Below are 71,676 nucleotides of genomic sequence, written 5' to 3'. Positions count from 1 at the left end.
GGGTCGTTTGGGGACACTAGAGAACTACATGGCTAGGTCGTTTGGACCCTCTATGAAACTACATGGCTGGGTCGTTTGGACTAAATTTAGTTAAAAGTTCATTTTTTTTTTGTGACTTTGAAACTAAATGCAAATTGTTTGAGACTCTTATTTTATTCTTCTATATGTAGAATTCTTTGCCACTATCTGGGAACCGATCTTCTGCAAACTCGAATGATGTGGATTGTCAACCGATTTTAAGTGACACAACAGAAATTTTTACTATGGAAGAGGTATGATTGAGTAGGCATTTATTTCATTTTTTTTAAATTTTTTTCTAAATGTAATTTTATTAGTGTATTAATAATAATAGTTGTTTTTTATGTGTTTAGGTCTTTCATACACGTAGCGAGGCAATCGGTTGGGCAACCGCTAGAGGAAGACAAGTTAATGTTGTTGTGGTCATTGAAAAGTTGGAGTGTGCCAAGGGAAACCGAGTAGCAAGATTGAATTTGGCTTGCGAGTGCTCGAGTGTGTATCGGTCACACAAGAAGGAAGGCGAAAGGAGGGCTAATAAGAGAAGGTCGGGAACCAAGAAATCAGGATGTCCATTTAAGTTAAAAGGTGTTTTCCAACGCGGCACTGTCGAAAGTTGGAAAATAGAAGTTAGAAATGGTATTCACAACCATGTATTGGCGAAGACCCTTGAAGGACATGCTTGCTACTTTCGTCGACCGTTCGAGTTCGAAAGTACTTGTCAGAGATGAGTAAGTGTGGAATAAAGCCTAAACAAATTTTGGATTCCATCAAGAATAGGTATCATGATAACATATCTAGTATATCCCAAGTCTACACTGCAACGCAGAAGGTGAGGAAATTGGATATGAACGGTCTCACACAATTGCAGAGATTGCATGAGTTGTTAGCAAAAGAACATTATTTTGAAGAGTTGAGACAGGATGAGAATACCGAGGAGATAACGGGGTTGTCATGGGCCCATCCAGAAGGTGTTAAGTTGGCTCAGACTTTTCCAATAGTTTTCATGTTAGATGCTACCTACAAAACTAATAGGTATCGGTGGCCTTCCGTACAGTTTGTTAGGGTGAGTTCAATGTGGAAGTCTTTCACCGTGTGTCAGGTGCTGCTTTAGTCTAAAACAACAGTCGACTATGAGTGGGCCCTGCATCATTTTAGTGGCTTGCTTGGTGACATAAGCCCATCCGTGATTGTGTCTGACATGGAATTGGCCCTGATGAGTGTCGTTGACAAAGTTTTCCCTAACGCACACAACAAGTATCTATGTAGATGGCATATCACTACGTGCGTCCTTTCAAAATGTTACGATATTTTTCCAACTACAGAACTTGTAGAGAAGGCCCAGTTCTCGTGGAACACTGTAGTCAAATTGAAGACAAAGGTTATTTTCCAGCGTAGATGGGATGCTTTGGAAAAATATTACAGGGTTGAGTACTCTAATTTTGTTAGTTATTTGTGAGAGACTTGATTTCCTCACAAGTATCGATTCATATGTTGTTGGACTGACCAACACATTCACTTTGGGAGTACAACGACCAATAAAGTTGAAGGGTCTTATGCTCAGGTGAAGGGTGTACTAGGAAATGCAAACTGTCAAGATTTTTTGAGTATGTTTAGCTTAATCCACCCGATTCTAGAGATCCAGATGTCCGAGATTAGAGCTACTTTTGAGAGAAGTATGATTGTAACTTAGCACCACCACCGGATTCCTTTGTTTCGTGAACTCAGAGGCCTTGTCTCACGCAAGTGTTTGGACTTGCTATTTGAAGAAATAGATACCCGCATAAAGCGTGTTAAAGATGGATAGATCAGGTGTTGGTGTTATTTGCGCATGAGCCATGGACTGCCATGTGCTCATGAATTAATTGAGTTTGAAGAGCAAGAGCGGTCCATCCCTTTGACTGCTATCGACCCCTTTTGGAAAACATTATCTGCTTCTCCTAATGTGTCAGTGGGTGTTGGTCCCGATGTTACACCTTCAATGGACTTGTTCATGAATAGGTTTGCAATGGTTTCTGAAGAAGAGCAAAGGGTTATGATTAGGAAGTTTATGGAGATTGCTGTACCAGAAAGTACATGGCTAGTACCGCCTCGTGAGGAAGCAAAAATCAAAGGTCGGCCGAAAGGTAGCTGCAATAGAAAGCTTCCAACTAAAGATGAGAACTCTTCAAAGCGAGATCCATCTCATTTTGAACATTTTCAACGTGATCATGAGGAGTGGGTCTCGTCACAACCAAATACTATGCCCACCCAAAACACCCACACTACACCAAGAAAGAAGCATTCTCCAAAAATACCAACCCAAAACACCCACACCACACCAACAAATAAGTTTTTTTCAAAAACACCAAAAATGACCACACCAAGAAATAAGCCTTCTCCAAAAATACCAAAAACAACCACACCACGAAATAAGCCTTCTCCAAAAACAGCCACACCACGAAATGTGAGAGATGGGTTAGACTTTGGAAAGACGAGGGGTCCTAAGGATTACGGGTTGGATATTCCTGAAGAAATGCATAAATATATTGTTAGAGTCCATGACCCTGTTGGCGATGACAACTGCAGTTATAGAGCTTTCTGCATTGCATTAGGAAGAAGTCAAGAAGATTGACCGCAGATGAGAAAGGACTTGTACCAAGAGCTTATTGACAACCTCCCCCTTTATTGTACTTTGTACAGTCAAAGTGAGGTTGTTTATGAATGAAGGAAATCCTACATGAAGAAGGTTACGCACCCTTAAATTAGTGGATGAGCATGCCCTTTGCTGGATACCTATTTGCTTCAAGATTTAATGTTGTCCTCCTGCATTTAGGAGCTCGTCAGTGCTTCCTTATCATGCTGCTAAGAACCCAAGCAAATCCTGAAAGAGTGACCCAAGTGTTGGGTAGCGCACATGTTGGTGGAAATTATTTTGTCAATGTTGAACTTGTTGAAGATTGTCCGGTTCCTCTAGTAATGCGCCAATGGCTTAGAGCTCGATATGATATTATTGAAAGTTGGAATTTGGCCTTGATAGGAAGGCAATTGCAATTTATGGTATTGAATATTCCTAATTTAATATGGGAAAACGAGCCCGTTGAAGACCCAACAATACATGTTATCGACTAAGTTGTTTGTATGTTGTCGATATGATATTTTGATGTAATTTGGAACAAGTGTAATTTGATTTGATTTTTATGTTATTTGATATGTTAGGGCTTTTATTTGATTTGATTTGGAAATCGAGTAATCGACTAAGTTGATTCGGACGACAATCGAGTGGTTTGGAAAGCGAGCGATCGACTAAGCGATATTTTGATGTAGTTTGATATTTTGATGTAATTTGGAACAAGTGTAATTTGATTTGATTTTTATGTTATTTGTTATGTTAGGGCTTTTATTTGATTTGATTTTGAAATCGAGTGATCGACTAAGTTGATTCGGTCGACAATCGAGTGATTTGGAAATCGCTCAATTAACTAAGTTGATTCGGACGACAATTGAGTGATTTGGAAATTGAGTGATGGACTAAGTTGATTCGGATGGCAATCGAGTGATCGACTAGTTGATTTGGACGGCAATTGAGTGATTTGAAATAATGTTCGTATGTTGTCAATAATGACCAAAACTACATGGTCAAGTCGTTTGGCTTTTATACCAAACGACCCAGCCACATCGTTTGGGCTTAAAGGCAAATGACATGGTCAAGTCGTTTGGCCTTTATACCAAACGATGTGGCTGGGTCGTTTGGGCTTAAAGGCAAATGATCTGTCGAAGTCGTTTGGCCTTTATACCAAACGACATGGCTGGGTCGTTTGGGCTTAAAGGAAAACGATCTGTCGAAGTCGTTTGGTATAAAGGGAAAACGATCTGACGAGGTCGTTTGGCCTTTATACCAAACGATGCGGCTGGGTCGTTTGGACAAAAAAAATTTCTCATCAAATTCCACTTAATTCCATTCAAACATCAAACATGTATTCATCAAATTCGTCCATTCATATTCATCAAATACCATTCAAACATCAAACATCCATTCAAACATCATTCATCCATTCAAACATCCATTCAAACATCAAACATTCATTCAAACATCATATCTATCCATTCGAAGTTAACAAAGTTACAAACCCTAAACTGAAACAAATTACATCCATCAAACTAAAACTGAAACAAAGTTAACAAAGTTTCAAATAATCCATCCATCAAACAAATTACAAAGTTACAAACCCTAAACTGAAACAAATCATGAACTATAACGCCCACCAATGAACTTGCACCTAGTCAAGTTGTATGCCCGTTCGAAGGAGGACCTTGCTTCCTCTGGCATATCATTCCCAGCCAATTGCAGACCTCTCTCTAGCAAACGGCTGGTTTCATCGATGACGTCGTTCTGTCGAAAAAATGAAAATCAAGATAAGTTACCAATCGAATGCAAAAAATCACAGTTATAGAAACTCAATTAAAAATCACAGTACTTACAATCGGTGAACAGTTAGGCAGTGTCTCCAGAGAGGGATAAATAGGAAGACGATCAGGGTTCACCAAAACTACATGAGAATTCCTTGCATACTAAGTCATGTAGTTTTGATGACACTCCCATGGATAGGACGAGATAGGTCCTCGATTGCAGGGTTGGATCACGTGATTCTGCCATGAATCCTAGTAAAGTGGCCTAATATTGGTCCAGTTCACCTCATACCCGCGTCCTGCCATAGTTCTTGTTCTCCAATTTGGTATTGGAGGATCTACAGGTACATGCTGCATGTGACCCAACTGACGCAGCACCTTTGCGACAGTGTAGAGTTCGACAATGTTGAAAAAACATAGCAATCTCTCAAAAAATGCAATGTCATCGATCGGGTTTGTATCTCTGACATTTTTGTAGGGATGCCAATCAACCTGAAACAAAATCAAATGTGTCATTAGCAACTCCAATGATCAATTACTAAAAAAAATAATATAAACAAACTTAAATACTTAAACTTAAATACTTACATTGAAATAATTCAAATTATCAATTATCGCTCGATAAAAAATAATATAAACAAACTTAAATACTTAAACTTAAATACTTACATTGAAATAATTCAAATTATCAATTATCGCTCGATAATACTGCAATGCATGCGTTGTATCGTAATAGTGTGGAGCGACTGGGGTGTGTCTATGAGCATGCGGCTGAGACGAGGTATAGTTGAAGTTTGGGACTGCTCTGAGTAATGGAAAATACTCATAGATCCACGCCTAGATATACACAAATAGTTAACATATTATTGATAGAGTAATAAAATTAACATTAAAAAAAATAAACTCTAAAATACTCAAGTTTTACCTGTAGAAGAGTCATATAGCCTGTAATCCCTTTCACCTTCGCACATGTGGCAGCCCCAAGACCTATATACAAAAACGCCAAAATTGCTGCACCCCATGCATACTCTTCTATCTCACTGAATTTCAACAACGGCTTTAGATAACATATAGGCACTCCAGTCCCAGACTTGTCAGTAAAAATGGCACATCCAAAGAAAAATAGGATAAAAGCTCTGACAGCCCATTGGACTTCCTGGAAACTCGAGGCCTTCTCCACCACCTTCCCAGCAGCGTCACATATGGGGCTATCATGAACCCTGTTCGCAAAATGGTTCCGGATGAATTCGATCTAGCCTTACTTTTGAAGTGAACCTGCTAGATTCCATCTCTGCCCTAATCAAATCAATAGGGAGCCCCAGAGCAATATGTAGGAGATTTACCGATTGTTGTAAGTTCACTCATCTTTGTCCCCAGACGGCTCTTCCTCTAACTGTGACTCCACAGATTTGGACAACATCGTCCAAAGTCACAGTCATCTCCCCAACTGGCATATGGAAGGTGTTGGTCTCCGGATGCCATCTCTCTACAAACGCAGAGATCAATGGTGGATCCATATGCTCGTGATAACCTTCCACGAGATCAAACAACCCAGTCTTTCTCAACTGTTGGGCAAATCTCGGAGACCTTTCACATTCATTCTTGAAATCCCATTGGGATAACTTTGCTAAGTGCGAAACACACTTCAACGCTCCGTGATCCTCCTAAAACAACTGAGCACGCATTAGATATATATGAATAGAAACAAAAGATTTTGTAAAAGAAAATCAAAGTACCCAAGAAAAACAAAATATTACCCTTTTCTCCCAAACATCGCGAGTGACATGCACCACATAGTCATATAACAACTCTGACTCATACGAGCCTCCCCCATACACACCTCTTTGAAACTCCAAATTATCATTGGATTTTCTTAGGAAATCCAATACCGGAGGTGCTTCTTCCACTGGTGGTACGCTTTCTATCACATATTCTTCCACATCATCATCCTGCTCATCCTCCTCCTCATCCCCCTCCTCACCCTCCTCATCACCCTCCTCATCATCCTCCTCACTTTCCTCACTCTCCTCTTCTACTATACTCTTCCCTTTGTCCATATTTACATCTAAACCTACATTGTTATCACTATCTATACTATCTTCACTTGATGAATCAACCTCAAGAACCTCAGGGACCTCTTTTTCCAAATGGTCCCCTCTAGGCGCTGATGCCGTTAAGCCCTCTGCCCTTTGTCTCTTTCTTCCAACTGCGTCACCACTAGAGGAACCGCCACCAAACAATTTCTTCACACCCTTGAATGTAGTTTTCGCTACATTCTTCACATTCTTTGATTGAGGACCCATCGCTACAAAGAAAAATAAAACAAGTATTAATTAACCATATTTAAATAAACCATATTTAAAGAAACAATGTACAAAGAAAAACACTAGAAAAGGGAGATCATCCCAGTCGTAAAACTAATATACTTATAAGCTTGCTATGATAACTCCAAGTATATATGAAGAAATAGAATGAGGCGTTACGCTATCCAAATTCTATCGAATTTTAGGCGGAGTTTTCTTTGTTTGGTCAACGTTTCATATACTTAAACCTGTCGTAACCTGGAAATCAATAATGACATCCTTCCAACAACCATATGTACATATAACCTTTTAAACTAACAATGTTGAAAATGCGAGGGAGACACTCAAACCAATTGATAAACAAGTTGATATACCTCCTAATCCTTATTTACTCTACAAACATCCTTATCATAATCGCCTCATACATTATACCAAATCCCAAATACACGAAATTCTTTAAATTGGTAAAACAAATGATTTTCGATTAAATGCAACTAAAGGAAAATTAATGATACCATTTATCATCATAACAGTGAATGGTGCTAAACTAAACAAAAACTCTACCATACCATATCAACGTAGAATCTGAAAATTAATTAATTACGTACAAGTGGTAGAATTCATCCCGAGTTAAACAATAAATATACATCTACTATTATAATCAAAATTTGTTGCCGAAGTTGGCCTTTGAAGTCTCAATTTGAAAGAAAACATGGAGCATGTAGAGGCTAAAAAACTGTAAGTTGAGAACCCTTGAATGCTCACCAAGTACAAAGACAACTTTGACCTTTTTCTCAGTTGGCAAGCTTCGATTCACCTCCTGCATCAAATGCTATGGTCATTTACAAGGAAAAAGGAAGATGCAGACCTCCACCATTTTGTGTAATAAACTAATACAAACATCTTCTGACAAATCAATACAGATACATAATATAAAGTATGTCATAACTAGAGAGTCTGGTGAGGGTGATCTCCCACCACATAACACCTTATAAAATATTCAACCCACAATACAATTTCTAGCCGCATAATAGGTGGACGCAAGTAGAAGGAAAAGATAGACTTCCAAAGTGAAATGGTTTTTTACTTGTTTGGCCTAACTAACTACATATATTTCCAAAGTGAAATTGTTGTTTCATATACAAATTCAATCTTGTAGATAAATTACAAGTGTCGAAGTACAGAGTCCATTATTCGCCTATAAGATTATACTAAGATCTATGCATAAAAATACCAAGAAACACAAGAAGCTAAACAACAGCACTAAGAACCTAAAATATTCCAAGGCCACATCATCATAGATAGCTTACTTATGCAAAATTCAAAGCAAGGATGAGAAATGTCAAGGAATAGTAGTCGGTGAAAATTTTAAAATAAGACCATACCTAGTCACCTAGGCTTACTTATGCAGCTTGGCTTTCAAATGGATTTGCACCGCTACATAGTTGCACAAGCAGAGTTCATTTCTAACTGATTTTTTCCCTTTTTATTTGTTTGTCAGCATCACAAGCTAATGTTGCTCTTGAGTGAGGAATCATCCACAAGATATATTTATGAGGCCTTAGGGGATAATAGAAATAAACATAACAGATTGGCAATATTGATATGTCATTTGGCATTGTTGTGCATACCTTTACGCGTGTTTTTTCCTTTGATTGGTAGCTCACTCTTTGACCATTGTGTTGTTTAAACTAAACTCAGTGTTATGGTGCTAAAAAAAAGTTTAGGAATCAAGTTTTCGCATTTTTGGATTGCAATTTATATGTTTGTAATACTGCAAGTTATGGAGATCGAACAACTAGAGTAAAGCTATCATAATTCCTCACTCAAGTAACCAATCAAAACTAAATGGAGATCGAACAACATCAGTGGATTCGTTTCTTTCAAACTATGTCTATCATGTTAATTTTTCCCGATTGTCATTTTAAAGGACAGAAGTGTTCGAATTGTTTACGTTCTATTTCCTAACAAGCTTTTTTCCTAAAAATCAGTTCTAGGCAGAGCGCAACCTTCAATGGAAATGACATATTAATCACATTTCATGACCATACAATAATGAGGGCCAAAGCTCAGAAATAGCAAATAAAACAATAAACTCAGCAGTAAGCAAAGCACAAGCCCCTGATCTAGGTAATTAACTCAAAAGTAAAAACAATATCCAGACCAAGAGGTATAGAATTTAATTCTTAGGGTTAGTCTATGGCTTCCTTTCTTTACTGTTCTTTGAGTGTAATAAGGCCTCCTAGCTTCTTGAAGGTTCTAAGAGAGAAGCAAATATTTGAATATATAGTAGTAGTGTGTGTTCCTTCGAAATTGCCTAAGGTCAGTACGATTAAATGCTTAATCCTCGTACCACTAGTTCATAATAGGAACTCAAAGATCGATCAATCAACTCCAAACCTTCTAGCATATGGTCCGTAGACCATGGAGAGAAGTGAGAACTCACCCCTTCTTATAGTAAGATATTCACTATAAACTAAAAGGAACATTGCATATTTTTCTCCAGAGACTAAGTATAGATAGTAGTCGTGGTATCGAAAAGCACATAATCTAATATCTAAAGTACCTTTGTGAAAGTCTTTGAGAAAGTCCAACACACTCAATTGAGCTGGTGTGTGCCAGCAGAGAATTTACAACCTGCAAAGGGTAATAATCATAAAACAATAGTTTCAATAACAATATCGAATAAAAGTTAGAGTGCAGGACAACAGAAAGTATCAGTAGCAAAAGACTAACAACTCAAGTTAATCAAGATTTTTCTACTCTAAATGCGAGATCCAAGTACAAAGGGAAGTTTAAAGAATTCATGTTATGATATTTTTCATCATGAAACATGAACAAGAATTAGATCACTGCCTGTCCGAAAACTAGACGTGCGACCTTCTAAACACTCCACATTATTCAAAAAAGTACATGGGCTTTTTGTTGGGCTTTGCGATTTGGGCTTAGGCTGGAGGCTGCCCAATCCAATTCTGGTGGCGCCCAATATAGGACCCTAACTACATATATCAGGTTCAATAAGGATAGCTAGAGATCAAACCTAGCAACTTAACTAATTAAACTTCTCTAATTCAGGCGAGTTTGATATAAAGTAGAAAATTATAGCTACAAAGAATATAAGTCTTTCTGTACCTATTACTGAATGTTCTTCTTCTTTTCTAAGACTAACTCCAATGGTGGTACAAATTCTCAAATTGTCCAAACCCAAGCTCCAATTACACCATTCCTATTAATTGTCAATGTTATGTTGCTCTAATCACTATAGTTGATGCTATATACAATGCCCAAGTGGGTGTTTGGGGGGAATAGTTGAATATAGTACACCAACACAATGACGTTTGAATTCATGCACCACCCAATCAGACGTATGAATTGAATCATACACTACTTCAACTGGCTTACAGACATAAACTTCAAACCCCGTTCCAACAGGATTATGCGTGGCAGAGTATATGAGAAGCTTATGGTCATACGCCACTCAATTTAACGTGACAAAAAACTATTACAATCAATATGCAGCTCGATCATTTGGAACCAACAGTAAAGACTTGTGCGCCTCAAATCGAACCAATCAAATTCCAAAACCATAACCCAATTTGATATAAGATCAAACACTAATAACTTAATTTGGATACCGATACCAACCTCACAACCACAGAACATTCAGAGATACCAAACCAAATCAAATTCGATACCGATACACCAACCATCAAAATAACAAACTAGCAAATCAAATTCGATACCGATACACCAACCATCAAAATAACAAACTAGCAACCCAGTAGATTAATCTAAAAATAACAACACGAGTTTAACACTCACTTCAAACACAAGTAAATCAAAATGATAACTGACCTGATCTAATATTAAGAAGAACTAAATCAAATTTCGCGAAGAACTAACCTGTTGCTGGGCCTGTTGGTTCTCAAGTTCTTCAATCCATCAAATTTCGAGAGATTGTTGTTGTGAGAAGAACTAAATCAGTTCAAACCAATAAACAATAGATTGTTTATGTTGTGAGGTTGTAATTAAATCAAAATAACAACACTAGTTCAATTTTGCGATTGTTTATGGATTGGATTGCTTCAATTCGCGAAATTGATTTTGGGTTTTTTTGGTTAGGGTTTCGCGATAATGTCGAAGGGTTTTGTGCGAGAGAGATGACCGGTTAGAATAGGTTTCCTGGTTTTGCGATTTGGTGGGGTGTACTGGGCTTTGTTGTTTGGGTTTGGGCTGGAGGTTGCCCAATCTAATTGTAGTGGCGTCCAATACAGGACCCTTTGTGAATAAGACATATCTTGTGGAATCATCCGGGGACTTGTTGCTAATCAGAAGGATATTAGATGACGATTCAGAACCTATTTACATCACCACTGGGTTTATTTGAAATCTTTAAACTAGATCTGGTTGCATCTCAATGGGTTGAAGTGAAGAGTGTAGTGGCATAATGTTTGAAGATTGGATTAAGTCAGCGGTATAGGGGATATGGTGCAATATAACGAAGAAAAGGGAGGAGTAGGGAATCATGACTGCGGAACTATAACACCCCGTGTTTTTATTTAATATTTTCCTAGTACAATAAATAATAATAATAATAATAAAAATAATAATAAGAGATAAAATAAAATAAAAGGATAAATATTATAAAGAGATAAAGTAAAGAGGATAAACCTCATTCCCTATTTTTAAGGGGTTTTTGAAAAAAAAAAAGGTGTTTACACAGGAGTTTACACGGAGAGTTTTAAGCAGTAGAGAGGGAGAGTGTTTTTACACAGAGAAGAAAAAATAGAGTTTTACACATAAAGGAGAAGGGAGGGTTCTTGCTGGAAATCTACTGATAGATAGTTGATAGCAGGAGCGTATCACGGGTGAGTGAATTTTTCTTTTTATTTCTCTTTGATATATATTCACTTCTACGATCTATTATTGTAATTATTAATGTCTTGTGGTTTGACAAAAGATCGGTTAGAACGGATGGTGCAAGTGTTGTTTGATATGGTGTCAAGGTTAACAATTAAAATATAATGGGTAATTTCCACGTTAGTTTCCTGTTGGATAATTTCGTATGTATTAATACACTTATCCTGTGCGTGTTGGATTTCTCCTCTTAAATTTTGTTAAGGTTTGGTTACTTATATTAACTAGGAATATTTGAGAAGAAAATGAATTGAAAAAGGGTGACCTGAAAAACTACACTGCGCAGTCAGAAGTTTCTTACTAGATGGAGGTCAAATTATTGTTGGATTGACTTCATATTTAATCTGTAGTTTTATAAGACATTGTTGTCTAACATATTAAAACTTTAGACAGATCCAACAGTTGTATTTCTGTCGAGGCACGCATAAGCGTGACAGGTCGTAGTATTTCTACACCAGAAAAACTGCAGTGCGCAGTCTTTTGTTTCTGCTTAGATGGTGATCTTTCCGTACTCGGATTTGTATGAATTTTAATCCATGCTTTTCTGACACATTGTAGTCTTCCATATTAGAGTTTTAGATTTATCCAACGGTTTGATATCTGTCGAGGCTTCCATTAGTGGGACTGGTCGTAGTAGAAACTACACTAGAAAACTGATGGGCGCAGTCCTTTGTTTCTGCTTAGATGGAGGTCAACCTATTATCGGATTGACCTCAAATTTAAATCTGTAGATTCTTGATATCCAGTTAAATGACATATACAAATTTTGGGCAGATCCAATGGTGGGTTGTCTGTCAAGGCACGGATTAACAAGGTTGTTAGAATTAGCTAAAGTTTAAAATGGATATAGTTGGGTGGTTACATGATGGCATTAGATGGTCAGTGGTTATTATACTTTCGATATATTCTTACTATTGTGGAAATATTGGTGTGGAATGAAAAGATATCTATATGTTTTCTTTTATCGTGATTATTAAAATATTTGGAGAATTGGTTAAGAACTACGAAGGCTTGATTCAATCTCGAAGATTTGGATCGTGAAGTGACTTTGAACAAAAGTGCAGCCACTATATCTATAATATATATATTAGTTTGTGTGATAACTATGTGATTGTGTTAGAAATTACTTGTTGTTTTGAGACTACATAAATATATATGTGTGAGATAGAAGTTGTATATGAATATAGACTTTAGTATATGTGAATTTGTTTTGGACATTAGTGTGTGTGGACTTGAATTTGGGCTAATGAACTATTTGTTTACGATATTGTGTATATGAGTGTGGTTATGTAAATTGTATTTGTTTGATTATAAGTCCTGTTTACATTCAATGATACTTAAGTGCTTGATTTGCCTTGTGGCGAAAATGACTCTCTGCATGTGTGGTCCGTTTTTAACATGAGTAATGCTAGTATAATTATAAGTGATAATAATGTTTTAATGTGTAAGCCCACATCTTTAGAACTCTCCCCCTCGGGGATTTGGTAATGAGATATTATGACTTGTGATGTCATAGATAGATTGGAATATTCATTGAATGTGCCATTCATGAATGTGCCATGAAGTTTGGATTGGCCCTAGAGAGGAACTAAGGTATTCGCCTTGGGTTGGTCGTATTCCTTGAATATGCGGGAATGTAGGTTTGGGTATTCCTTGAATGTGGCGGGAATGACTCGGGGCATTCATTGAATGTGCCATGAATGGCCCGTTAGTGTTATGATGGGTATTCCTTGAATGTGGCGGGAATGACCTAAGGTATTCATTGAATGTGTCATGAATGACCTGAGATTTTATGGCCAAAGAGGCTACGATTATGTGTATGGAAAGCTCAGAGATGGCTGTGATATAGCGATACTCGGTGGGAGAGAGGCACACGTGTATGTGTGATTTGGCAAATGTGTGGAGTGCAAATCGTGGAGTAAGAACTAAAGGTTGGGTTGAGTCTGTTTATAAATGAGTCAACAAGATAATTAATAAACAAAGTGAAATATTGATTTTACGTATGCGTGAGTTATTGCCTATGAATATTTATGTATTATGATGTATATGCTTTCTTACAAAGAAATATAGAGGTGGTTTGTGTGAGGTTATGATGTGAAGTGTGACTAGGAATAATATTATTGAATGCTTGTGATCTTTTCTGTGATTGTGGAATGACTCTAAAATTTATGAAAGTATTAATGACTTGTAATAGTCTGAGATATATAGTTATGCACTTGGAAACTTTATGACGTAATGATATCATGTGAATGACTACCTTTGATATATGTGGTATGATAAGTAGTATTCCCCGAATATGCGGAACGAACTATGTTGTATTAATTAAACTTCAATGTCTTAAAAAAGATTTGATTATGAATAAAAATTTGACTGGCTGAGATAAATCCTTTTATAGTGTTGTCTAACTCTGTTTTTGCAAGAGGGTAGGATCTGTTAATCTTTTATGCAGGGACGTAAATATCCTATCTTGAGACGACATGCGGGCTTAAAGTTAATGTGTATCAAACTAATATTTAATTAAGTTATCATATGTGTATGTAATAAATGGTATTTCTGTTGTGAGTTATCTTGGAAATGTATATTGGGATTGAAATCTTACTTGGGAAGAAACTACACGCCGTTTTGGAAAACGAAACTATATTGTCTTCAAGTTGAAATGGTTGGTAATGTTATATTTATTAATTTGAAAGATTATTATATATATTTTGTTGTTAGTCTACTCATACCAGCAAATTCAATTTGCTGTGGGTGTGTTCTTGGGAACATAGATGGTGGAATGCAGCGGATGAAGACGCTTGATTGGGATTCGTTTTTGGAGTCATACTGGTATAAGTTTTATGAAGTATAAAGTCTTGATTTGAAACAGATGTAATAGAGTGGTTTAGTAAATTCTTGAATTTGTACATTAAGAGTTGTTCGTTTGGTTTTAATTTGATCTCATATTTTAATATCGTAGTTGATAATAGGTTATTTTTCATCCTGGATTTTCAGAAGATGGATTAGGGTGTGGATAATTCCCTATTTTTAATTTTTTTGAAATTTGGGGCGTGACAGGAACCTAGACCACGGACGTGGGATGCGTACAGTAAGAAGGAGAGCCATGGGATAACAAGACAAATGGACAGTCCAGATAGGAGGGGAGAGGTATAAAAAGAAGAGGATGAGGAGAGAAGAAGTGGCCGCTAGAGTGAAAGAAAAAGGGGAATAGTGAGAGAGAAAAAGAAAAAGAGGGATTGTTTAGCTGAGATATTTAGGGTTCATACAAAGAGCCTTCGCGGGAAATCGTTGTTTTGCGTGAAAACTCTCCAATATGTCTATCCTCGACAGAGTTCCCTGGATGCAAGCCGAACTCCATATACTTCACAGACGATAATGATGAAGGATATGCTTTTGAAGAACGTGAACTCCAACTAGATGGTAGAGTGGAAAGACACTTGGAATCTTCACCTTGGAAGATGGTAGAGTGGAGGGACACTTCGCAATGGAATACAAGTTGAAGTCTGCACCACCACCCCACATTTGGATCGAGCCAACACTTCAGTGTCCCCTTCATTGAGCTTGTCTTTGTATCCATTGGTGCTGATGACAGTATTTATCTCTCTCTTACTCTCATATAGAACCATTTGAAAGCTTTTTGAATTTCTCACATCTTTAGCGTAAAACTGTTTTTTTTGGGCATGGTCTTCGTTTCGTACAATTACGGCTTTGTGATTTCAAAGTTTGGCTTGAGAGTTGAGATGGTGAACATTCTTCCTTTGAATGATATGGTAACTAATATTCTAAGACGTACGACAGCATGTGATATCCATCCAAAACTATGATAAGCTTCGCATGTACTTATATCGTAGAATATCTCATCTTACTGAAGTTAGGAACTGATTACGTTTTATCCTATGTACATCTACTTTTGCCGAAATTGAAACAGACAGAAAAGAAAAGAAACTTTAGAACTCACTTGGTAGTTGGTACTGAAGTTATTCTATTGAGGGGCTATAAGCCTCAAACTCGGAAGAACTTTTATACTTTCTCTGTCCCTCGTACATGCCAAAGTAAGTACACACTCTGATGATACTTTTATGGGAGAAGGGAAAATTTAACCGTTCGATGTTGTCTTGTCTTATCGACAATGTGGTATATTGTTTGCATTACCTTCTTAGTTTGAGCAAGATTAATTGCTACAACTCTTCATTGTTTCGTCCACGTACAGAGAGTATTCGGTATTCCTTTAATTCAGTTGATTGGTTAGATATCATTATGAAATATCACATTAAACACATTAACTTTCCGAGAGTAAAAGTTTTATCAGAAAAAACCTCTTCATCCATGGACGATATCTCAATGTATTATATCGTTGGACTAAAATTTGAATTTTATGAAATAGTTCAAGCACAGTTGCACACTTGCACAGGCACCAAGGGTTGAGTTTGTTTATGATGAACTTGCATCCCTTTATGCCAATTGACGAACTAAACAGCAAAACTAATCAAATGTAAATTTTCTTGGAATGACATGCGCCCACTACTAACCAATGGAGGCAACCGGGGGCTAAAACACATGGTCTTCATGATCCCCGCAGGAATGCAGGATGTAGATCACATGTCCAAATGCTACCTTTCCCTCGCAAACCAAAGTAGTCAAGTGCCAAGTATTACTTTCGGTAAACTAAACCTTCATTTCAGACTACTTGCTCAAACTAAGAAGATAAAATCTGCAAGGCCATCTCAATTTTTCTTAAAATATATTAACATGTAGCTGAAGAGAAAGCAAATTACTCAAAGGAAAAGAAAGGTGAAACCGTTGTAACCAGAGTGTTTGTATACCTCAACAAAACTTTATCTCAAACAGCGTGTTAAATAAGGATTTCGAACAACTGTTTCTAGCATTTTCTATTGGGGGAACACCGAGGAGGTGTAGTGGAGGGCTGTCTTTTTCCCACTCAGATATCAAAATTGTTCGGTCTGCGGTCAAATTTTTTAAAGCAATTAACTTGCCAAGCCATCAACAAGGTCTGAAGGGAACCTCAACACTAAAACCCAGCTACCCTCAATGAGACCATCAGAGGACCTCATGGGCATTCCCATAATACCTACTAATGAAACGAGACTGCAAAACAACCAACAAAAAAGAGGCAGCATATGATTAGTCTAATGAATACTATCAACCGATTTAACATAAAATAAATATTAAGAAACTACATATGCATCCTTTCAGGTAATTCAATGTTCCTAGTCACTACACCAGCATACTTTTCTCGTTTTCTACCTTTGTTTCCCTTTGCCCCCAAAAAATACAAGTGGCGGCGGTATTCACACCCCAACTAATGGGATTGGCACCCCTTTGACCAATCCCAAGATAGTGGCACCTCTCCATTAATCATATAAATTGTTGTATGCCCCACCTTTTTTTTTATCAAACAAGCACCTCCCTTTTCTAATTCTTATTAAATCTAGTTCTTTACCCATAAAAATAATCAAACATAAAAAAATACAAAAGAAGAAAACTCTGGCGCTCAACTCGTGGCCATCTAGAACCTCGTTCATCACTCAATCTTGAAAATTTTGACAACAACACATAACAATTCAAATTTGAAAAAAAAATTAAAAAAATCACCCACGACAAGTTGACGCGAAAAGGTAATGCCCACAACAAAGAGTTGCCGCGAGATGACAAATCCATGAAAGGTTGTTGCTGTGGGTCCATTTTTGTTTAAATTTTTTTTTGATAGCCACCATAAAAGAAAATCAGTTGCCGCGAGATGGTTGTGTTCACCAAAATAGAGTATTTGTTTGTGTTAATTATCAAAACTTTTTTTCATTAATTTGATCACAAGTTTTTTTTATAGCGTATGAAAAAATCCCGCGAGATAGCAAAACTATATCTCAATTGTACATTTTTTTTCATGGTTTTGGTGTTGTTCTTGGAGTATATAACGAAGCTCTAAAGAATAAAATGAGATATCTGTATGCCGTGTTCAAAATTTGAAATGAAAAAAAAAAAAAAAAAAAAAAAAAAATCCTCCGCGGCAACTCCCTGCCGTAGGATATGGGATCTCACGGCAACCCGATGCTATAGATTCTGCGATCTTGCGGCAACTCGATGCCGTGGAATGTGCGATCTTGCGGCAACGTGATGCCGTGGAACTATCGGGCATGTGGGTGTAAAATGACAAATACGGAATAACCATTATTATTCTACCAAAAGAGTGTCAATCCCATAAAGTGGGGTGTCAATACCACGCTCCAAAAAAAATCTTATTATTGAGAGACCCCAAATTGTGTTGGGCAGACCCCCAACAAATACGGGGTCTCCAATTGTTTTGGGCACAACACACAGTTTAATACACTCCCCGACAATAGCAATGATGCTTCCTTCTTGGATCTAATTATTATCCAGTATTTTATTCTTCATTTTCATTCATGAATCAAGATTCATGTTTTACAATTATTTCAACCTAACCTTGTGAACTAGAACCTAGCTATCCTACCAAAGCAAATAGGGAATGCAAAGTTTTGTCATTCAAATTATTCCAGAAGTTTTTAATAGAGAATCATTACAACCTTCACAGGGTATTCTACTATTATTCAACCAACAAAAAATAGGACTACTGAGTAATATATTTCAAAAAAAGGCATTCCAATTACGTTACTGATCAGCTTTTAACCTCTTCTATGGAAAGCAAGAGAGAGAAATATACCTTTACACTGGATACATCAGGAGTATCTGGTGACTGCACTGGGTAGAACTTATAGAACCATATGTTATTATAAGTTGTCCTGGTATCCTCACTCATTTCCTCTACCGCCTTTTTGCGGACTTCCTTTTCCTACAAGGAAGGAAACATAAATGGTTTGCACATGAGAACATGCCACTAGTCTTTGAGGCACAAACTACCTATTAGGCTATTATCCACTGATGAAGGACTGTTGCTTTTCTGACAGAGATAAAAATCGGTTCAATATTTCAGGTGAAGGCAATACTGGAAAACGGGTAAAAAAATTGTGTATAATTATCAGAAATATCAATATCTCCAGTATCACCAACATTTTTAGAATTATAAGGATATTTTGTGTCTATGCTAGTCTATACTTTAATTAAATATAAGTGCTAAGATTTTTTTAGTGATAATACCTCTCTATTAGCCTTCTTTGCTTCCATGACCTTCTCTCTGACAAAATTCTGCGGGAAATATGGCATGCTCATGAGTCGGCTTAAAAACCTAAACGACTGATTAAATGCCCAAATGATAAAGGAGTACCTTAAAATCGTCTTTCTGATCTTCTAATATGTTTTCGTTTGTTAGGTTCTCATCAGTGAACTCCTAGAGATCATATAAACAATATTTTGAACAGGAAATAAGGAGTATATAAGACTTCTACTGCAGACATGAAATGTTTGAATTTAGATGAAAAATCCTATTGCTCATCATTTGCAACCCATTTATTGTTGCAATGGTCGACGAAAGCTACTTGGCTTGTGGCAATTATGTACACAAGGTATAGATTATACATACGCGAGTCCAAACCACAATCAAATAGGTTTAGTCCAAGGCTTTACTACCAATGAAATTTTAATGGCTATAGGCACTCGTAACCATTTTATCTATGCAATGCATCCATTTCAGATGAATATAACCAATCGATAATCATAACCTCTGGTATATGCAGTGGACAGATATAAGATAAGGATCACATCAGAACTCATGACAACTACTTTATCTATGCAATCAAATAGGTTTAATCTAGGGCCTCTCTGCCAACGAAACTTAATGGGTATACTCATCTCCCTTTTATGCATACCATGCTTCCATTTCAGACAAGATGAATATGACCAATGGATAATCATAACCTCTGGTATATGCGATGGACAGATATAATATGAAGATAAATCAAAACTCAGTGAAAACATAGACATAATTCCTCACCTGAAGTTTATCAAATTCCCAATCAAACTCGCAAACAACCTGCAGGTACAACGAGATAAACCAATAATTTTATCAAAGCACAACAATAGCATATACTCAATACACAAAATTTCAAGACAAAGAATCTGGAAGAAAAACTTGTGTACTTGTTTCAGGTTGTTTAAACTTACGGGCGGTTCTGCAGGAAAAATGATGTCAACACCAGTACTCTGCTCAAACTCATCGTCTTTGAATGGCTGGTAGAAATCTACACAAAGAACAATGCGATATATCAAAGAGAAGCAGTATCTAAAACATGATGTCAAACAGTAGTACTATCTAACGCATGAATGACATGATGTTACACAAACACCTGATAATGCTACTAAGCAATAACCACCCCCCCCCACAAACAAAAAAAACACACAAAAGAAATCAACACACAGACTGCCAGCCAGACAACATCACTACCTCCCAGAGAAAAGTATCAAATAATACATAACAGACAGCTACAGACTGTCAGAGGTACCGAAGCTATTACAAACATCTAATTAACGTTCCACATGTGTAACTGACAAGAGCCAAAACAGTGCTCCTGTGGAAATTCCTTTGAAAATGGATTGTCCATTTAAAATATTTAAACCAAAACACGAGCCACAATCTGGATTTGTGGTATAAATCACTTGGATAACCGCACTGTTCAAAACATGACTTGGAAGGGGACTTATAGCTTGAGATTTCAATGTGCTTCTTCATTTAAGTTCCTACTAATCCATCGCATACAACCGAAGAAAAAGGGTTTAAAGTGCTGAAGATATAGGACACCTAAGTGTCTAAAGACACCATTTGAAAGAGAAGTTTAGGTCCTCATGATTTTGGTCCTGCTATGTGTAGCCTAGTAGATAAGGTCAAAAGAACTGATGTTAAAGAAAATAAGATTTAAATGGCAAATATCATTAGACATTGATAACTCACAAGGAAGACTATATTCATATTTCTTGATGCGCTCTATATCCAGATGCTTCAGAGCAGCCCTGCATCAAACAGGTACAAGAATAATCAGATTTTGATTAGACGAGTGTACAAGCAAATGTTAAAAAAAAAATGATTTTGGTGGTTATGGTGATAACTGATAAGTAACAACAGAAATCATGTAATTCTGATCAGACGACTGCACTAGCAAATTTTGAAATAATTATTTCATATAGATTGAAAACCATCCTGAAGGTGTTATAGGATAGAAGTATAGAACACTGTTCCAAGACTAAAAGAGCTGGATCATTAAATAATTAAGTTCAAGACAAAATTGGCAGGTCCAGGAATAGCAAATTACATTGCTTTTAAGCAAATCCAAGTCCATACTGATTAAAAAAAATAATAAAATAAAATGAGCAGTCGTACTGATTCAAAATTAGTGACCGAATGTGATGTAGAACATTAGTCGAGTCTGTCAGTGTCATAGGTGTGCACCTATGTTCCCTCTACATGTTATGGGCGTGAGCCCCTTAGTTTTGAGTCAAAGCCCATGGTTCGAGTCCATTAGATAGTTGGACACATGTCGTGTTCCTATTGGTTTATACTTTCTAGGTTTACTTTAAATAATGGGCTTGTAGTTAGGGTTTTAGTAGTTGTGTTTATGTGTGTGATTTGTGATTGAGAGATTCAATAAAAGAGTGATTTTTAGGTCGCCTTTTAATTGTGTTTCAATTAAAGTGTAAATTCGATTAAACTGAAGCTTCCGCCAGTAAAATCTACATTATTTGGTATCGGAGCAGATTAATTCCAGGGGTTACTATTCACGAAATTGTTCACCGAAAACACTGTTCATCAGGTACTATTCACCACATCACTGTTCACTCAGGTTACTGTTCACAGCAATTTTTTTTTTGAAAAGTCAAATTTTTTTTGTGTTATTATGGTGAATAACAAACTCGAGGTCGTCCTCCATCCATGGATACTCGCATGTCTCGTTTAGAAAAAAGCATGAAGAACATGACACAGATGTTCCAGAACCTGATGGAAGCAAAGTTTCCAGTCCAAACAGAGGTGCAACAACCGCCTCCACCACCATAGAATAATGGTTCAGTGGCTAGTACTGATGATGCATCTCAGGTTGATGGTTCAATCCCTCTTCTGAACCCTTTTGCGCCTACAGATCCGGAAAACAACGAAGAGAACAGTGTTGGCATGAAAGATAACACCAACAGGGAACCTCTTTTCAATGAGGAACGTGAGGGTGTACCCCTCAATGACGGCGCCGCTCAGCTGTCAACAGGTGTTGAAGCCCCCTTATTGGGTGCTCCACCAATCTTTGATAAGTACGAAGATCCGATTTGGGAAAATTTGGTGACTCACTTTGACAAACGAAGTGATTTGTTTTTCAAAAAAACACGATTGCAGATTTGGATTTCCTTAAAGAAAGTCACATATGTTGGTGAAGTTACAAGCTTTCAAGACGAGCCATTAGTACCGAAATTTTTTTGTGCATCTTCTGGTTATTGTTTTCATAATCTGTGTGCAAGAGCATGTTGTGGGTTACTGATTTTAAGCCAGGAAAGCTGTTGCAAAAGAAAAATTCATGGTCGGATTCCTTACAGCTAGAGTATTGGCCGATTTCCTAAAACTTGTGGACATGGTTCTCTTTACCTGAAGTTTTTGTTGATTAGAAATTTGATGACGAATTTTTTTTGGTTGGGGAGAGTGATGTAGAACATTAATTGAGTTTGTCAGTGTCATAGGTGTGCACCTATGTTCCCTCTACATGTTATGGGTGTGAGCCCCTTAGTTGAGTCCAAACCCATGGTTCGAGTCCATTAGTTAGTTGGACACATGCCGTGTTCCTATTGGTTTATGCTTTCTAGGTTTACTTTAAATAACGGGCTTGTAGTTAGGGTTTTAGTAGTTGTGTTTATGTGTGTGATTTGTGATTGAGAGATTCAATAAATTAGTGATTTTTAGGTCATCTTTTAATTGTGTTTCAATTAAAGTGTAGATTCAATTAAACTGAAGCTTCCGCCAGTAAGATTTATATTAGAATGTTCACAAGGCAGGGATCCAGCAACATAGAGGACGAAAATTATTGAAAGAAGATAGCATCTTGCTTTGATAGCTCATAGCTCAGTATAACTCCCAGACATGGTCAAACACGTGCGTAAGTAATAGATATTAATGGATTTTCTCTCAATAGTAGCACAAGGACACCCCAAGCTGCAAACACGCGACTTCCTTAATTCACATCCATGTAATTTGACAATAGAAAACAATTCATTCAGTGCGTTTACCAGCTTGTGTTAGCCATCCTTGTCTCAGCCGGAAAAAAAGATGTAAAATAGAGAGAAACACACATCCAATGGTGTGCATTAGGTGGAATAAGCACTACTAATATAAAAAGTGTCATATATTGAAGAGAAAAGCATGTAGGGCCTTTACTTGGAATCCTTTTTTAAGCTAAAATACTATAGCTTTAGCAAAATAAACAGTAAAATGGATTCAGAACCGTTTCTCACGTTTTATTTGGCTTGAAATCCAGCATTATAAATCAATATTCTAGTGCAATTTGCATTTAGTATTCAGCCTTGCGAATCTGCATTCTCCTTCACCAGATTATGGACTTAAAACACAAATAATTAACTTTGGGAAGTATGAACCATATGAGTGTCAACAATTCACAGGAAATAGTCAACTTACTTGATCTTAATCATATGTACAATACTAAATTGATAACTGATAGCACGGGATCACAAAATCGATGGCTGGCAAAAATGAAGACAGTGGTACCTTCTTTGAGTGCAGCTTAAGATAAAAATCTGAGACTTCAGTCTATCCACTTGGCTATCCCTGTACGAAAAGTCAATTGAAACAACAAATGAATATATGTACTGGAAGGATAATCTATAGAGTATTGTAAACCTGTATCAAATTCAGAAACAGCTATGAGATAGAATGGTAATTTCAAGAAATAATAATTAAGGTCTAAGAACACAACAGAAAGTAAGGAGAGAATACCTATATGCTAGTGGGATGTATGGAACCCAGTCCATTTTCATTTGATTCATGGGAACTATTTCCTCAGCCTCCTTTTGAACCGCAGCAATACCGATCTTATCAGAAGGTGGGCAAGGAGACACAACCTGCCAAATAGAGGTAATTGAAGCATTGCATGAGATACAAAACGTATATTAGCTGGAAGACTTTTTTATGTGGTACTACTTATTCATTGAATGAGTGGAACATGTAAAACCAGTCTATCTTAATAAATAACAATTATCAGCTAGGGCAACAAATATGTCACCAGAGAATCAAGTCCATATACAGAAGAAACCCAACATAGAACTGTAGCCTAAACTTCATCTGGCGTTGTATGTAATAATTGAACCAACAGTAGTAACAGCATTAAGAATGCATTCAACAATTTCAATTAACAGGGTAATTTTGTTGATCAGACCGTTTTAACAAGTATCCAGGCATGAAAATAATAAAAACATAAGAATTCAACCAGACCGAATAGCCATGGGTAATGCCAATTCGAGATTTTGAGCATGGATTTGGGTAATGTCGTGGTATTTCTCTCTCTCTTTCTAAGGTTATCAATATACATAAATAATATCAGGAAAGATTCTGTTCAATTTCAAGGGAAATTTTGAAAAAGAGACGTGTTAATTAGACATTATCAAATGGATGTGAATATGTGATACTACGAAATATATCTATTATTCTATTTTTTATTGGCACATTCACAGACTAAACCTGGTGTATTGGAAAAGAAAAGAAAAGAATAAATCTATTGTTGTTAAAAGTAGGGTTAGAAACTAAAAACATAAATTCCCGTCGCCCAGAAATCACACACAAACAGATGAAAGTGTTTTCCTACAGGTATCATTTTCGAAGATTCATATAATTTCAGATAAATGGTAAAAATAATTATTAGCCGAGCATATATGCATGGAAACAAGATAGGTTTTAGGGAAACCTTGTACAAAATAGGGCAACAGTGCAATGGACATTGCATATGATCATACTTATTTAATAAACTTTTCAAAAGTAAATCTATGAAATAAAACTGTAAATGGCACTCGAATATTAATCTATTATTTTAACTAATAATATCTTATTAAGAAAACAAAAAGTAAGTCGACAAAGGTAGCTTTAGTCTGAACATGAGCTTCTTTCGTATAGATAGTTTAAGTATTTTGATTGGTAGCACATCCTATTTTACTTACTCAGCAGATGGTTCACCTATGTGCAAGATAGAACAAAGGATACTCATATATATATATATAGTCTATATGACTGTCCAGCAGAGCAGCACACAAGCTTCTTGTGCTCACAAGAATTAATATGCAATAGGATGTTGTGGGATTAATGCTCTTAAATGTCTACAGTTCCAACTTAGAAATGGTACTGAAGTGATCCTGCAGATAAGTCATTTTGCAACCTTCTACTTCAGCTTGCTTAAGCTATCGAGATCTAACGTCAAAACAAACAAGAAAGCATACATTTGAATTTTGAAGACAAGATATATTCCAGTCTTTATCAGTAAAAGGGACAATACTTATCAGTAAGTGCCACCGCCTTCTTTTTTTTTCTTAGGTCTTATAAATGCATTTATGAGTATGCTAATAATTACAAGCTACATAATAATGGTTAAGTACTTAAGTCATCTCCGGAGTTATAAGTTTAGTCATAAGCAGATATCAAGTTGCCTGATTTATTTCTACATTCAACAACTTATTTCCGTATTCATTATATAAAATCATTAAAGTTGTTCTTTAATACCAAAACACATAATACTGTAATGTTTTAAGCGCATCTTTACTATTATAAGTTTAAGCACCGCATGCATAAAAAAAAACCCGTTTGAATTAAAAATTATAAGTGTTCCAGTAATAATTCCGCTATGATCTTATCCAAATTTGACCCCAAGTAATACCAGTCCCATCAAAATTTATAGAACTCTATTACAAGCAACTAGCTTAATCAACAAAAGAGAAAACCGCAAATAGCAATTGTCCTATGAAACATTCAAAACGAGAAGTTAACTCAATGATGTCAATTAACAGAAGGTTTGCAAAGGGAACTTACTGCCACCACAACAGGGAAAACGATTACATTCCTTTCACCGAAATTAGCAGGTAGCCGTTCAGCTGAAAAACAGAAACGGGAGACCATTAGTATGAGATTAAAATGAAGTTATATACGATAGATAGATATATATCGATCTGCATATTAAAAACGTGCACATATAGATAAGTTGAGACATAACCTAAACAAAGTAGAAAGTAGAAGTGGAAAGACATAAAAAAATTACCCTCCGTTCCCTCAGTACACATGAAAAGATACACTTTCTTGCCATGAAGCACTCCATTCTCTTCGAAGGCATCCTGAACAAAGCATGGTTATATTAGCGTTAAGGAAATCGTTGTTAAGCAAAATGAACAATAGAAAAAATATTCTCATACTCACTTCTAAATTTGAAAAGTTCCATTTGAACTTATAGAGCTTATCAAACAGATTCCACTGCATTATTAAAAATACATAATAATAATAATAATAAAAGCATTTAAAATAAGAAACAGACGACGACGTACTAGTTTAAAATAAATTTAAAGCGAACCTCAGTTCCAACAGGGAAAATAGCTTTCCATAAATCTTCCTGCAAAAAAAAGCAATCAAATCGAACAGTGGTAATATTAACAACAAAAAAAGAGTTTAATGAAGATATTAATACCATATTACGTTTCTCTTGGAAGAATTCATCACAAGTAGTAGAAGTTTTAACACGCTTACGTCTCTTCTTATTGTTATTCTCCGCTACTACTTCTACTGCTTGACTTTTCGCTGCTGTTGCCCTTGTTTTACTCATTGTTTTACTCATTGTTTTTCATTTTTTATTTTTTATTTTTTATTTTTTATTTTTGAAATCGGAAAGGCAAGTCTATTTATACTAGGCGGTTTCGCGTGAAAACAACGCAAATTTGAAATGGGGAGAGAGATAGAAAAGGCCGAAAGGGAGGGAGCCCAAAAAATATATATAATTCAAGGTACATAAGTTTAGGCCCAATTGCTCAAATTGGAAATTAATTATGAGGCTACCGAGTTAGACTAGCTTTCGAATCCTTCCTACTAACTACGAACGGGTGTCGTTCTATTAAATTATCCTAAAATATATTAGCAACTATACATAGCAATGAGATATAAAAATTATATTAATCAATCATTCAAATTTCATGTACCACTCTCTATAAAAAAGAAGTACCAAACCTTGATAAAACTCATCGACTTCTTTTTGTTGTTAGGTTTAATAATAGAAATTTGGTTGAAGTTCTGTGAGAATGCCTAATGTGGTGAAGATAATATTGAAACTACTTGAATAGCAAGACATTCCCAATCATAATTGTAGTGGCCTAATAAAGAGAAGTAGACTAAGTCAATGGGACACAGAAAGGCGTGTAACATAAGAAGGGAATTCGGGGAGCAGCGGATTGTGACCGCGGACGTGGCATTGGTACGGCGAGATGGAGAACCGCGAGATGAGGAGACAGATGGACGATCCAGATGCAAGGTGGTAGGTGTATAAAAAGAAGAGGATGGAGAGAAAAAAAGGAGGTCGCACAGTGAGAAAGAGGGGAACAGAGAAAGAAGAAGAAAAAAAGGAGGAGACTAGGTCTAGGTAGAGTTTCTAGCTCTTCGGTGCGTATTTGTAGATTTGAGGTTCATACATTTGGCACCGTCTGTGGGGACCAAGGAAATTGTAGAAGGTAGAAATGGCACCGAAAGTGAAAAAAGGGGTAGGCAGACCAAAGAGGGCAGCGGTGCAAGATCCAACACCGGAGGCAGTGATTGATGAGGAAGGAGGTCAAGAAGTGGAGCATGAAACATAAGAGACCCGACTTATGCGAGAGGAGATCGGGAGACTGAGAGAGGAGAACGACGAACTGAGGAGAGAAAAAGAAAGAATGGAGGAGGAAGAAGGGGAAGAAGCAGGTGAGGAGTCTGACGATGAGGAGGGCTGGCCGAACCTCGTTGAAAACCCGGTGGCGGGCTTGACCATGGAACAAGTTCAGGAGGTGATAGATAATGATAGAGAGGCAAATCAGCAACAGGCAAAGGGTCATGGGGGAGCGGCTAGCCAAGTGGTAGCCGGACTGAATCGCAACCCATTAGCGGATGACATCTGGGCGTCAAAGGTTCCGAAGCGATTCAACCAACCTAGGTTCGAAAGATACGATGGCAAAGGAGACCCGGTTGACCACATCCATCATTTCCGATAACAAATGCCTCTCTAGCAAGAGGCTCGATATGATGGACTACAGTGTATGATGTTCTCGGCTAGTCTGAAAGGAGGGGCGTCAAACTGGTATTACCGGTTGCCAACGAGAAGCATAAAGAACTTTCAAGAGTTGGAACAGGCGTTTATAGATCACTTCATACTCTAGAAAAAGCGAGTGGTGGATATCGCAGCATTATTCAATGTTCGACAAAGATCCGCGGAGTCAGTAACGGTCAAGGCCGAGACATTGAAGGTCAAAAATCTGGATGAGAGAACCGCAGTGATCGCATTTGAAAGAGGGTTGCGGCCAGGAACAGGGGTACACCAGTCTGTGGCGAAGAACGAGATTGCAACCTTGCATGAGCTATATCCGCGAGTGGAAAAATATATCAGGTATGAGGACACTATACAGAAAGAGTCTAAGAGGTCAGGGAAAGCAGTGCTATCGTTGGAGAAAGACAGGGAACACCGAAGGGCGGGGGCGTCTGAGAAGGAAAGTGGTAGGTATCGCGGATACCCGCCAAGGGCAGAAAGAAGCTGGGAGGGGATTCGAAAGGAAAACAGAGAAATAAAGCTATACCGCGAGATAGAAGTGACGCCGTTGAATAGACCCCTTAGCGAAATATTGTCGTTGATTAAGAACCTGCAGGGATATGAAGGGGAGCGGAACACCCCAATAGAACTACCTGACAAACATTTTTGCGCCTATCATTAGATACGAAATCATGAGACTGACGACTGTTATGCACTAAAGTGGTTGGTTCAACGATTGGTGGAAAAAGGGAGGATGAGAGAGTTTGTAAGGGGAGCACAGAACGATGAGCGCATGCCGCGCCAGGACCAGATACTAGGGACTATTAATGTGATTTTTAGTGGAGAGGTACTAAGTCATAATGTTCATAGAGATAGAGTGAGGAGAACCGCGAACATCCAACAGATCAATGATGGGACAGACAGACCATAACCAAGAGTAAGGACAGCGGAGGACAGAGACAGGATCGTCTTTAGCAGTGCGGATCTACGGGCAGTGGATTCTCCCCATGAAGACGCGTTGGTCATCACAGTAGCAATGGGCAATTACATGGTGAAGAGGGTGTTGATCGATTGTGGTAGTGTAGTGGATTTGTTGTTTAAAGGAGCTTTGGAAGAAATGGGGATTGATCCTAGGCAATTGAGGCCTCTGCGGACTAATTTATATGGGTTCAATGGGAGTATGACTGAGCCTATGGGAGAACTCTTATTGCCTATAACCACAGGTCCAGTGACGGTCTTCACACAATTTATGGTGGTAGATTCCTTTTCTCAGTACAATGCGATTTTAGGGAGGCGGCGGATTCATGAGATGAAGGCGGTCCCGTCAACATACTATCAAGTGATACTGTTTCCCACCTCGACGGGCATGTATGAAGTTCACAGAGATCAAGTGACGGCCAAGAACAGCCACAGAGGTACAGTGAAACGGTTGATCCACAGACCAGAAGAAGAGAACTCAAACCCTAGGAAGAGGCAGGCATAGCAATTACAGTGCGCCTCTGTGGAAGGGGAGGAGGAGTCAACGGTGGATCCAGAGACACTCGACGAAATTGAAGTAGTGAATGTTGGGGAAGGAGAGGAAGAGAGGTTCACCGCGGTAGGATCCTGTTTGCCGGAAGAGTGGAAAAGTAAGTTAATACAATTCTTGTCAGAAAACAAGGACGTGTTTGCGTGGGTAATTGAGGATGTTACGGGGTTAGACTCAGAGTTCGTGTGTCATCGGCTACACATGAAAGAGGATGCCAAGCCAGTGAGGCAAAGAATGCGGAGCATTAGACCAAAGTATGCGGAGAGAATTCGCGAAGAGGTTGCGCGGTTAAAAGGAGCTGGAATAATACGAGAAGTGGAATTCAAATATTGGTTGTCTAATGTGGTCGCAATACCAAAAAAGAATGGCAAGGTTCGTATGTGTGTCGATTTTACAGATGTGAATGTAGAGTGTTTGAAAGATAGCTATCCCATGCCGCGGGTGGATGAATTAGTGGATAAGACAACAAGATTCAAAATATTTTCGTTCATGGATGCATCTATGGGATATAACCAGGTCGCGATGTACGGACTGGATCAGGAGAAGACATCATTTGTCGTAGAAGGCAGCACGTATTACTATACCAGGATGCCATTTGGATTGAAAAATGCTGGAGCCACTTTCCAGCGGTTGGGTGAGAAAATGTTCGAAAGTAAGATTCGGAAGGGGATTGAAATATATATAGATGACATGGTAGAGAAAAGCATGTCTGCGGAGGAGCATTTAGAGGGATTAAGGGAGACATTCGGGATACTGTGAAAGTACAATTTGAAGCTGAATCCGGAGAAATGCACATTCAGAGTGACCACGGGAAAGTTCTTGGGCTACATTATTACTCAGCGGGAAATAGAGGCTAATCCTGAACAGATAAGAGCCTTGGTGGAGATGTCGTCACCGCAGAATGTCAAGGAAGTGCAGCGGTTGGCAGGTAGGGTTGCGGCTTTGAATATGTTCATTTCTAAGTCATCTGACAAATGTAGACCGCTGTACCAGTTACTGAGAAGCACCCCAGATTTCTTGTGGACATCAGAATGCGAGGAGGCATTTCAAGAGCTGAAGAGATATTTGGGTAAGGCTCCCTTGCTATCTCGGCCAGAGTAGGGGGAGAAGTTATACTTGTATTTGGGGGCTACCGAGTATGAAGTTAGTTCAGTTCTTATCCGTCTAGTCAACAGAATGGAGAAGCCGGTGTATCTTCAAAGCAAAACATTGTTGGATGCAGAGACGCGGTATAATAGAATTGAGAGGTATGCCCTGCCATTAATCTTCTCAGCTCTAAAGTTGAAACCCTACTTCGAGTCACATTCGGTGGTGGTGGTGACTAACCTGCCTCTCAAACAAGCATTAAGGATAGAGAAGTCAGGCAAAATGTTGAAATGGGCAGTGATACTTAGTTCGTACGAGTTACAATATCAGATAAGAACCGCGGAGAAGGCGCAGGCGGTAGTAGAGTTTCTAGCTAAGTTCCCCGCAGAAGATCCCACTTGGGGAGAAGAGATGGTCATGGAACCGGAGAACCCGACCTACTAGACCCTTGGTATAAGAGGAATGGGTGGAGAGTATTCGCAGATGGATCTGCCACTGACGCATGCAGTGGCATAGGAGTTGTGTTGGTCACGCCTGATAATAACATAATAGAACAGACCATGAAACTAGGGTTTGCGGCATCAAGTAACGAAGCAGAGTATGAGGCAGTGATAGCGGAGTTGAGAATGGCCGAGGACTTGGGAGTAAAGGAACTGACCGTGTATTCCGACTCAAATCTAGTGGTATGCCAGGCTAATGGAGGTTTCGCTGCTCGATGTTTGCGAATGGCTAAGTATTTAAAGGTGGTGCACGAAAGGTCCAGCAAGTTTGTGAAGCTCAGATTTGTACACTTGGGGCGCAGTGAGAATAGGCATGCGGATGCCTTGACATACGTGGCTGCAGCCATACCTGGGCCCGAGGAAAGAACGATAAGGGTAGGAAGACTGGAGAAGCCAAGCATAGAGGAGGTGATAGAGGTGTGTCAGATTGCAGAAGAAGAAAGGGGATTAAGCATTTCTTGGAGGGAAAAGAGGTGACTGATAAGAAAGAAAGAAGAAGGTTGGAACGGGCTTCTCAGAGATATGTTATGTTGGAAGGTGAACTGTACCGAAAGAACTTCAATGGTCCATTGTTGAAATTTCTAGGGCCGCGGTTAGCCTTTGAGGTGCTGGCAGAATTGCATGAGGGGGACTGTGGGAGCCATTCCACCGGGAGAACTACGGCACACCGACTATTGACACAGGGCTACTTCTGGCCCCACATGAAAAGGAATGCAGTGGAATTCTCTAAGAAGTGTGACAAGTGCCAGAGATTTTCACAGCTGATATTCGCTCCCGCGGAATCTCTGCATAATGTCTCAAGTCTGTGGCCTTTTGCTATGTGGGCGATGGATATCGTAGGACCACTGCCCATGGCTAGCGGCAAAAGGAGATATATGTTGGCCGCCACAGACTACTTCACCAAATGGATAGAAGTCATACCTTTGCAACAGGTGAAAGAGACGCAGGTGATTAAGTTTCTATGGGAGAACATCATATGTCAATTTGGGCTGCCATAATCCATCATTGCCGATAATGGGACACAGTTCACGGGAGCAAAGGTGACTGAGTTTCTGTAGGCATACAAGGTGAAACAAGGGTTCTCTGCCCCCTACAACCTCGAGGGCAATGGACATGCTGAATCTTCCAACAAAACAATAATGAACAACCTGAAAAGGAAGTTGGAAGACAGGAAGGTGCGTGGGCAGACGAGTTGAACCATGTTCTTTGGGCTTATCGAACCACACCTCGGATAACCACCAAGGAGGAGGCCGTATTCCTTCAGAGATGGTGGCAGCTACTATGAGAACCAAGGCCGTGGAGGAGGGATTGAATTGGCGCATCTTGGCAGGGGATTTGAATTTAGCAGAAGAGAAAATAGACTCAGCTCGCATTCGGTTAGAAGAGTATCACAGGCGATTACAGAGGCAGTACAACAAGCAGGTCAAGCTGTGCCAATTCAAGATAGGAGAGCTGATGCTCCACCGAGTGACTCCGAGCACAAAGAGAGAAAGGGATAGGAAGTTGGGTCCAAATTGGGAAGGGTCGTACATCGTGGTGGAAGTAGGAGGGTCTGGTACTTATAAGCTACGAACAATGAAGGGCAAACTGATAGAAAAGCCTTGGAATGTAAGAATGTTGAAAAAATTCTACAATTGAATATAATGAAGTTACAAAGCAATGTAAGGAAAGTCCAGAGTATAGGACTAGAGTTGTTTGTAAATATATAAGGCCACAACACTTTTGTGAAAAGAAATTTGTTTGCTATGTATGATGTCTAAATAAGAATGTGAATAGCGGACAAGAGATACGAGAGATACATAGGGCAAGGAGAGGGAACCCCCATCAGGCTTCCATGCCCATCAGAGGGAGAGGCAGCGGAGGGGATGAGCCCGTCGCTAACACTAGAGCTGGAGTGAGCCTGGAACAAGAGGTGTTGTTCTAGCAGGTTTTATGGCCTGATCGAGCCTGCGGAGTGGGATGAGCCCTCTGCGGAACAAAGATGCGAGATACACATGGGGCAAGGAGAATGACCCCCCAGCAGGCTTCCACGCCCATAAGAGGGAGAGGCAGCGGAGGGGATGAGCCATTTGCTGACACTAGAGCTAGAGGGTGCCTGGAACAAGAGGAGTTGTTCTAGCAGGCTTCAGGGCCTGATCGAGCCTACGGAGTGGGATGAGCCCTCCGCGGATCGGAGAAGCAAGAGACACATAGGGCAAGGAGAGTAACCCCATCGTGCTTCTACGCCGTCGGAGGGAGAGGCAGCAGAGGGGATGAGCCCTTCGCCGATGCTAGAGTTGGAGTGAGTCTAGAACAAGATGAATTATTCCAGCAGGCTTCATGGCCTGATCGGGCCCACGGAGAGGGATGAGCCCTCCGTGGATCAAAGAGGGTAGATACACCTGGGGCAAGGAGAGTGACCCCATCAGGCTTCTATGCCCGTTGGAGGGAGAGGTAGCGGAGGGGATAAGCTCTTCGCTGACACTAGAGCAAAAGCGAGCCTAGAACAAAATGAGTCATTCCAGCAGGCTTCATGGCTTGACTGAGCCGCAGAATGGGATGAGCCCTCTACAGATCAGAGACACGGGAGACATGTGGGGCAAGGAGAAGGACCCCATCGAGCTTTAACGCCCATCAGAGAGGGAGGCAGCAGAGGGGATGAGCCCTTCGCTGAGCCTAGAGCTGGAGGGAGCCTAGAGCGGGATGAGCCCTTCGCGAACACTATTGCTGGAGAGATCCTAGCGCGAGAGTAGGTGTCCCGACAGACGAGCGAGGCAAGAGAGACATGGGGTAAAGGAATTGGCCTCCATCAGGTTGCACCTCCAACCCATGCATGCTGCACGGCCCAGTCGAAGCATTGGAGTGCTCTAATGAGGTGAAGAGAGCTCAGGAGTGTAAACTTCAAGAGTGCACTAAGGAGAGGGCAAGGGACAAACCAGGGACGTGAAAAGCTATAGGTGGAAATACTTTGCAATTTAAACAAGTAGATAAAGTCCAAAGATAAAAAGATAACATTCACACGGAGCAAAATCAAACATCATAGACGCAAATGAAATGATAGCAAAATATTCGTTAAACAAGGAGCAAAATAAACCCTGAGTTTGTAACAGTGCCTTAATACAGAAAGATTGCTAGGACATCCCCAAGGTGGGTTCATTAACGATCATCTCGTTAGCGGCTTCCTCAGTGACTGTAGTGGTGGTCTCATCGGTGGCCGCCGCCTTGGGGGGGGGGGAGGTTTCTTCTATCACAGGGTGTTCTAGGATGACATTAGCAGCCGATACTCCTTCCATGGCGGCCTCAGGCGATTCTATCACCGGGGTGGCAGGCCTTTCGGGTAGCAGCCGACCTTCCTGTGCGAGCTGCGCATGTTCCTCTTGAATTTTCTTGGCCACCCTCTTGTTAGCCAGGAGCTTGAAGTGGTCGCGAAGTGTAGTCATGTCTGTTTGGTGCTGCTGTAGTAGTTCAGAGATAGCATCCTGGTGCTTCTGGTTGAGTGCATCCATGGCTTCCGGGTGTTATTGAGTGAGGGCCTCTAGATTAAACTGGTGGTGTTGGAGAAGCATTTCCCTTTGATGGCTCAGTCGTTCATTGACCTTATCCATATATTGTGCGTGAGATGACTCTGCGGATTTGAGTTCATCATGGGCCTTAAGCTTAGACAAGTTAGCAGCTTTTAGGTCCGATTGGAGGCCGGCATAGACATCTCTTAGTCTAGTAGGGCCGTTATGTTCTTTCTCCAGGGAGGCGACCTTGGTTTTGGCACTGTAAAGGCCGCGGATCATGAAGGAGACGTCCAGGCTCACCTAGGATCAAAGAGGAAGATGTAAAAAAAAAAAGAGAGAAATTGTACCTTCTCCCAGTTGGTATACAGAGAGGTACGGTGTTGATCAAACGAACCCCCGTTCGCATATGCAATGTCCTTGGGCAAGTGAGCATTGTAAAATAAGGAGGAGGCTACAGCAGCGTTGTCCAGAGCAGAGTCCGCGGTAATCACCCTACGATTGCACACCCGGAAAATAGGACAAAGTCCTTTGTCGTTGCAAGCTTGGATGCCGGGGCAGTTGGTGGCACAGGTTCTTTGCCAGACCGGCGTGTGCGGGGGGAAGAGATAGCGGGATGAAGAGGCAGGGGCAAGTTCTTCTGAGGCTGAGGTTCTTCTGAGGAGGAAGGGGCAGGTTCTTCAGAGGCTGAGGTCCTCTGCCTCTTGGATGGAGCCTCATCCACAGGAGCCCGCACCTCTGTGGATGGAATCTCCCTCACATCATCATCATCTGAATCACGGTCGAACAACTTTTGTTTACGGACATCCATATCAGCGGGAGGGGAGTGTGGAGAAGTATACTGATCGTCCCAATTGGAGATAGAGCGGTATGAAGGGACGTCTTCAGGAACGGAGGAGTTGGGAGGATTGTGATAGCCAAGGGAGGTGGGGGAGTGTGAGGAGGTTCGGGGTTGTTGGTGGCAGGAGGTATGGGTGCGAGGCTTTTTCTTGGGAGGAGGAATGCTCTGGGCTTCCGCTCCTTAGGAGGGGGAGGATGATAAAATGGAGCGGAGAGACCACTGATATTGTGCAGATCGGGGATCGACAGTAGGGGAGTAGCGATAATGGGATGGATACCCAGGCAGTCAGCTTGAGCAGGACCAAGGTTGCGGAGCCTTTGAAAAACGGGGCACGAGATGCCGAAGTAGATTTGGGACTTGGAATCTGGCCGCCAACCTGCAAAACAAAGAGGAACCGTAGTTTAGTGATAACAGGGACAACACATCAAGAGAGAGGGGAAGAGACAGGACACTCACCGCGGGTTATGAAGGCGAGATGGTTAAGAGCTAGATCAGAAGGAATGTCCGTAGACAGAAATTGGCCCGATACGTATAGCGGGTAATGATGCCATACTTTATCTGAGGTGGTGGCACGGAGTATGAAGGATTGCTTCTGAGGGTGTACATAAAAGGACTGGTACCCCACACCGACATCTTTGGTACTTTTCTTGATGTAATATTGAGAGAAGATATCGCGGCCCGTGATCTTAGGTTTTCCGGTCTTATTATATGAGTTCGCGGCGTACATGATTAGCCAAAAATTTCCTATGCTTTGGTAGGGGGGAATGTTGAACTGATTACACACCTCGACATCAAGTAGGGTGAGTGGAAGCCGTAGACCGGCGACAATTTGGCCTACAGTGACGACGAGACACCCCGGGCGTCGGGAAACCAGGTGGGGGTAATGGGTGATGGATGACACGTGTTCTAGAGCTATGTTGGCCGGAATTCCATAAGCAACCCTAATTGCACTTAAATTAGGTCTACGGCAATGTAAAGGAGGCAGCGGTAAGGAAACTTGATGACCAGAGGTAGAGGGGACCGTAACAGGGGTTATAGGGGGTGGAGATGCTACCCCATCGGATCGGGAAGAGGAAAAGCCACCAGAATCGGATCCTGACATGGGGAAAAGGGGGGAACAGTCGCGAGAATTTGAACCGACTCAAATACACAGTGCCAGCAAAAGAGAGAAGGGCATAGAGAACGTACCTACGAAAGGGAGGAAAGGAGTGACGAGCCCGTAGAGAGTGCTGGGAGGGAAGGAAATGTACCGGAGAAAGAGAGAATACGCACGCGAGCCGAAGACTAATCGGAGATGGGAGAGGTGGCAGAGCAACAAGATAACAAAGGAATATGGTGAAAGCGGAAATGAGAAAGGGAGGAGAATGGGAGAGTTTAAATAGGGGAGGGGCAAAAGGGTAATTCCAAAGGGTTGGGAAAATCAATGAGTAGAGCAAGTGAGCCAGTCGAAGGGTGACGCATGGAAGCTTGAGGTACGAGAAGCTGCAAAAAATGCGCGTGATGATTGCCATCACATCACACACAAACCAATGAAGGAAATAGTGATGGCACAGAGAACGAAGCGGTTAGAGTTCTCGACCCCGGGTCCATCAACAGGACCACAGAGTCGAGAAGGGGCATTTGTAGTGGCCTAATAAAGAGAAGTAGACTAAGTTAATGGGACACAGAAAGGCGTGTAATATAAGAAGGGAATTCGGGGAGCATCGGATCGTGATTGCGAAACCCTAGACTGTAGACGTGGCATTGGCACGGCGAGATGGAGAACTGCGAGATAAGGAGACAGATGGACGATCTAGATGCAAGGTGGTAAGTGTATACAAAGAAGAGGATAGAGAGAAAAAAAAAAAGGAGGCCGCACAGTGAGAAAGAGGGGAAGAGAGAAAGAAGAAGAACAAAAAGGAGGAGACTAGGTTTAGGTAGAGTTTCTAGCTCTTCGGTGCGTATTTGTAGATTTGAGGTTCATACAATAATAAAAGAATTATGATAAAAACTACTTAAAATGCAAAAATATATTTGTCGAGACATTTATTCCCCTTACATATAATACAAACATGTTTTAGGGTTATTAGTTCAATGCATTTGCATCAAGTTTCTAATTTTCCATTAATTATTCTTTGAGGTTAGTTCAATGTAGTACGTTGCATCCAGTTTCCAATTTCTCATTAATTATTCTTTGAGGTTAGTTCAATGCAGTTGTATTAAGTTTTTGATTTTCCATTAATTATTATTTGAGGTTAGTTCAGTGCAATTGCATTCACTTTATGATTTCCCATTAGTTAGTTATTCATTAAGATTAATTCAGTATAGTTGCATCTAGTTTTTGATGTTTTGTTAATTAGTCTTTGAGATTAGTTCATTGCATTTGTATTCAGGTTCCAATCTTACGATAATTACTCTTTGACGTTAGTTCAATATATCTGTATCCAATTTCTGACTTTCCGTTAATTATTTTTCAAGGTTAGTTCGACAGTTTACAATTTCTAGTTATTTATGCTTTGAGGTCAGTGCGATGCAGTTACATCCGGCTTCCGATTTCTAGTTAATTATTCTTTGAGATTATTTCAATGCATTTGCATCCAATTTTTGATTTCCCATTAGTTAATATCTGATTTTAGTTTAATGCAGTTGCATCTAGTTTCTGATTTTCCGTTAATTATTCTTTGAGGTTAGTTCAATGCAGTTGCATCCAATTTTAGATTTTATGTTAATTATTCTTTGAGGTTAGTTCAATGCATTTTCATCAAGTTTCCGATTTCCCATTAATTATTTTTTGAGGTTAATTCAATGCAGTTACATCAAATTTATAATTTCCCGTTAATTATTCATTTAGGTTAGTTTAGTGCAGTTTCATCCAATTTTTAATGTTTCGTTAATTAGTCTTTGAGATTAGTTCATTTCATTTGCATCCAGTTTCCGATTTTCCGTTAATAACTCGTTAAGGTTAGTTCAATACATCTGCATCTAGTTTCTGATTATTTATGCTTTGAGGTTAGTTCGATGCAATTACATCCTGTTTTTTATTTTCCGTTAACTATTTTTTGAAGTTATTTCAATGCATTTGCATTTAGTTTTCGATTTCCCACCAATTATTCTATGAGGTTAGTTTAATGCAGTTGCATTCGGTTTTTGATTTCTGTTAATTATTTTTTGAGTTAAGTTCAATGCGCACATTTGCATCCAGTTTCCAATTTTCTATTAATTAATTATTATTTGAGGTTTGTTTGATGTATTTGCATACCGTTTCCGATTTCCCATTAAATATTTTTCAAAGATTTGCATCCAATTTCTAATTTCCCGTTAGTTATTCTTTGGCGTTAGTTTAATACAATTGCATCCAGTTTCCGATTTCTAGTTAATTACTTTTTTAGTTTAGTTTATTGCATTTGCATAAAGTTTTCGATTTCCCGTTAATTACTCTTTGAGCTTAGTTATGTATTTGAATCCAGTTTCCAATTTCCTTTTAATTATCCAATGTGGTTTCTACTGATCCATTTGTAGTGTCTTTACAAACATGACATAAAAAATAAATTATGTTTTATTTATTATGTGGAATCATCGAAGATTATCTAGTTCTTGATTTTCCGTTAATTATTCTTTAAATTATGCATGACTCACTATGTTCAATCATCAAAGATTATCTATGAATGGGTGTTGTTATATTAATTATTCTGAAAATTATTTGCAAATATGCAGAACTATTATATATTAATATTATATTGATCACTCATCAAAATTTCTTATAACATGAAAACCTCACTCTCCATTAAAAAAAAAATAACGCATATTTGATAAAACCCTTTAACTTCATTTTGTTGTTTAATAATATAAGTTTGATTGAAGTTTTGTGAGATTGTCTAATAAGGCGAAGTTCATATATATTGAAGCTACTTGAATAGCAAGAAGTTCCTAATCATACGGAAAGAGATAAGATAAACACCATTTTAAATGCAAAACTATACTCAACGAAACATTCCCACAACATATAACCCAACTATGTTTTGAGGTTAGTTCAATGCATTTGTATCTAGTTTTTGATATTCTATTATTTATATTTTGAGGTTAGTTTAATGTAGTTGCATCCGATTTCCGTTCCCGTTATTTATGTTCAATGCAGTTACATCCAATTTCTAATTTCTCGTTAATTATTAGTTGCAGTTAATTCAATACATTTGCATCCAATTTCCAATTTTCTATTAATTATTCTTTGAGGTCAGTTCAATGTATTTACATCTAGTTTCTGATTTCCTGTTAATTATTCTGTGAGATTAGTTTAATGCATTTGCATCCAGTTTTCGATTTTTCGTTTATTATTTAATAAAGTTGCATTTACATCTAGTTTCGATTTCCCGTTAATTATTGTTTGAGGTTAGTTAAATGAATTTGCATCCAGTTTTCAATTTCCCGTTAATTATTTTTTGAGGTTAGTTCAATGCATTTGCATCTAGTTTATTTTTTGAGATTAGTCTAGTGCAGTTGCATCCGGTTTCTGATTTCCCATTAATTATTATTTAAGATTAGTTCCACGCATTTGCATCATGTTTCCAATTTATAAATAATTTTTTTTTATGTTAGTTCAATGCAGTTGCATCTAGTTTCCGCTTTCCCGTTAATTTAATCTTTGAGGGTTAGTTCAATGTATTTGCATCCAGTTTCCGATTTCCCGACAATTATTTTTTGATGTTAATTTGATGTATTTGCATCTAAGTTTTGATTTCCCGTTAATTATTCTTTGAGGTTAGTTTAATGCAAGTTGTATCCATATTCCAATTTTCTATTAATGACTTTTTAAGATTAGTTTAATGCCTGCATTTGCATCCAGTTTCCGATTTTCCGTTAAATATTATTTGAGGTTAGTTCGATACATTTGCATCCAATTTTCAGTTCCCCATTAATTGTTATGTAACATTACTTTCATTTAGTATTATATATATTTTAAAATATTTGTTATTATTGCTTTGCCGTTATTTTTATTTATTTTTCATTTTCTATTATATATTTTGTGATGTTATTTTTTGTATAATTTAATTTTCCACATGTAATTTGTTTTGGTTTGGTATATAATATATTTTAGCCCAATGTCCACTTTAACTAAATCTCATTATTCCACCGAATATATATTGGAAATTACATTATAGTGTTAAAACATTATAAATTTAATTGGAATATGTCGTAATTATTGTGGTCAGAATTGTGATTTTTGGAATCTTTAACTATGAATAAATGTCTAAATCTCACAGTGGATGGCGCATCAAATTGAAAGGGTTTTAGGAAAATCGTTTTCGGTGGAAACTATTGTTTTTAGCAATTTAGTTTTTTATCTTTTTTTTTTTTTTCGTTCGTAATTAGCTATATTGTTTAGGAAAAGTTGGAGACTCTATGAAACTCTAGATGTGATTTGTTTTTTCATAATTAGCTGTAGTGTTTAGGAAAAGTTAGAGACTCTGTGAAACTCTAGATGAGATTGTTTTCTTATTTATATCATACTTTTTTATAATTACTAATAGAGTTTAGAAAAAAATGGAGTCTCTACGAGTGCTTCAAAAAATAGATTGGTGATGGTATATCTATAATACTATAAAGTAGGCCCGTGCATACGCACCGGCTCTTTTGAAAACATGTTCAACAATCATGACTATATACATATAGAAATTTTCAAACAAATTGTGATTCCCGTTTTAGTCGCTAATCTATTGTAATTTCATAACAAATTGTTTTAATTAAGTTTTAAAAACCCGTTTTAATTTTCTAACAAATTGTTTTAATTAAGTTTTATAAACCCATTTTTTAACCCCATTTTAATAGTTGACTTAATTTAGAAATATGATTTCCGTTTTAATAGGAGAATGATTTTCGTTTTAATTATACATGCTATATTTTTCCTTTTCAATAGGGAATGAATTCCCATTTTAATTAGAAGTGTTAGAATCTCTTTTTTCTAATAGAGGAGGAATTTCTGTTTTAATAGGAAATTGATTCCCGTTTTAATTAGAAGTGTCTAATATATAGGAAAGGAATTCCTGTTTTAATAGGAGATGATGATGTGGAATTTTAATAGAGCTCGAAAAATACCCTTTGTGGGAGCTTTAATATTAAAATACATATATATATCTAATAATAAAGATAAATATTTATTTCTTATTTTATTTCCTACTTTTTCTTAATTAGCCATGACACGTGGACACTCTAGAAATGCTTGCTCAATTAAAGAGGGTAGAGCTATATATATATATATATATATATATATATATATATATATATATATATATATATATATATGTATATATATATATATATGGGGTAGGATAGAGGCACATTCACTGTAGCCACATTGTGGGCACAGTGAATCCACACCACCAATCTATCTCCAATCCAACGGACTATCTCGACCATCTCAATTCTCAAGTATCAAAACGAAATTAATGAAATTTCGGAACAGTGAATGCACACAACTGATCTTAAACACGAAATTTTCAAAATTGAGACCGATCTGAAGGTTTCTTCATATATCATAATATTTTTGTGTTTTATTGTCTAATATATCTCTGTTTGGGAGTTTCTTTTATGTGATTCAAGGTTTTTGTTGTATCTAAACTCTCGTATGGAAATGGTTACCTTCAGGGTAAGTTTTTTTTTTTTTCTCTTTCATTCTATCATGTAATGTTATTTTCTTCATTTTGAGAAATGGGTGTTTCATGGTGTTGTGCAGTTTCATCGATGTCGGTGGTGGGGAGAGCTCTTCCAACTGAATCAGAGGAGCACCCTAAGATTTTCAGGATGAAGCTTTGGGCTACTAATGAAGTTCGTGCCAAATCCAAGTTCTGGTAACCAATCTAACTATGATCATCATCATCATCATTTTTTTTTTTTTTTTTTTTTGATGATCTGATATGTTTTGTTGTTTTGGTTTGGTTGGTTTTATAGGTATTTCTTGAGGAAGCTGAAGAAGGTTAAGAAGAGCAATGGACAAGTGCTTGCTATCAATGAGGTATTTCATTTTTTTCATTGTTAGGCTTGTAAAGGAATGTTGTGTTGTGTTTCCCCTCTATATAATGATGATTGTTATGTGCTTTGTGAGGACATATGATTGTTATGAATTTGCTAGTTTGCGTGTAATAAGTGAGAATCTCTATCAAACCTATGTGATATGTCCTTGATGTCACTGTAAATGTTGATAATCTAGCTTCATAGGCTGCTTATATAATCATTATTATGAACATTATAAGTGGCATTATTCTACACAAGTTACATGCTATTAGGGTTATGTGCGGGTTTAGCAGTCACATGCTTGTTTGGTTGTATCAGTATTTGTATCAGTATAGCTTGTTTGTAGGCCATGGAAAATTCATATATGTAGTGAGACAATTTAGCGTTTAACTTAACTAAGTGATAACGTTTTGTAACTGATTGGTTGGTTAATGGCTCATTAATGATTTTTTTAACATGAAACCCAATCTGAAGGGGAATTTGATTTTTCTGCCAGTGAGTGTGTGTGGCGAACTCATTGATATAACTTTGCTTCTCAAGATAAAAACTGTCGGATGACTCTATGACCACTTAACATTTCTTGAAAGGCGATTGTCTTGATCACCTAGGCTTTAGTCTTTGATTAAGTATCACATTATTAATCTAAACTCTATCGATCAGATCTTAAATGAGAATAGTTATACACTTACTAATCTTTTTAACAGATCCTGTCAGAAAAAAAAAAAACCCCTTTTTTTTTCTTGGTTCTTATACAACCATCCTGAAGACTTGCAGTGCAGTCTAAGTGATGTTGTTTCATATCTATTGCCTTGAATATTTTATATACCGCGAAAAGAAGTTATTTGAACTAGAATTGATGTGAATATCTGAATTATTCATAAAAAAGAGTTGTATGGACTAGTTATCTGGTTCTCCATTGTTGAAGTAGCAACTCTATCTGTCATCTTGCTATGCTGATGGGTGTTTGGGGTTTACTTCATCAATGCTTCTTTTCTGATTTTGATTATGTGGGGACGGTGGGGCTGTATCATATTTTCTGATGTTGGGGTTGTTTTTATCTACTTCAAATGTTTTTGTTTCTCAACATCTATGGCTTATGTTGTTATGCTTTTGGGTAGTTATTATATTTGTTTCTTGTGTAAGATTTGAACTCTATAAATCTCCTTCCTTACTATATGCAGATGTCATTGAGCCTGTCTCCACACCTAGGAGCATAGGCGAGTTTTTTGGCATGTTGGGTGAGCTCGCCGATCAACCACGGGGAAAGAACTGGAGCAGAAAGGATGAGGATGAGCAGAAACACTGAAACCTAGATTCTAAATTTTCCAGTACCTCACCTTTCTCTCATTAATGATTGTGGATTCAGACATCCAGTGTGAAAGAAAGAACATTCGAACTTGAAAAACAAATACTACACGAAAGATATTTTTTTCGGTCATCAATTTAAATAAGTGATAAGAGACACTGATCCTCAGGAAGAAAAGGAACTTAGTAGCTGGGGCATGGTTAAAGATTGGGAAAAACAAAAGCAAAAGTTTAACAACTAACTTTGAACAAAGGACTACCACATATGCATGCAAACAAAAACACACGGGGATTAACGAACCTGAACAAAGGACTACCACATCTATAAGTATAACTAACCTGAATAAAGAGCAGGATGAACAAGAAAAGATGCACAGAGCATGGCGTTGTAAACTAATTTGTATGCAGATAAACCTAAAAGACATTAATTTCACGAAGAAGCCAAAACAATATCTACCAACTTCATGGATCCTCTCATAATGGGGCTTCCCTTAAAAACACTAAGACGCAAGACTTCAAAAAAGATCTATGAAAACACAACAAATCACTAAGGACCTAAGTGGTAGTTTGTTCTAATAACAAAGAATAAGTTTGATTGGTAGTTTGTTCTAATAGTTCTGTCGAGAAAATAAAAGCTAAATAAAAGGCATCCACAGTTCCTACAACTTAAATAGTTTTCTTTGTCATAAACATAAAGATAAACAAGTTTCTACAAGCTGTTAGAGAACAAGTTTTGGTCCGAAACATTGGTCCGAAACATAAACAGTTCCTACAAGCTGTCAGAGTTCCTACAAGCTGTCCTTTGATAATCTGTCAGAGTTCCTACAAGCTGTCAGAGTTCCTACAAACTTAGTGGAGTAATTGTTTCCACTACCGATATCGGCTTCTCCTTTGATAATCAGAAGGTCCACCTCAACAGTAACTTTGACATGTTCCTTGCCTAGTCCTGGCATATCAATCTTTAACTGCATTGCTTCATCCTCATCCTTTCTGCTCCAGTTCTTTCCCCATGGTTGATCGGCGAGCTCACCCAACATGCCAAAAAACTCGCCTATGCTCCTAGGTGTGGAGACAGGCTCAATGACATCTGCATATAGTAAGGAAGGAGATTTATAGAGTTCAAATCTTACACAAGAAACAAATATAATAACTACCCAGAAGCATAACAACATAAGCCATAGATGTTGAGAAACAAAAACATTTGAAGTAGATAAAAACAACCCCAACATCAGAAAATATGATACAGCCCCACCGTCCCCACATAATCAAAATCAGAAAAGAAGCATTGATGAAGTAAACCCCAAACACCCATCGGCATAGCAAGATAGCAAGATGATATAGTTGCTACTTCAACAATGGAGAACAGATAACTAGTCCATACAACTCTTTTTATGAATAATTCAGGATATTCACATCAATTCTAGTTCAAATAGCTTCTTTTAAGCGGTATATAAAATATTCAAGGCAATAGATATGAAACAACATCACTTTAGACTGCGACCGCAAGTCTTCGGGATGGTTGTATAAGAACCAAGAAAAAAAGGGGTTTTTTTTTTTTTTTCCGACGGGATCTGTTAAAAAGATTAGTAAGTGTATAACTATTCTCATTTAAGATCGATCGATAGAGTTTAGATTAATAATGTGATACTGAATCAGCACTAAAGCCTAGGTGATCAAGACAATCGACTTTCAAGAAATGTTAAGTGGTCATAGAGTCATCCGACAGGTTTTATGAGAAGCAAAGTTATATCAATGAGTTAAGCCACACACACTCTTTGGCGAGAAAAATCAAATTCCCCTCGATTGGGTTTCATGTTAAAAAAATCATTAATGAGCCATTAACCAACCAATCGGGTTACAAAAGCGTTATCACTTAGTTAAGTTAAACGCTAAATTGTCTCACTACATATATGAATTTTCCATGGCCTACAAACAAGCTATCCGATACAAATACTAATACAACCAAACAAGCATGTGGATCGCTAAACCCAAGCACATGACCCTAATAGCATGTAACTTGTGTAGAATAATGCCACTTATAATGTTCATAATAATGATTATATAAGCAGCCTATGAAGCTAGATTATCAACATTTACAGTGACATCAAGGACATATCACATAGGTTTGATAGAGATTCTCACTTATTACACGCAAACTAGCAAATTCATAACAATCATATGTCCTCACAAAGCACATAACAATCATCATTATATAGAGGGGGGGGGGGGGGGGGAGGAAACACAACACAACATTCCTTTACAAGCCTAACAATGAAAAAAATGAAATACCTCATTGATAGCAAGCACTTGTCCATTGCTCTTCTTAACCTTTTTCAGCTTCCTCAAGAAATACCTATAAAACCAACCAAACCAAAACAACAAAACATATCAGATCATCAAAAAAAAATCAAAAAAAAAAATGATGATGATGATGATCATAGTTAGATTGGTTACCAAAACTTGGATTTGGCACGAACTTCATTAGTAGCCCAAAGCTTCATCCACGAAAATCTTAGGGTGCTCCTCGATTTAGTTGGAAGAGCTCTCCCCACCACCGACATTGATGAAACCGCACAACACCATGAAACACCCATTTCTCAAAATGAAGAAAATAACATTACATGATAGAATGAAAGAGAAAAAAAAAAACTTACCCTGAAGGTAACCATTTCCATACGAGAGTTTAGATACAACAAAACCTTGAATCACATAAAAGAAACTCCCAAAATAGAGATATATTAGACAATAAAACACAAAAATATTATGATATATGAAGAAACCTTCAGATCGGTCTCAATTTTGAAAATTTCGTGTTTAAGATCAGTTGTGTGCATTCACTGTTCCGAAATTTCATTAATTTCGTTTTGATACTTGAGAATTGAGATGGTCGAGATAGTCTCATTGGATTGGAGATAGATTGGTGGTGTGGATTCCTTTGTGATTCAATGTGGCTCTGGTGAATATGCCTCTATCCTACCCCCTATATATATATATATATATATATATATATATATATATATATATATATATATATATATAAAGATATATTTAAAGTTCTATACTCTACTTATTTAATTAAATACACTTCCATAATCATGCATCAACTAGTCTATTTTATCACCACCATCGTATTCTGAACGCTCTTCTGTTACATTAGAATCGCCCTCATCATGCTAACACAATGCTTGGAACAGGTAAAGAATCATGATTCACGACAGATGGATCTGGTGAATTGATCATCGATGAGATTATTATCCTCGAACCAGGGAAAATCTTGTCTTTGATTTCTTAGTGTCATGAGTTAAACAATTTCACTTGCTACACGATTGACCTTACGAACCGAATTTGAGTTTCTAATAAAACAACGAGAATGAAAAGTTCAGAATTTTGAGAGGGTAAATCATTATAACCATTGGTATAACCACACAATGATTTCCTTTCACCACTTGTCTAGGATAGGGTAAGTCATTATAACCATTGGTATAACCACACAATGATTTCCTTTCACCACTTGTCTAGGATAATGTATGTATATCATCAAACAAAGTGTGTTTTCATGTAGCCGATGCTAATGTGTGGAATCAGTATCGACCAATTGTATATTACTATATTTAAACCCAATAAACCTAAAATTGGGATTCAAATGATACAAGGGTAAAATGTCGTTTTAGACATAAGAATCATATTTTCGAAGACGGACTTATCAGGCAATCCAGTACTAGTATTGGGTGTATGACATGACATTCTAAATTTATTTCTCACTAAGGTAGTAAGGCCAATTCTGGTGGTGGAGTTTCCAAGAAATCAGGATTTGTATATATATAGTAAGAGCATTCCCAATGCAAGCAGCTTTGATCAGCAACTTATTGCCTCTACATAGATGCCACATAGGACTATTTCCCTCATAGCTATCTTACTGGTGAAAAGCTATCAGGGATTGTCCAATGCAGATGTGACTTTAAACTTCGGACAAAATGTTTCATTCCGTCTAAATGTAAAAAACGAAAAAATATCGAAAAAACGGCTGGGCAGGATGAAACATCCTGTCCGAACTAAAAAAAAGTCGAAAAAACATGCGGGACGGAATAAAACATTTTGTCCTGAAAAAAAAAAATTAAAATAACACACGAGACGGAATAAAAGGTTATGTCCGAAGCTCACAACTTGGTTACTTAGTGAAAAGTTACCCTCATTGTCACCCTTGCATTGGGCTATTGTTTTTGAGACCTGTATTGGGCACCACATGAATTCGATTGGGCAGCCTCTAGCCCAAGCCCAACAACAAAGTCCAAAGCAAGCCCAATACACCCCTTACCTAAATCGCGCATAACCGGGAACAACCTTTTCAACCGGTATCATCTCTCTCGCGCACTCACCAAAAAAACCAAAAACAAAAAACTGTACCTTTTCTCACCATTTTAATTCGAGTTTGGGCAACCACCATTGTTGTTAAGAAAGTAACCATTGTTAAAAACACTCGTCTGCTCTCATCTAATTTGAGTTTGGGCAACACTCATTTTCTCTCTTGGGCAACACTTGTCTACTACAGGTTTGTTTTCTATCAATTCTATTCGTTTTAATTCATTTAATTCAATTTCATTTAGAATGCGAAAACCCGAGATTGCATTGAATGTTGAAATCAGTAAGGAATATTGTTGAGTGTTTGTAGTGATTGTAGTGTTTGAGTGTTTGTGTTATTCAACTATCCGTCTTAGAGTGTTTGTATTTTGTAGCACTTGTAATGTCGAAAGAATTGTAATTTAGCTCGAAATCTATAAAGCATTGTAATTTAGCTGGAAATATAGAAAATATATATGGAAGCTTAATTTGAGTAGTAATGCAATGTCTGGTTTAATACCAGAGTTTGTTGGTTAGTTTTAGTTCAATCCAATTATCTATTGGAAATTGTTTGAATTTAATGGTGTTTGAATTTTCTTTTAATAATCTTAGTGGAAGTTTGTTTCGTTGTAGCAATAGGTTCGATTCCATTACCAATTATGACATTTGTTCGATTAGTTTTGTTGGTTAGTTTTAGTTAGATTCCATTACCAATTATGGCATTTGTTTTGTTGCGAAGTAATCCTTGTTGGAATTTTTGGAAGTTTTGGAAGTTTGGAGGTTTTAGAACTGTAATAGTAGCTAATACTTGTTTTATTTTTCTTTGTAGCAATGGGTCTTCGATCAAAGAATGTCAAGAATGTAGCTAAATCTATATTCAAGGGTGTATAAAAGTTGTTTGGTGGCGGCGGTTCCTCTTCGAGTCGCAGTACGTGACACGCCTGAGCCTGAGAAGAAGAGAGATAGGAGGTCGAAAACAATGGCTTCAATCCATAGAGGTGATAGAAAAGCATATGATGTTGATCCTACTAATGTAGGTGATGTAGAAGGAGAGAAGAAGAGAAAAAGGGGAGCGGGCACCTCGACCTCAGTGCGTATAGGGGACCACAAAGAGGTTGTTCCGAGTAATATAGATACTGAGAGTGATAGTGAAACTGAGAGTGAGGGTGATATTAATATAAATAAAGATTTAGATGATGTAGATAAAGATTTAGATGTAGATATAAATGTAGCAATGGATCGTGGGAAGAGTGTAGTTGAAAATGATGGGGATGATGATGAGGATGACTCAGGTGAGGATGGAGATGATGGGGAAGAGTCTGGTGATGAGGAGGGTGATAAAGAGGATGATAATGATGAGGAGGATGATGATTTGGAAGAATTGATGGAAGTTGAAGTACCTGTCGAAGTCGAAGCACCTCTAGTGGTAGACTATGTGAGAAAATCCAAGGATGATTTTGAGTACACACGAGGTGTATATGGTGGTGGCCCTACTGAGTCAGAGCTTCTGTATGACTATCCGGTACATGTGGCTCGTGATGTTTAGGAAAATAAGGTATTATCATAGACTTAGTATCTTGATTTTCCTTTGTCTTTACAAAACCTTTTGCTTCTCCTCATTGAGTCTTTGTTGTTTTAGCCGGAGCACGGAGTGTTGAAGTGTGTTCCGCATCTATCCCAAGTTAAGCCAATAAGATCTCTAGAATGAGTTCAAAAGATGTCCCAGATTTGAAAATGAGCTTAAGAGGACCGGGTTTTATGATATGGTATTTGGGTGTTACAAACATTAAGATCCGGTATTGGTCTCTGCGTTTGTGGAGAGGTGGCATCCAGAGGCCAACACCTTCAATATGACATTTGGGGAGATGACTGTGCCTTTGGATGATGTCTCCCAAATACTAGGCGTCACGATTAGAGGCAGAGTAGTGCGAGGGAACACGGAGTTAACCTGTGAACAATCAGAGAGTCTCCTACACCATGCTCTGGGTGTCTTGCTGCCTGTGATTAAAGCGGAGATGGACGTGAGCCGGTTCATTTCAAAGGTAAGGCTAGAATTCTTGAGGAGCTAGTTTGCTGGGAAGCTCCGTGATAAGGATAAAGATGGGAATGTAAAGGGGAAGGTGTCGACTTTAGTGGAGGTATAGCGGGCTGTAAGAGCTTATCTACTATTTTTCTTTGGATGTACCATCTTCACTGACAAGTCTGGGACTGGAGTGCCTGTTTATTATTTGAGGCTGTCGCTGAAATTCAGTGAGATCGGCGAGTATGCGTGGGGTGCAACAATTTTGGTCTTTTTGTATAGAGGACTTGGGACTGCCACGTGTGCGAAGGTGAAAGGTGTTTCGGGCTTCCTGACTCTTCTATAGGTAAAACTTAAATATTTTGCAGATTCTTTTTAATGTTAATTATATTATTCTATTAGTATATTAACTGTGTGTGTATATATCTAGGCGTGGATCTATGAGTACTTCTCGTTATTTAGGCCAATCCCAAACTTGGAGTATAAGTTGGCTAGGTCGCGTGTTCTTAGACACACAGTTAGCGTTGTGCACTATGAGAACCCATGTCATGCATTGCAGTATTATCGAGCGATAATTGATGATATGACGGTGTTCAATGTAAGTATTTCAATTTGTTTCATTTTTTTTTTAGTAATTGATTATTTGAGTATGTGATTAATGACACATTTTATTTTGTTTAAGGTTGATTGGCATCCATACGATAATGTCAAAGCTATACGCCCAGTCGATGACATTGCCTTTTTGAGGGAGTGATCTGCTTTTTTGACGCTATGGAGATTTACGCCGTTGCAAGGGTCATGTGCAGTTTATATCTGCAGCTCCTCCAACACCAAATTGGACGACCAGGACTGTAGCCGAACGGAGGTATGAAGTGAAATGGACATTGACAACTGTTGGGCCTGTATATTGGGAGTCCTGGAAGAATCATGTGATCCAACCCAATAGTCGAGGACCCATTTGTACTTATCCATGGGAGTGTCATCCAAACTACATGGAGTGGTATGTGAGGCATTCTCACATTCGATTGGTAAATCCCGAGCTGTCACACCCCAAATTTCCAGAAAATAAAAAATAGGGAATTATTCAAGATGTAATTATCTCAATCATTACCTTATTCAATAATCTAAAAACCCAGGATGAAACGAAACCCTAATAACCCATTATCAAACATGACACTAAAAAATCTTAGATCAAGCTAGATCAAAAGAACAACTCTTCATTTACGAATTCAAGAATTTCTAACCAACTCTATTATGTCTGTTTCAAATCAAGACTTTATACTTCATAAAACTTATAATAGTAAGACTCCAAGAGCCATTCCAAATCAAGTGTCTTCATCCACTGCATTCTACCATATATGTTTCCAAGAACACACTTACGTTGCAAAAGAAAGCAAACATGGGTCAGCAAATTGAATTTGCTGGTATGAGTAAGACTAAAATAACATATACAGTACTACATTCAATCTTTCAAATTAATAAATATAACGTTACCAACCATTTCAACTTGGAAGACATGATAGTTCCGTTTTACAAAACGGCTTATAGTTTCTTCCCAAGTAAGATATCAATTCCATTATCTAGTAAATTAATTTAATTAACATCTTACCTATATCCGCTTACGTGATAGGGTAGGATAACGTCCCTGCATAAGATGTTAATAAGTCCTACCCTCCTGCAAAACAAAGTTAGGTTTCCCAAACATATACATTTAATTTATACCTCTACTTCACTCTCACAACAACCATGAGAATACACAATCTGACATAATATATATCACCAATATTAACATTCATGTCACATTCCTTCGTAAGAAATTATATGTACCATATAATAATACATAACCAATCATATCCAACAACTCACTCATACATAAAGCCAATATTTTACTTAAACCACTCGTCTGCTTATGAGAACAGGTATATCACAACCAAGGAGTACGTTCATCCCTTGTGAGTAGTATCAACTCACACAAACCACGTATATATTTCTCATAAGAAATCATGTACATCATAATACATAAATATTCATATGCAATAACTCTATCACACGTAAAATCAATATTTTACTTTAATATCACTCGTCTACTTATGAGAACGAGGGAAAACACAACCATGGAGTACATTCATCCCTCGTGAGTATCAACTCACACAAACCACATAACCATTTCCTTGTAAGAAATCATGTATATCATAATACATAAATATTCATATACAATAACTCCATCACATGAAAAATCAATATTTTACTTTGTTTATTAATTATCTCGTTGACTCATTTATTAAAAAACATAGCCCAACCTTTAGTTCATACTCCACGATTTGCACTTCACACATTTGCCAAATCACACATATCCGTGTGCCTCACTCACACTGAGTACCACTACAAGACATATGTCCCAAGCGGGGATATCGCCTTCAGGAAACATATTTCCATCTTGTAAACTCGTAACTTGTGAGTCACAGCCATCTCTGGGCATTCCATACACATAATCACAAAGCCTCTTTTGGGCATAACAAAATATTAGGTAATTCATGGCACATTCAATGAATACCTTCGGTCATTCCCACCACATTTAAGGAATACCCATCATAATACTAATAGGTCATTCATGGTACATTCAATGAATACCTTGGGTCATTCCCGCCACATTCAAGGAATACCCATCATAATACTAACAGGTCATTCATGACACATTCAATGAATACCTTGGGTCATTCCCGCCACATTCAAGAAATACCTATCATAATACTAATAGGTTATTCATGGCACATTCAATGAATACCTTAGGTCATTCCCGCCACATTCAAGGAATACCCATCATAACACTAACAGGTCATTCATGGCACATTCAATGAATACCTTAGGTCATTCCCGCCACATTCAAGGAATACCCATCATAACACTAACAGGTCATTCATGACACATTCAATGAATACCTTAGGTCATTCCCGCCATATTCAAGGAATACAGACTTACATTCCCGTACATTCAAGGAATATACAACCAACCCGCAAGGCGAATGCCTTAGTTCCTATCTAAGGCGGCTTTTCACATGACATCATTAGTCATAAACATTTCATTTCATTTCTTTTCATCAAATAGGCATGGAGAGATCTAAAGATGTGGGCGACATATTAAATTTTCACCGGACACTTTTACACCGGATTTTTAACACTCAAGAGTTCTCATTTATTATAATATTTTTATCATAAAATAAACATCGTCTCAAGCAATAGAATTATTACTAAATATTCCCAACATAATAACCAATCAACTCACCTCATTATCAATTATATAAATCATAGATATGAAAATTCTCAATTATGAGTAACACGTTAATTAAATGCCTCATGAATACCTTTTAAACAACCACAATCACATACACAATTAAGTACTAACATTGTTCACATATAGTTATCACAATAACTAATTACTAATATATAATATAGTATAGTGTAGTGGTTGTACTTTTGCTCAAAGCTACTTACGTATCCAAATCTTTCAAGATTGGAATCAAGTCTTCGTAGTTCTTATTAGCCACATTGTCAAAGTCAAAGTCCATCAATGCCAATATATATTATTACATGATACCACATCAAATCTTTATTAAATACTAACAAACATGTTTACACAAGTTTTGACAACATCCTATTAATGGATTTGTCCACAAAGTTCAATATGTTAAAAGTCTGAAAAGTTAACATTCAAAAAGTCAATGGTCAACAGTCAAAGCCAACGGTAAACAGTCAAAGTCGACCATCAACTGTCCTAGTCGCGGTTAACAAATCATTTTCATGGTCAACAGACTCATGATCATAGCCATGGTTCATAGTTAAGGTCATGGCTCATGGTCATAGACTCATAGCCATAGTTCATGGTTAAGGTCATGGTTCATGGACCAGACCCAACTAACCAAAACCAATTAGACTAAAACCCAAAAGATAACTAAAGACTAAAGCCCAAAAGTCTAAAACAAAAACCCCCGACCCATGACAACTAAAATAGATCCACATAAAAACACTTAATATGATAAAGGCCCTGCCCACACAAAGTTAATAACCGGCCCTTATAACTAGACCAAGCCTAACTAGAACAGATTCGGCCCAAAAACAAACTCTAACCAAAGCCCATCTAAATTAATAGAATCCGGTCCACTTAAAATAAAAAAAGCCCAACCCACAAAAAAAAAATAGAAACCAGCCCAACAACTCAAGGCCCAAAACCATAAACTAAACTTAAGCCCAAAAGTTTATAACTTAAAACAAACTCAAGCCTGGCCACAAGTTTCTATTTCGGCCCAAGCCTAACTCAAACTCAACTTAAGCCTATAAGTTCTATTTAAAAAAACAACTCAAGCCCACAAGTTTTATTTCAGCCCAAACCCAACTCAAACACAACTTAAGCCCATATGTTTATAAAACAACCCAAGCCCACCATTCTAATTTGGCCCAAGCCCAACTGAAAGAAACTAAAGCCCATCCCACTTAATAGTCGTCTCTTACCTCCTTCTTCCCCAACATCCCACACTACCACCGAAACAACCACCACAACGTGACCACCAAACACCACCAAAAGGTTCGGTTATGCTTCCCTATAACAAACCCAATCTTTTGGTATAAACAAAACTCACATCCCCCACTTCTCTAAAATCGCATCGACAACACCATTAACAACCTTTGGAGCTTCAACAACTCCTTTACAACTACCAAACACCACTGAAACCACCAACCCAACAGTCACCATTTCCAATTCAAACAATAACCCAAATCAACCCGACATACATCAACAGTTCAACACAAAACCCAATAAAAATCGGTTTACCCCAACTCAACAATTCTAACAGTAACAAGTTTATATCAAACATATATAAATAATTAAAATTGATTCATAATCATCTTTTTATCACATAGGTTTGTTTACACAGTATGCAGACTAAGTCGAGCAGTATGTAGAATAAGCATAGAAGAATAATTGAACAGAAAATAATGAGCATAAATAAGACAGTAAAGTTTTTAAACAGACTTAAAAATATAGGTTCAGTGAAAGATAAGAATATCTACTCACTCATGATACGCTCCTGTTGTTAGTAAATCCTCAGCAAGAAACCTCACTTTTTCTCTTTCAATAAAACTTTTTTTTTCCCGTCTTTCTGAAAAAAAAAAAAACTCTTTCTTCGTTCAAACTCGTATAATTGTTTCCCCTTTTTGAAAACCCCCGAAAATAGGGAATGGGGTTTATCCTCTTTACCTTATCTCTTTCTAATATTTATCATTTTTATTTTTATATTATTATTATTATTATTATTATTATTATTTTATTACTAAATCATGAGAAAAATATACGGGGTGTTATATGAGCGACTTCCTATCCATTTCTTTCTGCAGACACTTCCCACTTGTGCACTAATTGTGAGTATTGTGATTTTCTAATTGTGTTTTGGTTACAGTCTTTTAAAACAGTAATTACTAATTGTTTTGCATTCTTATTTCGATAGAACATCGTCATCGATGAAACGAGTCACTTGCTAGAGAGAGGTCTGCAATTGGGTGGGAATAATATTCCCAAAAAAGCATGGTCCTCGTTCGAGGAGGCGTACAACTTGACTAAGTGCAAGTACAGTGGTGGGTGGCATAGTTATAATAATTGATTTTTGAATGCGGCTTCCGATTTTGATGTAATTTATGTATTTTTGAATTTAATGTATTTTGAAGTAGAATTTGATGTATTCGAATTAAATTTGATGTGTTGGAATCCAATTTGATAATGAATTTGATGTTTGGTATATGAATTTGATGTTTTAAAAGTGGAATTTGTTTGTTTTTTTGGATATGAAAGTGTTATAAAAACAAAATGAAATTCTAAATTTTTTTTGTTCAAACGACCCAGCCATGTCATCCCCTTGAATGCTCAAACGACCTAGCCACATCATTCCTTTGAATTCCCAAACGACCCATTCAGATCGTTTCATGAAAAAAATAGAGAGCTCTATCTCAAATGACCAGCTCAGACTGTTTGGTTCAAAAGTCAAACGACCAGTTCAGACCGTTTGGTTTGAAGCCTAAACGACTTCACCATGTCATTTGGGGTAAAATCAAATCAAATCAAATCAAATCAAATTACACTTATTCCAAATTACATCAAAATATCATATTGACAACATTGTACAACTTAGTCGATCACTCGATTGCCATCCAAATCAGAGTTGATCACTCGATTTCCAAATAAAATAAAATAAAATAAAAGCCCAAACATTATTTCCAAATAACTTAAAAATCAAATCAAATTACACTTGTTCCAAATTACATCAAAATAACATGTCAAAATGAATTTACAAATTACATCAAAATATCATAGCGACAATATACGAACAACTTAGTCGATAACATGTACAGTTGGGTCTTCAACGGACTCGTCTTCCCATATTAGATTGGGAATGTTCAATGACATAAATTGCAATTGCCTTGATGTGAATGCCAAATTCCAACTTTCAGCAATATCATATCAAGCTCTAAGCTATTGGCGTATTACTGGAGGAACCGAACAATCTTTAACAAGTTCAACATTGACAAAATAATTTTCCACCAACATGTGCGCTACCCAACACTTTTTTCACTCTCTCAGGATTTGCTTGGGTTCTCAATGGCATGATAAGGAAGCACTGACGACTTCCTAAATATAGGAGGACAATATTAAATCTTGAAGCAAATAGGTATCCAACAAAGGGCATGCTCATCTACTTATTTAAGGGTGCATAACCTTCTTCATGTGGGATTGTTTTCTTCACATAAACAACCTCATTTTGACTATACAAAGTACAATAAAGGGGGAGGTGGTCAATAAGCTCTTGGTACAAGTCCTTTCTCATCTGTAACCAATCTTCTTGACCTCTTCTTAATGCAATGCACAAAGCTCTATAACCGCAGTTGTCATCGCCAACAGGGTCATTGACTCTAACAATGTAATTGTGCATTTCTTTAAGAATATCCAACCCGTAATCCTTAGGACCCATCATTTTTCCAAAGTCAACCCCATCTTTCACATTTTGTGGTGTGGTTGTTTTTGGTGTTTTTGGAGAAGCCTTTTTTCTAGGTGTCGTGTGGGTGTTTTGGGTTGGTGTTTTTAGAGAAGTCATCTTTCTTGGTGTGGTGTGGGTGTTTTGGGTGGTTGTTTTTAGAGAAAATTTCTTTCTTGGTGTGGTGTGGGTGTTTTGGGTTGGTGTTTTTAGAGAAGGCTTATTTCTTGGTATGGTGTGGGTGTTTTGGGTGGGCATAGTGTTTTATTGTGACGAGACCCACTCCTCATGGTCACGCTAATAATGTTAAAAATAAGATGGATCTCGCTTTGCTCTAGTTGGAAGCTTTCTCTTGCAGCTACCTTTCGACCGACCTTTGGTTTTTGCTTGCTCATGAGCCGGTACTAGCTATGTACTTTATGAAATGACAATCTCCATAAGCTTCCTAATTATAACCCTATGCTCTTCTTCAGAAACCATTGAAAACCTTTTCATGAACAAGTCCATCGAAGGTCTAACATCGGGACCAACACCCACTGACACATTAGGAGAAGCAGGCAATGTTTTCCAAAAGGGGTCGATAGCAGTCAAAGGGATGGACTGCTCTTACTCTTCAAACTCAATTAATTCATAAGCACATGGCAGTCCATGGCTAGTGCGCAAATAACAGCAACACCTGATCTCTCCATCTTTAACACATTTTATGCGGGTATCTATTTATTCAAATAGGAAGTCCAAACATTTGCGTGAGATAAGACCTCTGAGTTCACGAAACAAAGGAATTTGGTAGTGGTGCTGAGTTACAATCATACTCCTATCGAAGGTAGCTCTAATCTCAGATATCTGGATCTCTAGAATCGGGTGGATTAAGCTAAACATACTAAAAAAATCATGGCAGTTTGCATTTCCTAGTACACGCTTCACCTAAGCATGAAACCTTTCAACTATATTGGTCGTTGTACTCCCAAAGTGAATGTGTTGGTCAGTCCAACAATATACGAATCAATCCCTATGAGGAAACCAAGTCTCTCGCAAATAACTAACAAAATTAGAGTACTCAACCCTATAATATTTTTCCAATGCATCCCATCTACGCTGGAAAATAACCTATGTATTCGATTTGACTACAGTGTTCCAGGAGAACTGGGCCTTCTCTACAAGTTCTGTGCTTGGAAAAATATCGTAACATTTTAAAAGGACGCACGTAGCGATATGCCATTTACATAGATGCTTGTGTGCGTTAGGGAAAACTTTATCAGCGGCACTCATTAGGGCCAAGTCCCTGTTAGACACGATCACGGATGGGCTTTTTTCACCAAGAAAGCCACTAAACTGACGCATGACCCACTCATAGTCGACTGTTGTTTCAGATTGAAGCAGCACCTGACACACGGTGAAAGACTTCCATGTTGAACTCACCCCAACAAACTGTATAAAAGGCCACTGATACCTGTTAGTTTTGTAGGTAGCGTCAAACGTGAAAACTGTTGGAAAAGTCCGAGCTAACTTAACACCTTCTGGATGGGCCCATAACAACCCCGTTATCTCCTCGGTATTCTCATCCTCTCTCAATTCCTCAAAATAATGTTCTTTTGCTAACAACTCACGCAATCTCTGCAATTGCATGAGACCGTTCATGTCCAATCTCCTCACCTTCTGCCTAGCAATATATACTTGGGATATACTAGATATGTTTTCATGATACCTATTCTTGATAGAATCCAAAATTTGTTTAGGCTTTATTCCACACTTACTTATCTCTAACAAGTACTCGAACTCTGGAACGGTCAGAAGAGTAGCAAATGCATGTCCTTCAAGGGTCTTCGCCAATACATGGTTGTGAATACCATTTCTAACTTCTATTTTCCAATTATCGACAGTGCCACGTTGGAAAACACCTTTTAACTTAAATGGACATCCCGATTTCTTAGTTCCTGACTTTCTCTTATTAGCCCTCCCTTCGCCTTCCTTCTTGTGTGACCGATACACACCTAAGCACTCGCAAGCCAAATTCAATCTTGCTACTTGGTTTCCCTTAGCATACTCCCACTTTTCAATTACCACAACCACATTAACTTGTTTTCCTCTAGCGGTTGCCCAACCAATTATCTCGCTACGTGTATGAAAGACCTAAACACAAAAAAATTAAAACAACAACTATTATTAATAAACTAATAAAATTACAGTTAAAAAATAAAATAAAAAAATGAAATCAATGCCTACTCCATCATACCTCTTCTGTAGTAAATATTTCTGTTGTATCACTTAAAATCGGTTGACAATCCATGTCATTCGAGTTTACAGAGGATCGGTTCTCAGAACGCGGCAAAGGATCCTACATATAGAATAAAACAAGAGTTTAAAACAATTTTGGTAATGAGGGATTTCAAAGTCACCAAAAAAAATAAACTTCTCACTAAATTTAGTCCAAACGACCCAGCCACATCGGGCAATAGGGTCCATAAATGACCCAGTCATGTACTTCCATAGAGGGTCCAAACGACCCAGCCATGTTGGTTGCTAGAGTCCCCAAATGACCCATAGGTGTCGTTTGGGCTTGGGTTCTAAATGTTGTTGATTGATTGATTCATTCATTCAAGTGTTTTGCATTCATTCATTCATTCAATCAATCAAGTGTTTTGCATTCATTCTAATCAATGCTTTCTTGTAAATTCATTCATTCATTCAATTAATCAAGTGTTTTGTATTCATTCTAATCAAGTGTTACCTCATTATTTAGGTTTGGTTGTCTTTGTCGTCGACGATTTCTCAGCATCTCATTTGCTCGACTAGTCACATCATCTATCTCTTCAACTTCTTCACCTTCAACATTTTTTGCCACTTCTTCACTTTCTATTGGTTGTTCTTCACTTTCTATTTTCTCCTTTTCTAATTTGTTGTTGCACCTCAAGCATTACTTCAAATGCTTCTTCTTTATCTTTGTGCTCCATTTAGGATTTTGATTGGGTTTTGATTGAGTATGAAAATAGTAAGGAGTAAATGAGAAACTTGAGTATTTGATTGAGTATGAAAAAAAGGAGTAAGGAGTAAATGAGAAACTTGAGCATTGTATGTAGAGATATTTAAATTTTGATATATTTTGAATAATTGACTGAAATATGTTTGTAAACCCTAAATCCTAAACCTCAAACTAGTTTATTATTTACAATTGAAATTTTTTTTGGAAAATAACAAGTTTAGATATAAAACAAATTATTATTTTAGATTTGGATAATTGAGTGAAATATGTTTGAAATTAAATTTTTTTTATGTCGATACGAAATTTGTAAACCTTGAACCCTAAACCCTAAACCCCAAACCCCAAACTAGTTTATGATTCACAATTTGAAAAAGAAAATGAAAAATAACAAGTTTAGATATAAAACAAATTATTATTTCGAATAATTGAGTGAAATATGTTGGTACGAAATTTGTAAACCCTAAAGCCTAAACCTTAAACTAGTTTATGATTCACAATTTGAAAAAGAAAATGAAAAATAACAAGTTTAGATATAAAACAAATTATTATTTTGAATAATTGAGTGAAATATGTTGGTACAAAATTTGTAAACCCTGAACCCTAAACCCTAAACCCTAAACCCCAAACTAGTTTATGAATCACAATTGAAAAAAAAAATAACAAGTTTAGATATAAAACAAATTATTATTTTAGATTTTGGCATATTTGATTACATTATTTTAGATTTTGGCATATTTGATTACATGTTTTAACTTAGTTATATAGGATACTATGTCATAATAGATAAAGGGTGCAGAGTGCAAGTAATTGTGTTGGTACAACTAATTGTGTTGTTCCTAACCCAATTTTTTAAATTGAATTTTAATTTTGCTAATTTAATTGGGATGTGTTGATCATTGATCATTACTAATTCAATTTTGTAGATCATTGTTTAAATAAATTATTGTATTATAAGAAAAGTGTTCGGTGTTTATGTATAGGAAAAGTGTAATTGGTGTTTATGTAATTAATTTTTATTGGTTAATCGGGCTAATCATTGGTTAATCAGGAATTTTCTTGGTTTAGAACTTCTCAATTATTTTAGTCCAAATGACTCCCCCATGTCGCCCCATAAAAGCCCCAAACGACCCAGCAGTATCGCTTACATCTGATACCAAGTGACATGGTCAGACCATTCCATGAAAAAAATAGAGAGCTCTGTCTCAAACGATATAGCCAAGCCGTTTGAGTGTACACTCAAACGATATGGTGGTACTGTTTGAGTGTACACTCAAACGGCACGCTCAAACCGTTCTATGGAGAATCCAGAGAGCCAATTCTCAAACGACTCTGGGGGACCGCGTGCATGTACAATGAAATGACATGGTGGTATCGTTTGAGTGTACACTCAAACAATATAGTGGTACCGTTTGAATATACACTCAAACGACCCGAGGGTTTCGTTATGGCGAGACTGGTTGAATTGGTTGTTGGGCCTGGGCTTTGATGACAAACTTGTAAAATTTCTTTTTTTTGGGGGGGGGGGGGGCAATCCAATTTGATAAGTGCCCAATTAAACTATTTTGTTTTTTGCTCAACAAAGGTGACACGTTATTATTTTACCTCAAAGTTGCTTGCATTGGGAATGCTCTAAGCAAGCGAGAGTCGTATCTCACATTCTCACTAGTCTGACAAAAGGTTTATTTTTTTATTTAACTTAAATAAAGAAAATGCAAATATTGATAATCGTATAGATAACTTAAGATTTAAAATCCATTAATTATTCCTAATAATTGTAACTTGAATTGGAATGAACTTACAGCAATCTCATAAAGCCATATGTGAAAGTATATAGTATCATTTTTATTATCCTGCATGATCACATGTAGTCTGTTACATGGAGGGGTTGGAAGAGGTAGAATAGGATACATTGTCATCATGTGACTTAACATACTTAGACAGGTAATCAACAGCTTAGTATAAAATAGTATACATTGTTTCTTGCATATTCTAATGGTTGCAGCTAAGTTGCTTTAATACCAGCTGTAGAGGTACATTTTAGTCATGACCTTACAATCTCAGAGAATATGGTTTGTATAAGATTTTTTACTGAACTCAGGTAGGTGTTCTGAGCTGCCTACGTATCTAGTTCTCTGATGAACTGGAATCAAGTCAGACGTAGTTCATCTTGAGTGATTGAGTTGGAAATGGAGAGAATGTGAGCCTCCTTGAGAATGGAGAAGACGCCTTTTTTTATAGGCGTAGATCCCCCTTTTGTGCTTTCTTGATAATTGCTTTTACTCCTTCCGTTACGAAGTAATGATCTATCATTAATGATGTTGTTGACTAGCTTGCAGCGGTTACGTTTCTTAGGTCGTATGGACGAACTGACCTTAGGTCGTATGCACGACTTGCTTTATAGTCTGGACACGTGGTCTGCCACGAGTGGTTGAGAGTGGAGGGTACTGACATATCCCCCTTTCTTTATATCACTGTTTGTAGAATAGTGGTGTAAAGAAAGATAATAAAGGAGACCGCGTGTCTTACTTGGTTGAAAATGGAGATTACTGTGAATTGAATTTTCTGTGTTTGTAGGTTGGATGTCGTTTGTTGCTTAAAGCTTTGTTGGGAGTTGATGTGGTAGGTCCTATGTCGTAGTGCACAGATTGTAGCTCGTAGTGTGTAGATCGTAAATCATATGTCGTAGCTCATAGTGCGTAGATCGTAGTTCGTAGATTGGATTTGATTGATAATTAGCCTTTGAGTGGTAATTACAGTTGAATCAAGCTTAACCCTATCAGAGGCCTTAAGTTGATTTGTGGTCCTTTTGGGGGTACCATGGATTGGATTTGACTGATAATTAGCCTTAGAGTAGTAATTACAGTTGAATCAAGCTTAACCCTGGTGTTGGTGTTAAGTTGATTTGTACGCCTTTTAGGGGAGTTTTTGTTGATAGTTAGCCTTTTGGGGGCGTCACTATGGTTGATAGCTAGCCTTTTCGGGGCATCACTATGGTTGGTTCCCATTGAGCGTCCTTGATTGCGATTTGACATTATAGTACGTGGTTCGAACTTGATCCTTAGCAGGGCTTCAAGCTGATTGGTTGATAACTAGCCTTTTGGGGGCGCTATTGTTGTCGTAGATGCCATTTGAGTTGGATGATTAGTAAACCTTTTGGGGGTGTTACTATGATCGTAGATGCCAATTTGGTTGGCTAATAGTAAGCCTTTTAGGGGCATTACTATGATTGATAGTTAGCCTTGGGCTGGCGTGCTTATAGCTAGCCCCCAGTTCGTAGTAGAAATAGCCTTTTATGGGTGTTAATGTTGTTTAGCCCCAGTGTTGGAGCTTGGTTGACATGTTTAGATGGCAATAACTTGTCCCAGTTCGGAGATGGCTATGGCTAGTCCCCAGCTTGATTTGTTATTTCAGTTGATGATGGATATGCTAGCAACTTTTTGTGTGTGGAATAACTCCATGGCGAGTGAGCTTTTTTAGATTGATTGACATCATCGACGCGAGCTTTGCGGTGTGGTCAATCTGGGACGACCTGGAATATTGATGTTCGTTCAAGCTCCAGTAAACTGATGACAACTGATAAGTGCTCAAAAAGTGCAATTTAACCCTCGATTATGCCTCTTGTTTAGCCATCTTAGTGGACTAATAGTGTTTGTAAGTTATGTTTTATGATTTTACAGGAGAAAAAGTGAGTTTTGTGGAATATTAGAGAAAAAGGGGTAAAACGGAGCAATTCGGAGCATTAAGGATCACATGGGAAGCCCGTGGATAATCATGGAGAAGGCAAAGGAATTAGAGTTATTAAAGATGCGACTTGGACCTATTTTAAAGCCTATTTGGAATCCCAAGGCCAAAGGATTCGTTGCTTGGACCAAAGCCCACAAAAAAGGATAGAAGGATAGAGCAGAAGAGACAAAATCGGCTAACGCTGGCCCTGGGACGATGGATTGGCGTCAGACGATTGATTTGCGTCCCGAGACGCATGAATATCGTCGAAGCATGGATTGACACTGTAGCCAATTTCTTCTCAGTTTTGGAGACGAAGTTGGACTCTAAAAGAAGTCTATTTGTATTAGGAAACAAATGACGGTTTGGAATGCTTCTAGAGCTCATTGTAAACTCTATAAATAGAGTACCTAAGTGCCTCATGTAATTTGCCAATTCACTTATACTCTTGTCTCCAGAACTTGTTGCAGAGAGAGATTAATAATAAAAGATTGGTTTTAACTAGTTGAGTCTTAATAAATTAGTCTTTCTAGTCTTATGTTCTTCGACTCTTCTTCTTCTCATTCTTCCTTTTTTATGGAAGGCTAATCTTCTCCTTCAAGGGAGGAGATGAAGCCAGTGCTTAAGGTTTAATGATTCTTCTGGTCCATGATGTTCTTCAATCAGGTTAGTTATTTATGTTTTTAGTTATTAGTTCTATTGCTCAGACTAGGGGATGGAAGTATAGATTATGGTTTTTATTTATTGCAATTGAATATCATGCTAGTTTAGGGTTTTATTTATTGCAATTGAATATTTGCTAATGACATGCTTTTATTTATTGCAATTGAATATAATGCTAGAACAGGGTTTTATTTATTGTAATTGAATATTATACTATTATTCTCTACTTTTCTTCTAGTTGTGTAGTGTTTTAGAGTAAGGGAAGTATTCCTTGTGTTTGCCTTAGATGGTGATTCATTGAATAGCTGTCCAAACTCACATAAAAGGAAAGAAGATACTAGTAACATGAACATATGAACAACCTTAAGTAGAGTTATTCGTTAACGATGTTTCGTCCAAGAGGGCATCGGCACTCACTCGATTGCCAAATTGTAGTCTACTTGTGAGAACAACCATGAAGCAAAAGGTCATTTAATCAAAAGTATTGGTGGATTCTAATCTCTTGAATTCCCTTTCTTATAAATTCTCATTAGTTTAGTTTAGTTTAGTTTAGCATTAGAAACTACAATATCTATAATAATAGTTTTTAATCCCTCAAACCCCCTTTCTAGTCCTGTCCTTCATATAAACATACACTTAAAAGTGGAACGATACCCTACTCATCCTTTACTTATTGAGGGATAATTAGGTTTTGATACGCTTCTATTTTGTTCAACGACCATCATCTATCTACATCATCCATATACTATCTCACACACAAAAAGAGGGCTTGTCAACAACCTATGTACAAGCTGAACTGACAGTGATTATGTTCAAGTTGAACTAATAGTTGGAATATTGGTTGCTTCTTCCAAGTTGTAGACCTGCTCTAACCTGACTTGAGGATGACTTGATCTAAGGATGACCTGACCTGAGGAATACCTAAGCTGAGGACAACCTGATCAGAGGATGCGTTGATTTGAGGATGACCTGACTTGAGGATAAGCTAATCTGAGGATGAGCTAACTTGAGGACGACCTGAGCTGAAGATGACCTGAGCTGAGGATGAGCTGACCTGATAATGAGTTGACTTGAGGACGACCTGACTTGAGGACAACTTGAGCTGAGGATAAGCTGATCTGAGGATGAGCTGACTTAAGGATGACCTAAGCTGAGGATGACCTGATCTTTAGCTAATTGGAGCAAGTTTGGATGTGTTTTGGTATTTTGGCCATAACTTTGGCTACAGTTGTCAGAATCACACGTGTGAGCCCAATTCGGAAAGATCTCAACGGAACGCACCCTATCACCACCTAGCTTTGCTCTGTGGTGACCATTTTCAAGGTCAAAATCCACTATTTTCCCTTCTAAATTCTCCTTTTTCTATTTTTGTCCGACCTGAGCTGATAATTCACTGATCTGATAGACGACCTAGTTGAGGATGACCTGGCTTGATGACGACCTGACTTAAGGATGACCTGACTTGAGGATGACCTGATCTGTGGGTGACCTGAGCTGAGGATAACCTGAGCTGAGGGTACACTGATCTGAGGATGACCTGAGCTAAGATCGACCTGGCTGATGGACGACCTGGTGGAGACCTGGCTGAGGTCTTTGCATGATATATGGCTGAGGTTTTGATATAACTATGTGATGAGTTGTGCTGGTGTGCGCTTTTCCTCATTGATATAGGTCCATAGATTAGCATGGTTTGATATTTCATCTGTTTGAGATTGGTTGAACCAACACCTTAGTTGACCTAGTAAGGAGCGACTTGTAAGTTGGATTCCTGGATCTGTATTATCACCGATTCACCGTAAAGGAATGTGTGACATGGTGGTAGTTGCACCCCTCGAGTTGGTACTGGATCGACTACAAGTGATCTGTATGTATGAAGTATATCTTGTAACATAAAAGTGTGCACATATTATCCGAACTGATCCAAAGATTAAAGATTACTATAAATGAGTGATAGTTGAATGTAGACTTATCTCTTAGAACGCTGACTTTTTGCTTGATGCCATTGATAGTTTAATGGAAGAATGTTGACTGTTCTTCCATGGTGGTTTACCAAGTTTCGTGGGCTTAAGAAAATGGTGTGAATGCTTTTTTTCAAGAAAACAAACTGGCAGACGACGCCAATGTAGATGTACATTTTACTCATGACCTTACAATCTCAGAGAATATGGTTTGTATAAGATGTTTAACTGAACTCAGGTCGGTGTTCTGAGCTGCCTACGTATCCAGCTCTCTGATGAACTGGAATCAAGTCAGACGTAGTTCATCCTGAGTGATTGAGTTGGAAATGGAGAGAATGCGAGCCTCCTCGAGAATGGAGAAGACGCCTCTTTTTATAGGCATAGATCCCTCTTTTGCGTTGTCTTGATGATTGCTTTTACTCCTTCTGTTATGAAGTAATGATCTGTCATTAATGATGTTATTGACTAGCTTGCAGCGGTTACGATTCCTAGGTTGTATGGATGACGACCTGACTTTAGGTCGTATGCACGACCTGCTTTGTAGTCTGTACAAGTGGTTTGCCACGAGTGGTTGAGAGTGGAGGGTACTGACACCAGCTAACTAGCCTACTAGGTGCCTTCTATGTGTCCTGCTACTGCTTATACATCTTGAATGCCTAGATTCACTTCTACATTTACTTTGGTACATTCTGATGTGTGGAACCTTTCCATGTTAGTGCTTTTGATGGGTACATATCCTCATATCTTCTCTCTTGTTTTTTGATAATTTTTTACCTGACATCTATTGATCGCAATGTGAGGTTTTATATGTTTCTATTTAATTAATCCAATTTAATTCACCAACAAATTAAAACCACTAACATCAAACAAGAAAATAATAGCGTTATTGAATACAAGGACTGCGCCCATAAAGTCCGACTCCAGCCGAACCCTCCTCCAATTCTTCTCCACTGCTGTTTCAACTCCAAGCACAATTGCAATACATTTAGCCTCAAAATTTGTTACTATAGCCATTGGATACCATATGCCATGACTCCTATAATCTCGACATTACAATTTTTGCATATCATCTCATCCCCTCCCCTTTGGGGGGTTGCCCAAGGATCCATCGAAATTAATCTTGATATCATCTTGGTTAGGAGGTCTCCAATATATCTCTTCGATAGCTGCTGAATGAGCAGGTGTGCACCTAACCTTTCGCCTAGTTAGAACAAGAATGTCATGGTTTGTATTGAACATATTACCTCTATACAACATCCCAGCAACATAAATCTCTTTAAGCACCTGTTTCTTGACACCTGCCTGCTGGAGCTGATAGTCTTAACTTAAGTAACATCATATTTATTTCTAGGAATCTAGTCTACCATAAGTGTACCTTGAGGTGAATAGCTATAGCGTTCAAGAGATCTTTGATAATTGAACTTTGGGTTATGTAGATTCCAATGATCTCTATAAGACAATATATATCTATCATTCTATCGTGAAATCAAAGACGGCTGCAACCCATCTCCAAAGCTCCTGTACTTTTCACATTCTCATAGAAGGTGGTTAACAGTCTCCCCATATGCTTTACAGAATAAACATTAGGACGCCAAGTGAACACCTCTCTTCTGACCTTGTGGGCAGTGGGGGGCTAGGAAATTGGGTGAGGGTGAGCCACAACTAGTCATTATATCTACTATCACCTCTCTCTATATTAAAGAGAAGTACATCTGAGGTGGACTTGGAAATTCCTATGTGGCAATTTCCCAGTATTTTGTTCAGCCATGTGGATTACTTAAAGAATGTTTTTGGACGAGCTGTAGAGATGTACGACTAATAGGAAACAACTACTAATAGTAATCGAATAGAGGCCAATGGTGTTGAACTTCTAATAGAACTGCCTTACAGAACGTATCTTCTATAAAAGAAGTTGCCTCATCAGCCGAGAAGTTGCAATCCCTTTCTATAAGTTAACATTGGCAAGCCTATTATACATGTTTGAAGCTACATGTTGATTGATTAATTAGAACTTGGTTTGAAGCTATATGTTCTTGAAGTCAACAGTTAGTTAAACATGGTTTTAGATATTTTGGAAATTAAAAAGTACTCTTGCTAAGTTTGAATTTCATGTCATTGTTTCACGTCGTTTTGATGAAATCATCATAAAGTTTTTAATTTCTAGCATTAACAGTTATGTTGGCTAATTAAGTGCCTTGCTTTCCCTTTTGTCGAAGGCTTTTAGGTAGCTTATTTTGGCGTGATAAAAATATGTATGGGACTTGGAAAGGGCAAAGAGTAAGTTGCTTGCTATTACACTATTTCTTTCCTCTCATTGATGATAAATTGAAGCCTCGGCTTAGTTTGAACAACATGTGCAAATAACACTGTAATTGATTAGTATCTCCTTATGACATATTTTCTTTACCTTAATTCTTTTCTTGGGAAAGAAGTCATTGGTTAGTAAGTTATTGTCTTAGGTTCTAAGTCCCAAGTAGCTCGACCTCCACAGATGAGAGAGGAATTCAAGCTTCAATTCATGAAAACTATTGTACGTCTTAAATGAGATATAAACCTTCTACATGGTTGTTTTAGTCATTAGCTCCTTCATGTTAGCTCTTATCCTTCAGCTTCTTTTTCTGAAAACTAGATAGAATAATTAAATTCTTATCATTAAGTAGATGGAATTCGATTATTCATGGCCTTGGAAGTAGCTACAAGGACATGTGTTCAGTGTATCAAATTAGTTAGAAATCAGGATCTTATTTACTTTGAACTTTCAGTTGGCAGTCTGCTTTAAAGTGTTAACTTCTTTGATATATTTTTATAATGATTATTACTATGAGTCTGCGATATTGAATTGAATTTCATATACTTTCACCTTATTTAATATGAGTGATCTGCAATATCCAATTGGAAATGTACATAATTACTGAACGAGGAAAGGTGCCATCTTTTTTGTAACTATGTGTAAGTATTTATTGAAACTACAGATTTAGAAAATTAACCAACTATTACTTGAGCAATAGGAACACTTTAAGCATTGTGAATTTGTGATATTATGGGATTATGCTTTCTTAATTTTTCATTTTTCAGTATAAGGTAAAATTTTAGGTACTAAGTTGATCTGCATGTACTGAGATAACGTCATTCTTTGAATACTAGACTCAGGTGAACATACAAAGTACGAACACCATTTACAATGCAAATTTTAAATTGTCTTGAATAGCATCCTTTAATCCAGATGTAGTATCATGTAGTAGCTCATATACATCATCTTAACAGTTACTATGTTTTGGTTTTTCTTGGTTTATCCATGTAACGCCCGTATTTAAAATACGTAATTATTTATTAATTAATTAATTTAAATTATTTATATAAAATTCGTTGGATTGGATTTGGGATATGTGGGTCTGGTTTCTGGGCCCGAGTCTGTGTTGGGCTTGGGTTTCAAACCCAAGTATATAATCACATTGTTCTAGAGAATAGGGTTCTTAGAGAATAAAAAAATAATAAAAATGGAGGCAGAGATAGAAGCTGGATTGCTAGAGCGTGGAGCGCGACGATTCGGACTAGGAGGAATTCATCGAGCTTTTTATACAAGTGAGTAGTTAATTTTTCTACTTCACTGGTATACAGAAACAGTTTTATTGTTCATTCTTCTTCGTCATGTCTCGTTATTAGTAAACTAGTTAAATATCGGTATATTGTTTTGAGTTATTATTTGAACTGTTGCGGCTTATTGGGCTGTTGAAGCTCGAAAGAGCATCAATGGCTGCGTCGCGAGTCCAACAACAAGAAATCGCCAGTATTTCTATTTGAACCTTTATTATTATGTTATACTGTGTTGTGTGTGGGTTGGTTTCGGATTGGTGGTCGCGATTTGGAGGAAGGATACAGACCTAAATCAGGTTGATTGTTTTGGTGGGTGATGTGGGTTTAGAATCAGTTGTGAGGAGCTGTTAAAGCTCTGACGGTGCGTCAATGGCGTCGCCTGTCCATTTTTATTTTGAACTATGGTGGTTGTAGTGATGTTTAATTGGTTGGTTTGAGTTTGGGTATTGAGGTTAGAGTGAGGGCTGTCGAATGGGTGCTGGAAAGGGCTATGGAAGCTCAATGCTCCATTAATGGCGGCACGCCCAGACGTCCTCCAGTAAATTAATTCTAACCGTTTTTGGTTGATTTTGTTGGTTGATTGATAAAGGGGTTGAAGTGGCTAGGGTAGTGTGTGTGAGGGCTGCAAATGGTGGTGGTGGAAGCTTGAAAACAAGCTGTTAATGGCGGCCAGAAACATCACAGATCTGCTTTGGAAGAAAGGGATTGTTTTAACTAATTGAAGCTTTCGCTTTTGTTAAAGTTGGTTGGGTTTTTATGTGGGTAAAAACCGATATGATGAAGTGGGAGGAGGAGGAGAACCAGATTTGGTGGCTGGTGGTGGGAGGCTGCTGGAGCAACTGATGGAGAAGATGACCGGTTTAGGCCTGGGGCTTGGGCCTTAGATGGTTGTTGGGCCGAGTTCTATGTTGTTTCTTTGGGCCGGGTTATAACCTTTTGGGCCTTAGAGTGTTTGATTTGGGCTCTTTTAGTTTAAGTTGTTTTGGGCCAGTTCAGTTTAAAGTTGTTGGGCCGGTTTCTAGTTTGGTTTTTATGTTGGATCTGGCTAATATTATTTGAACCTTTGGTTGAGTCATAGGCTTGGCTAGTTGGGTCCGAACCATGACCCTAACCATGACTTTAACTATGAGCCTATGAGCCATGCACCTTTACCTTAGCCATGACATGAACTATGACCTTAGCCATGAACCATGGCTATGACCCTGAACCTGTTGAACATGGAAACGACAGTTTGACTTTGACAATGACGTGTTGACTTTGACTTTGACCGTTGACTTTTTCCAGTTTTTCACATATTTAAGAATATGGACAAATGTAGTAATAAAATATTGTCGAACATTGTATAACCTTGTTTGTCATTATCTAATTAAGATTTGATGTAAGTAGTGTGTAAAACATATAAATATTGGCACGTAACTAGAGGGGAATTCTGATAATAAGAATTTGATAGATATGTTTTTATGAGTATTAAACTACATACGAACTTAGATTCATGAACTTTAGATTTTTGGGATTTGATTGTGGACTGTGGACTGTTTAATTGTGCTATGTTTTATGTTGTAAATTGTATGGACAAATCAAATGCTAAAATGATGTGGAAGCTTGTATAAATTTGGTTTTCATTATCTAGGTAAGATTTGACGTTGATATTGTGTATATTTTGACACGTGACGAGATAGAAACTTTAGGAGATATAATATTCCTAAAACGCTATAAAAATATTATACGATACGTTTTGAAGCAATTGTGACATTATATAATATGTTGGGATATATATATTAAATGCAATAGTTGTGGAGAAATAAATGTATAAACCCTCCATTATTTTATCTG

The 71,676-nt window shown here is 37.7% G+C and overlaps 3 protein-coding genes and 1 long non-coding RNA gene across 5 annotated transcripts; 2 read left to right on the top strand and 2 right to left on the bottom strand.

Annotated features, from left to right (window-relative positions):
• Nucleotides 1–4,057: 4,057 nt before the first annotated feature.
• Nucleotides 4,058–5,636, bottom strand: LOC147510614 (uncharacterized). Its single transcript, XR_015216819.1, has 4 exons — nt 5,330–5,636; nt 5,074–5,241; nt 4,477–4,742; nt 4,058–4,387 (listed from the first exon to the last, which is right to left on the bottom strand). It is a non-coding gene; the product is annotated as an uncharacterized LOC147510614 (long non-coding RNA).
• A 10,695-nt stretch (nt 5,637–16,331) lies between these two features.
• On the bottom strand, nt 16,332–26,517 carry LOC147510613 (protein HEAT INTOLERANT 4-like). Of its 2 annotated transcripts, none has more exons than XM_086602543.1 (14): nt 26,252–26,517; nt 26,138–26,176; nt 25,987–26,040; nt 25,832–25,904; nt 25,606–25,667; nt 23,530–23,654; nt 23,302–23,361; nt 20,500–20,558; nt 19,716–19,792; nt 19,546–19,584; nt 18,880–18,942; nt 18,753–18,800; nt 18,319–18,447; nt 16,332–16,727 (listed from the first exon to the last, which is right to left on the bottom strand). In XM_086602543.1, exons 1-14 carry the CDS (start codon nt 26,396–26,398, stop codon nt 16,680–16,682), a joined length of 1,023 nt encoding a protein of 340 aa, XP_086458669.1. In that variant the 5' UTR covers nt 26,399–26,517; the 3' UTR covers nt 16,332–16,679. The 2 variants fall into 2 exon arrangements, with proteins under 2 accessions (XP_086458669.1, XP_086458668.1); XM_086602542.1 differs by having other exon boundaries at nt 19,692–19,792; nt 26,252–26,458.
• Nucleotides 26,518–32,206: 5,689 nt separating this feature from the next.
• On the top strand, nt 32,207–32,578 carry LOC147510612 (uncharacterized). Its single transcript, XM_086598196.1, has one exon. The coding sequence runs from the start codon at nt 32,207–32,209 to the stop codon at nt 32,576–32,578; it is 372 nt and encodes a 123-aa protein (XP_086454322.1).
• Nucleotides 32,579–41,929: 9,351 nt separating this feature from the next.
• On the top strand, nt 41,930–44,482 carry LOC147510611 (large ribosomal subunit protein eL20-like). Its single transcript, XM_086599328.1, has 4 exons — nt 41,930–42,084; nt 42,185–42,248; nt 43,429–43,485; nt 44,336–44,482. The coding sequence occupies exons 1-3, from the start codon at nt 41,945–41,947 to the stop codon at nt 43,462–43,464; spliced, it is 240 nt and encodes a 79-aa protein (XP_086455454.1). The 5' UTR covers nt 41,930–41,944; the 3' UTR covers nt 43,465–43,485; nt 44,336–44,482.
• Nucleotides 44,483–71,676: the final 27,194 nt, after the last annotated feature.

This window comes from Coptis chinensis, chromosome 3, assembly GCF_015680905.1.
Source record: "Coptis chinensis isolate HL-2020 chromosome 3, ASM1568090v1, whole genome shotgun sequence".
NCBI lineage: Eukaryota > Viridiplantae > Streptophyta > Magnoliopsida > Ranunculales > Ranunculaceae > Coptis > Coptis chinensis.
Note: the sequence above shows the minus strand (reverse complement) of the source record. Positions and strands in the feature narration are given on the sequence as shown.

What these genes read in the sequence shown, in the direction of transcription:
- LOC147510613 (XM_086602542.1), bottom strand. Translation starts at nt 26,398, where the DNA reads ATGAGTAAAACAATGAGTAAAACAAGGGCAACAGCAGCGAAAAGTCAA. An exon ending in GGAACTTTTCAAATTTAGAA is followed by an intron (nt 25,905 to 25,986) that starts GTGAGTATGAGA and finishes TGCTTTGTTCAG; the next exon opens with GATGCCTTCGAAGAGAATGG. An exon ending in GTGTACTGAGGGAACGGAGG is followed by an intron (nt 25,668 to 25,831) that starts GTAATTTTTTTA and finishes TCTGTTTTTCAG; the next exon opens with CTGAACGGCTACCTGCTAAT.
- LOC147510612 (XM_086598196.1), top strand. Translation starts at nt 32,207, where the DNA reads ATGGTGGCAGCTACTATGAGAACCAAGGCCGTGGAGGAGGGATTGAAT.
- LOC147510611 (XM_086599328.1), top strand. Translation starts at nt 41,945, where the DNA reads ATGGGTGTTTCATGGTGTTGTGCAGTTTCATCGATGTCGGTGGTGGGG. An exon ending in CGTGCCAAATCCAAGTTCTG is followed by an intron (nt 42,085 to 42,184) that starts GTAACCAATCTA and finishes TTGGTTTTATAG; the next exon opens with GTATTTCTTGAGGAAGCTGA. An exon ending in AAGTGCTTGCTATCAATGAG is followed by an intron (nt 42,249 to 43,428) that starts GTATTTCATTTT and finishes TACTATATGCAG; the next exon opens with ATGTCATTGAGCCTGTCTCC.